This window comes from Hemiscyllium ocellatum (genome assembly GCF_020745735.1).
Source record: "Hemiscyllium ocellatum isolate sHemOce1 chromosome 27 unlocalized genomic scaffold, sHemOce1.pat.X.cur. SUPER_27_unloc_2, whole genome shotgun sequence".
Taxonomy (NCBI): Eukaryota; Metazoa; Chordata; class Chondrichthyes; order Orectolobiformes; family Hemiscylliidae; genus Hemiscyllium; species Hemiscyllium ocellatum.
This window is the reverse complement of record NW_026867487.1, coordinates 216,839-288,927: the sequence shown is the minus strand read 5'-3', so window position 1 is coordinate 288,927 and position 72,089 is coordinate 216,839. Positions and strand designations below refer to the sequence as shown.

At 40.8% G+C, this 72,089-nt stretch overlaps 1 protein-coding gene across 1 annotated transcript; it reads left to right on the top strand.

Moving 5' to 3' along the window:
• Window positions 1-38,559: 38,559 nt before the first annotated feature.
• LOC132807648 (deleted in malignant brain tumors 1 protein-like) lies at window positions 38,560-66,791 on the top strand. The gene is made up of 11 exons (XM_060821700.1): window positions 38,560-38,695; window positions 48,539-48,853; window positions 49,416-49,730; window positions 56,115-56,147; window positions 56,894-57,208; window positions 57,770-58,078; window positions 62,029-62,346; window positions 62,535-62,852; window positions 65,761-66,103; window positions 66,319-66,617; window positions 66,736-66,791. The coding sequence occupies exons 1-11, from the start codon at window positions 38,560-38,562 to the stop codon at window positions 66,789-66,791; spliced, it is 2,757 nt and encodes a 918-aa protein (XP_060677683.1).
• The last annotated feature ends 5,298 nt before the right edge of the window (window positions 66,792-72,089 follow it).

Here is a 72,089-nt window from a genome sequence, read left to right as displayed (position 1 = left end):
CCTACCTTTGCGCCTTACCTAAAACTACGGACAATTTAGCATGGCCAGTTCACCTAACCTGCACTTCTTTGGACTTCTGAGCTATTTTTCTGTACTGCAAATCCTTAACGTTTTATCAATCAGAATGCTTGCTAGTGCCTCGGAGTAACCAAATTAAAATTTTTGCTCGCAATTTCAAACTGCTGTTACATCATTACGAGTTCGAGTGGATGAACACTTCCACTCTTCTGCATATCTGATATTCTCTTTTGGACTCAGACTTTCTGTTTGCCGTCAGTTTTTCTCTACTCTTTTTCTTGCTCAATAACTTCACAATGCTATTCAGATCTTGTTGAAAGTTTGCTTAAACTCCATGCACGATGCAGATTTTCTCTTCCTTCTGCTTGCTATTTCAGTAACTGCTTCCCATTGTGTTATGAGATAAATTGTAAATCGTACTCATCCCTGACACTTGCGTTGCACATCAGAGGACAGTCACAGTTATGTATCGAAGACATAACCAATATCTCATAGACATCTGTTATTCTACGAACAGAGCACAAGGAGATGCGGCTGTTGAATGGAAAACATCGCTGTGAAGGGAGACTGGAAGTGTTCTACAATGGGACTTGGGGAACAGTATGTTCAGAAAATTTGTATGGACAAAGTGCTGAAGTGATATGTACACACTTCGACTGTGGTGAACTTCTGTTCATTGATTATGTCAGTCAATCATTCGGAGCAGGAAAAGGACCTACGTGGCTCGATGGGATGGAATGTCTGTCACACAAAACGGCCGTGCAGCAATGTCAGACGGATCCCTGGGGTCAATGCAGCTCTCAAAACTGGGCAAATACAGGGGTCATTTGTTCAGGTAACATGACAAATCTTTGGGTGTCATTCCAAACACTGATTTCCAATAGAGTCAGCATGTTTCTCTTCTTAACAGAGCGTAATGTGACGAAGGAGCAGCCCCTGCATTCAAATCTTTGCCGTCAACAATCAGGTGCGTCCTCTTAATGAGTGTGTCAAATCTCCGAATGATGTGTCTTTGCACTTTGCACTTTTTCCAATATTTGTCAGTTTTACACTACAGATTCGCAACTCACTCTGCGCCTGGACGGAGGAGGCAGCAACTGTTCCGGGAAAGTGGAGATGATGTGCAATAAACGCTGGGGCACGTTTTGTGGTGATTCTTGGGATATAGCTGATGCCAATGTTGTCTGTAGACAGCTGGGATGTGGCTTCACTCTACTGGCCCGAGGAGGGCCCGCTATCTCCCAGGGTAAAGGTGTCATTTGGCAGAATGATGTGAAGTGTAAGGGAAGTGAATCCTTTCTTTCCGACTGTCTCTCCACAGCACCAGGACAAAGCACATGCAATCACAAGGAAATTGCCAGAGTGTTCTGCTCTGGTAAGTACGATGTTGACTGGTGCCGACCAGTGGTCATTCATGCTGAAAATGAGTATCATCATTTCGACTTACTAAATTAAGTTTCACGTTCATGAATATTTGTAATCTTTCTTTAACAGAATCCGAGTTGTTGGCGACTTTCCCTTCACCTCCACCAGCGGGTATTTATGACTGATACTATTAGTAATATTTGTGTTAATGTCATATTTCTGACTAGTGAAATTAATGCTGTTGTTTTTCTTCACAATTATGAAGCTTATATCAGTGTTGTCTTATTCTCGAGTTCTTTATAATTATACCCGCAGCTCGTATCTATGCTGAATTTTTCTGAAATCTCTTTTTTAAGGACAGGAAAAGGAATCTATTTCCGTATCTGGCGTCGTCTGCCTAACCTTGGGAATCCTGTTAGTCTGTGAATTGATCGCACTGCTGGTGATAATGCAGAAAAAAATACAAATGAAAGGTGAGCCTCTCGCCTACCGACTGAGATAACGCTGATGACGTTTTATAGTTCCATATGATGTGGGGTTGTATGTTATTATTGCACTTGTCCAACTCTTGGCCTCGGTGGCGACTATTGTGAGGCCTTCTCTGGCTATTTGCTTTCTTCAAGAGTCTTTACCCTTTGAAAAGTCTGATTTAAAAAGGTGATAAAAATAAAATACTTCAACAATGTGTATAATAGTTAAACTACGATACAAATCCCATCAAATATTTATTAATGTTCCGAACATCAATACAAAGAAATTGAACGTTAGAGTGGGGTTACCCCAAATCATTATCAATGCGAAATAAATATGAAGATTGAATCACTCATGCCTTTCAGTTTACATGTACATGATACTCCAGAACAAGTTACCAATAGTTGCATTGTGTCTTGAAATTTCATTGAGGCGTTTGCCCAGTGTACTAGTTATTTATTCATCAGTTAGTTTTATGGTTCATCACTTCCTGAGCGTGTATCAGAACCCAAGGTCAGTGTAAACATTAAGTGTATCTTTACAGTTCATTCAGTCATCCAACAACTGGGTGCCCGTGACGATGAGATGAAACTTGTTCATTTTTTTTCAGTAGATTCAAAGCATTTACCTGAGAGTAGTTTTCCAATTGATGGCCAGAACAATTCGCACGACTAACAAAATACATTAGTTCGCATACTTTTGTATGCTTTCTTAATTCTAGCTTACACGAGCAAACAGAATTTGCACTTAGTTTGTGAATACCAAAGTTAATACAGTTAACCTTATTTTACTCTCGCATATTTTTGTGTCTAACTAATTACAATATACTATTATCTAATCATGGTCCTTTTGTTTTTGTTACGTTTATCTGGAACATTGATTTGTCACCTCTTCATGGTCAACCACATTTTTAAAAAAATAGTCTCTAAATTATCAACGTGTTCTCCATGTTCATTAAATTGGGAAATTTTAAGTTCTACAGTCAATGTTTTTGCTTCACATGCAAGATTGCGAGCTGAGAATTGTCTTGAATAAACTTTGTAAAATGCGAACAGAACTGGCCATGCACATTCCAACAACCAGCATTTTCCTCTGTATATTCGAAACAATGAGTATCAGTCGTCAGTCCATGTTGTGCCAAGATTCTCTTCTCCAGGTCTGCATTAACTCCAATTGCTTCTCATACATGTAGCTTCTCTGGTCCAAATAGTGTTGCTGAGCGTGTTCAGGGACAAATACTGACATGTCTATCCTTCCTTCAGCAGACCTTCACACTGGTGCTGGAGGCTCAAATGTTGGATTATACGAAGTAATTTATGAAGAAATTGATAATACTCCACCTGGTAAGAAAATGATGAGAAATATAGAGCAGATGTGTATTTTTTACTGCATAGTCAGTCACGATTGCATAAGGATGGGTTTGTTTTAATCTCCACTTTTCAATGATCAGTGAACTGAATGATCATATCTAGTTGCCCAAGAAGTGCACTCGCGTGAAGGAAATTATCATTGCGAATGAATTTTAGTCGGTGTTGAATGAGACATATTTTTGACAAGTCTCACTGTCCTTCATTCCTGATGGATCATTTCTGACATTTTTGTACACACGAACCGAACCACCCTTTCCAATTCCATTCTGGTTGCACTCTGATTCCTTTTGAAATCTGAACAATAAATCCATTCACTGACTGAGTTTATAATTTTAAAATTTTTATCACGAATATTGGTTATGCAGCACTTAATAGTGCAAGTGAAACTGAGTAATTGATATGCAAACAATTACAGGAATGTAAGTGCAAACAGTTCTTTGTTCCATCGTGTCTCAATTCGTTATAGCAACTTGTGCCAAAGAATAATATTAAAGGGAGCTGTTTTACTTTCATAACTTCTCTTGACCGATAATGTCAGAACAGTGGATACATAGATATGCAGCAAAAGGATTGTCACATTTCATGTTGACCAAGATTGGAAGCAGGCCACTGGGGAGGATTGCCTTCTAAACCTGGTGATGGGGAATCCTCTTACAAGGATGCCTTCCTTGAAGAAGCTCTCTTCCTCCCTCTACAAGGATCCGGCTTGGCTCTCTCTCTCTTATTCCTGATGAAGGGCTTATGCTCGAAACGTCGAATTCTCTATTCCTGAGATGCTGCCTAACCTGCTGTGCTTTGACCAGCAACACATTTGCAGCTGTGATCTCCAGCATCTGCAGACCTCATTTTTTACTCGAAGATTTTAACCTACTGCGAATCCTCTTACAAGGATGCCTTCCTTGAAGAAGCTCTCTTCCTCCCTCTACAAGGATCCGGCTTGGCTCTCTCTCTCTTATTCCTGATGAAGGGCTTATGCTCGAAACGTCGAATTCTCTATTCCTGAGATGCTGCCTAACCTGCTGTGCTTTGACCAGCAACACATTTGCAGCTGTGATCTCCAGCATCTGCAGACCTCATTTTTTACTCGAAGATTTTAACCTACTGCGAATCCTCTTACAAGGATGCCTTCCTTGAAGAAGCTCTCTTCCTCCCTCTACAAGGATCCGGCTTGGCTCTCTCTCTCTTATTCCTGATGAAGGGCTTATGCTCGAAACGTCGAATTCTCTATTCCTGAGATGCTGCCTAACCTGCTGTGCTTTGACCAGCAACACATTTGCAGCTGTGATCTCCAGCATCTGCAGACCTCATTTTTTACTCGAAGATTTTAACCTACTGCGAATCCTCTTACAAGGATGCCTTCCTTGAAGAAGCTCTCTTCCCCCCTCTACAAGGATCCGGCTTGGCTCTCTCTCTCTTATTCCTGATGAAGGGCTTATGCTCGAAACGTCGAATTCTCTATTCCTGAGATGCTGCCTAACCTGCTGTGCTTTGACCAGCAACACATTTGCAGCTGTGATCTCCAGCATCTGCAGACCTCATTTTTTACTCGAAGATTTTAACCTACTGCGAATCCTCTTACAAGGATGCCTTCCTTGAAGAAGCTCTCTTCCTCCCTCTACAAGGATCCGGCTTGGCTCTCTCTCTCTTATTCCTGATGAAGGGCTTATGCTCGAAACGTCGAATTCTCTATTCCTGAGATGCTGCCTAACCTGCTGTGCTTTGACCAGCAACACATTTGCAGCTGTGATCTCCAGCATCTGCAGACCTCATTTTTTACTCGAAGATTTTAACCTACTGCGAATCCTCTTACAAGGATGCCTTCCTTGAAGAAGCTCTCTTCCTCCCTCTACAAGGATCCGGCTTGGCTCTCTCTCTCTTATTCCTGATGAAGGGCTTATGCTCGAAACGTCGAATTCTCTATTCCTGAGATGCTGCCTAACCTGCTGTGCTTTGACCAGCAACACATTTGCAGCTGTGATCTCCAGCATCTGCAGACCTCATTTTTTACTCGAAGATTTTAACCTACTGCGAATCCTCTTACAAGGATGCCTTCCTTGAAGAAGCTCTCTTCCTCCCTCTACAAGGATCCGGCTTGGCTCTCTCTCTCTTATTCCTGATGAAGGGCTTATGCTCGAAACGTCGAATTCTCTATTCCTGAGATGCTGCCTAACCTGCTGTGCTTTGACCAGCAACACATTTGCAGCTGTGATCTCCAGCATCTGCAGACCTCATTTTTTACTGGTGATGGGGAACGCAAAACATCAGATGAAAAATAGAATAAAGGCAACAACGGGGAAATTTGATATTGGCATATGAATGGTTAAGATAAAAATGGGAAGAAATTTACATGATCAGAGTTGAAATGATTAACTAATATTTCTATCTCAGAACACCACTAAAAATAAAATTAAATGAAAGCATTCCCAAAGTATATCGCACAACAATAATCAGAAGTATTTAAAGGACATTTAATATACTCAAGAAATGTGGATTACGTCATAGACATAATAACATTTCATGGCAAATCAGACAACATTGAAAAAAGTTGCTAGGGAAACTGAAGGCATTCAATTTAATTTTTCATATATAGCGAACAAATGACAGAGATTAGAAATTAAATCATCAGACGTACTCTGTGTGTGAAAGTGTCTGTTCGATGTGAAAACTGATGTTTATTTATTATTTCTGATCACATTGATTTGGCATTTCCCTTTACCTTAAAGTAACGATATTTGCGTTTGACTGCTTTCACATAATATGTTCCATTGACAGTCTTCTGTCTATTGCTACAAAGACGATAAAATAATAATGTGTTCTATTTTAACGCTCCTCCCAAGGCTACTACATATAAAATCAGAGTCTATGAGACTGAGAGATATAGGATTAGAATTAAATCGTTTGAACCATTCACTCTGCTCTGCTCTTCGACAATGGCTGATCAGCTTCTCAAATGCAATGTCTTGCCTTCTTCCTGGTGGCTTTTATTCCCTTACTCATTAAGACCTGCCTATCTCTGTCTTAAAGGCACTCAATGACTTGTCCACTACAGACCCCTGCATCAATAGGTTCCACCCTCTGGCCGACAAAACAAATCAGCTCAGTTCAGTTCCAGAGCGGTGTGCCTTCACGAGGAGATTGAATTGGACATTAATTCTTAATTTTTATTTTTAGCAATATCCACTTCCATTGACTCACTCAATCAAATCGAATACTATATTAGCCACAACTTGAGTGACAGTAATTTGGAATCAGAATATCCTGAGATGAACTCCAACAGTAGTCCAGGTGTGTACGTGTTCACAATCTCAGTTCACACTTGTCTTTCAATCTATCCGCCATCCAAAACTAAAGATGTCAATGTTCACAGTGATGTAGAGTGACACCATCACCAATGGTTGTTTCTAAGCATTGCCAGTGAAAAGGATAGTTGCTTGTTTTGAGTTACAGAGAAATGGCGCATTGAGTACATCCGTGTGAAAAAAATCAAACATCTAGCATTCTCATCCCATTTACCTAAACTTTTCCCCTAATCTTGTATGGCGTGGAATCACTTTATCTGAATGGGTGCATGAATAGGAAGGGATTGGAGGTTCGTAGGGTTAATGTTGGCAAATGGGGCCAGTCGTTTATAGGATGTCTGGTCAGCACGGACACGTTGGACTGAAGAATCTGTTTCCATGCTGTTTAATTCTATGACTTTATGTACAAGTAAATATTTCTTAAGTGCTACGAGTGTTTGTGCCTTTACCACCGTTAGAGGCATATAGTTCCAGATTCACACTAGCCTCCGTTCAAATCATTTCCATCACTGACTCTTTAATTTTTCTTGCTCTAACTTTAGTCCACCTTCCTTAATATATATGACCCCCCCTTTAATATTGCCAGCATAGAGTAAAGTTCATTTCTTGCTACCCACATCTGTTTCTCGTAATTTCATAATGCTTCTCATTCATATTCATCCCCGCAAAGTCCTGAAGTCCATTGAAAAAGAAAGCGGAGAAACAGCAGTCGGCCACTCATCCCCGAGGGCATGTTCCTGCATTCAATGAGATTACTCCTGGCGGCTGTGTGTCCTACATCCAAACACACGCGTTTGACCCACACTTCTTAATAGCTTTCATTAATAATAATGTATCGTAGATTTAAAATTAACAACTGATCTGATATCAACTGCAGCTTTTATTCATTGATACATCTCTCCTGAAGGGTCTGGCATTAATTCTCTGAATGTTCCCCTAGATCCTAGAATGGTTTCATGATTGAAGTGGTTAATCTTTAACGATCATGTCTTATTCTGTACATATCTTTATTATTTTAATCAGATCACTCTTTACCGTCTAATTTCTAGAAGAAGACGTCTTAAATTTCATAGTCTTTTCTCATACTGTGTCTCCTGAAGTACACTGAAGTATTAAACTCGTCGAATGTCTCTTTACAGAACAAATTTTACATTCCAACACGAATCTAGTTTTCCACTGTTAAATTCCTTTTTCCAGAACTAACCTCGTTTTCCAACTCTCAGTGTTTTGTGTTACAATTTGTGCCAGTGATAATCACCTTTCCCTCAAAGGTCCACCCCTTGATTATGACCATGTTGAGACAGAAGACGTTGAATCTCAGGATGACCATTTACAACTAGACAGTGATACTGATGAACCTCTCACACTGACAACTACTGGCGATGGTCTTTGTGCACATGGTGAGTTGAATTACAGCTCATTGCTCATTCACTAACAATTTGCATGTTCGCACTGTCTTAGTTCCGTTCCAGTTTTTGATTGATGTTACACCCTGCTGTAAATTTAAGAACAACATTCAATGCTATCATAACGTTATCTCCACAAATTGTCATTGTGAAAGCTTGGATTACTGGAGAGAGGTCTTCATTTCAAGGCAATGAAAAATGATTTTTAAAAATGAAATATGTAGATATTGACTCGACACTGCGTTTTGTCAGCTCTTTGAATACACGATCCGAACTTCACCCAAATCGTAAGGTTATATGTCTCGAAAACTTCTGTTTTAATGAATCACCATCTAGCTGGATAGAAAATATGTAAACTGGTCCTGTGTGTTTAATGTTTTCAATGTTGTCATTCTAGGTGTGCACTGGAATGTCAAACCGTGAGGACCATTTCTTGAAAAACACAAGGAAAGGTGCGTTTGATATTTTTATGGGGAATTTTAGGAGGAACGATTCTCTCTGATTTGAACATCATAAAAGCTATGGGTGCCCTTGCAACTAAAATTCAGACTTCCCAATCTGTTATTTATTCATTGCAAAACGTCCAATTAGCCATTGGTAGAACCTTACTTCAATGTTCCTTCCATTCACCAGTGATCAGATTTCATGTTTAGTTTCTTTCGACATCCACACTGAGGGCAGTTCTGTGAGTCATTAATTACCTGTTGTCTGAACCGTCATCCAAAATGTGCCACTCATCACACTGCCAACCATGAACGGACTCTGAAACTTTTGCGACGACTCTGCTTTCTCTCCTATAGATGCTGGCAGTCCAGCTGGGTTGTGCTGCAATTTCTGCTTTTAATCCTGATTTCCAGATTCCGCAGCTGCTTCTCCCTTAACACTTTGCCATCTTTTTCTTCACTACATGTAAACTCGTCAGCGAAATCTCTGCTAAATATGGAGTATGATAGTGTATTTCAATTGCTACACTTGCAGTTCCCAAACATTACAATCCTAAGATATCACTGATAAATGCACAAATGAAATTGTAGGTGATTTCGAAATTGATCGATAATCATTGCTCATCGTTATTATCCTGACCAAGGAGTTAATAGAATGCGGCACAAAATTTAACAGAGAAACACATGAGTTCAGAGTGGATTTGAGGAATATATTACTTACCCAGAGGGTAATGGTGCTTTTCTGGAATACAGTAGTGGAGGGAACAGTTGAGGTGTGATATCTCCCAAGTTTTAAATATGCTTGCGTGCATACATGAAGTCTCGTAACATTCAAGGCTTTGTGTAGGAATGTGAGACGATTATAGGTAGTAGCGTAGTTTTGATTCGGTAGACCTCTACTGCACTGTACCATTCTTTGGTTCCAAGTCACAGCATTTGACATGGCCATCTAATACTCCTGAACACCACACCAGCATTGTTCAGTTTACTAGACAGTACTAAAAGGAGCATAGTATTACTTGAAACAGTTCAGTCCAGTGCAACACATGGGTCTGATGCCATCTGAGGAAATCCGACCTTTTAATTCTGATAACTTGCATATCCTTTGCGCCTTCAGTGAAATTGTGACAGAAAATGTCACAGGAAACACATCAAACTGATAGGAGATACTTTTTTTTCCTCATGAGTTCCAATTTTTCTGATGCAGACGACAGAATTGGATGCCCTGGCGTTCTGTCGAATTGTGAGATATTTGAAGCATTATCTAATCGTCACAGAAAGCACACTTTTTTTAAAAAAATGGTTAAAGCAAAGGTTGGTGGTGATGAGATTTTTTGAATTAATCATAAATAATCAACATTTAATGACGCCACAGAGATCATTGAGGTTGTTTTGCCAGAGTGAAATAAGCAAAATACTTTTTGCTACGTTGCACTATCTATCACTACTTTAGGAAATGTCCTGTCAGCGTTAATTGAGATTAAGGAACAGTCAGCATGCGCACAGCAAATCACCACAAATCCGAAGTGATAACTTTTGTGTAACATGTTCAGTGACAATGCTGATTGTAGAATAAATATTGCCCATGGGGTCATTTACTGCGCACTTGACGATTGAATGCTGCTGAACACACATATAGTTACGGACCTCAGAGTTCCCCTTTATAATATGGACCTTCATCATTCCGATAATGCAGAGGCAGTCTTAGACTTTTTTTCTCTAGAGTGAGAAGCGTCAGCTGCTGATTGATAGACGCATGAGCTAGGAATACAGAACACACTTGAAATGACCTTGAGTTGACTCACATACTTTCTTTATCATTTCAGGTAAATGTTAGAGTCTGTTTCAACATGGGATCTCCCGGGGCAGATAATGTTACGAGAAGTCATCTACTCTTATTTTGCAAATGCTAAATGGTTTTCTTAATATTGGCTTTAATTGATTGTAATTCACTTGCATTTATTTTGTATTGAATTGACTACATTGCTCTCTCTCTTTTAATCTGATTGCGCATGTTGTAACGAGTTAAAAGTGGAAAGTAAACGGATTGCAGCCAGACCATTTTCGTGTTAGGATTAATCATATGATCCATTTCTCTGCATGGCTTCATAGGCTCTCGACTGGGGGCGATATGCTTATCATTTATCATTGAAGGATTTTAAGGAATTCCATATGCAATGGCTTTACATTTTCATCGCCTATGACGGAATGGTTAAAATGTGCTATGCCAAATAATTGTCCGAACTGCTATTTCCCTATATAACGAATGAATATCTTTGATTCCTAGCTATATTTTCGATGAACTTCGATTTTTTTTCTGTTATTGACAATGTGCAGTGTAATTTGAATCTCATAAATAAAAATGGTCCAATTTAATATTTTCGTTATAAGTCTGTGACTCTTTGTCGGTGTCACTGTCACAGTGAATGTGAATGAGAGGTTGAATGTAGCTGTCTATGTGTTTGTAAATTATGTTCTGTGTCAGTGAATGAGAGTGTGAGTGAAGCCGTCTGTGTTTCTGTGCATGTGGGCGGTGGTCATTGCACAAGAGTGTGAGCGCAGGTGTCTGTTTATGTCAAAATGTGCGAGTGTCAGTGAATTAGGAGGCGTGGGTATAATTATCTGTGATTGTTTAACTTCATCTATGAGTGTGAATGTATTTGTTTATTGAGTATTTTGGAAGGCTTAATGCAAGAGGGGAGCATAAAGTAAGCGGCAGAAATCTCAGAAACCTTAACATACAGAGGTATGCCAGTTCCCTGAAATCGGCAAGAAATGGTGGATGAGGTAGTCAAGAAGGCGTATGGAAATATCGTCGTCATCTGTCCGTGCATAGAGCATATGTTTTTAAATCAAGTTGCAGGCTACCAAAATTTTTTGCTGTCACATTTGGAATACTGTGTCTGGTTCTGTTTTCCACGCTGTTGGAACGATGTGGGGAATTTGGTGAAGGTATAGAAACGGATCACCAGCATGTTGCCTGGTTTGGAAAATATTAACTACGAAGAGAGTTTGGACAAACTTGATTCATTGTCACTTTAGCATCGGAGGCAAAGGGGCGACCTGATATAACTTTACAAGATGAGGAGAGAAATGGATAGAATTGAACGTCAGAGTGTTTTTTTCCCGCATGGTAGAAATGACAATTTTCCCGGGACATGTTTTACAGATAAAGTGCCTCAGTTTAAAGGAGTTGTGAGAGGCACCAAAATAACACAAAAGGTGGTAAGTCCTTGGAATGGCTGCCAGAGTAGTTATTGGTGGCGGAAACAATAGCAATCTTTAAGATAAATATTAATATAGGAATAGGCAGAACATGGATGGATACGGACCAGGTAGAGCCAAATGGCTTCAAGTTTGGAAAGCTGTAATGTGTTAAGTTTGTCTTGGCGAGCTGAAGGGACGTTTTATGTTTTGGAATTTTTTAAATTGATGAGTTGTCTGTAGTATTGCGTAGCACTGTCTGTCACTTGGTGTCCACACGGTTGTCATGCAAGCAGTCTGGTTTGTTCAGAACACCAGGTTGATAGTTTATTTTGAGGTGTGCTAGGGTTTATGCCTGAAACGTCGACTCTCGTGATCCTCGGATGTTGCCTGACTTGCTGTGATATTCCAGAGCCACACTGTGTGAACCACTCTCTAAATATGCGGAAAGGAAATCCAGAATCTGATTTTTCGGTGAATTCATCACTGTCGATGGAACAGGGTACATCTGTGGTATCCAGTTTAGTGTCAAATCACGAGGGTTTTAGGAAGGTGGGGAAGGGAGGGGCGTGTTTGCTGGCGCGAAACTTTTAGCAGGACACAAATCTCGGGCTGGACGCCAAAATTGGGAAGCAGGCAAAAGTTTGTAGGTGAAAATATGAGGGTGTAACCATATTTTGGAGGAGCACAAATTGAGAGGGGCAGAAAATTTTGAAGGGTGTGAATCGGGTTGGTAAGTCTTGGGGAGAAGAGGTTTGGGAAGCGATCTTTTGAGGGACAAGTATTGATGGGGACAAAGTGAGACAGACTTTGTCCTGGAGGCAAGTTATTTTGAAAAAGGCAATGGAACCAAGGCTCTGACTCTCACTGCCTCTCTGTCCATCTTCTCTTCACCTCTACTCCCACTCACGTGTTTTAAGCAATGAAAATATCGCCCTGCAACGCCATGACCTCGTCACTACACAAACAGGAGGTTTGTTTGTGGGAAAGCATCAAAGCCTGTGCATCTCTCACGTTAAACATTTGTTCATTTTATCAAGTTATGCCTTTGGAGACAGACAGCACTTTTATCTGATCGATGTTGCCCTGAACAGGAGATGAACAACACTGGTCTCACCGCCTCCACTTCTGAATTCTTTTCTCACTTAGAGTCTGAAAGAGTATTTCACAAATCTTTACAGATTGCAGAAATTCCAATAAAAGTCTCCACGTTTCCTGACCAAAACTTTTCATTCGGAGGTGCCTGAATACAGTTGCAATGGAAGTACACTATGCCTTTTGTATAATCTCAGGAATACTGTCCAAATACAAATAGTTTCCACATACATTGCAGAGGGAACAAGTACATTTCTGTATCCGAGCATTCTTCACTGTGAGGGAACTCTCAGTACAATTGCAATCCTCTCCACGCCAGAATAGTGTGTGTGTGTGTGTGTGTATGTGTGTGTGTGCGCGCGCGTGTGTGTGTGTGTGTATGTGTGTGTTGTGTGTGTGTGTATGCGTGCATGTGTGTGTGTGCGCGTGTCTGACTGATGCTCTGAGGGATTTCTCTCACTGCCATCCGCAATGCAGTAACTTGGGGAAGACAGCAGACGGTGCCACTGTACTATTTTAAATACAGGAGGGACATATAGATAGAGAGCATGAGAGAGCGTGAGCGAGCGTGAGAGACATGGAGCCTTTCGCTATGTCTCCCTCTCTCCTCCACCCCTCTCATTCCCTCTCTCTCTATCCACTTTCCTCTCTTCGTATCTATCTCCCCTCTTCTGGTGTTTTTGTTCAAAATACATTTATTACTCCTTGCATTCACGAACTGATCACGGTGATAACGAGCAGAGTGTCAATCCAGCGCTCACAATGGGATCTGACTTAATAAAAAAAACTGAAAGAAGTGCAGATGCTGTAAAATCAGCTATAAAGATTTGGATTGTTGGAAAAGCTCAGCACGTCTGACTGCATCTGTGGAGAGAAATCAGAGGTAATATCTTGGGTCGAGTGACAAATCCTCAGAATTTGGATCTAATGTATCCTATTTTCCCATCTTTCGGATCATCTCGCTGGTGCCTTCCACCTCTCTAAACCTCTTCCCTGCCCCCATCACCCCACGTCAAATCTGCTTTGAAACATCCTCTTTATGGTAATGTTTCTGCTCCGTCGCTTTCTTTCTGTCTCGTTGCCCTGCTTTTTTCTCTGACCTTCTCTACCTCTGCTTCATTCTCAATCCCGCTGCTTCAGTCTCTCTTTCTATCTCCCTTTCATTCTTTCTTTGTTGTTCTGCCTTGGTATTTCTCTCTCCACATATTTCTGCCGCGCTCTGTCTCTCTCTTTACATCGTTCTCTCTCCCTCTCCTTGTCCCTCTCAGCCTATCTCTCTCACATCTTGTTTCCTTAAGGTTTCCACTTCACTCTAATATTTCAAATTTTCTGTGACAACATTCTTGCGTTTCTGACTTTTGTTTTTAAAAATGGGTCATTCACTATGTAAGGGAGCCACTAAGCAGGTCAGCATTTTTTGTTTGTGTACAATTACCCAGAGACCAGATAACAGTCAATCATGTTTCTATGTGCCTGGAGTCAAATGTTGAGGATGGCAAGGGTATTAATGAACCATATAACCAACAATGGTTTTAGGATCGTCATTAGACACTGACGTTCAGATTTTTTAAGGAATTTCAACTCCTCCATCGACCGTGGTGAGATTTTAATTCGGTCCCATAACTTTAGCTGACTTTATGGATTTATAGTCTCGCAATAAAATCACTAAGCCATCACCTCTTCTCGTTCGCTCAGTCTGAATCTAACTTTCCTGTATCTCGATTTATGTCTCTCAATTACTGCCCTCATTCCGCTTTGTTTTTCTGTCTCAGCCCCTCTTCCTCGCCATCTCCCCTCTGTATTTATGTCTCAACTTTTGTCTCTGTCTCCGTGTCTGACCCCATGTCTCTCTCCCTATCTCTCTGTGGTTCTCTCTGTGGCTGGCTGTCGAGATCTGTTTCGGTCTGCCTTTATCTGTCTCCCAGATAAACAATTGTAATGTGTCTCAATATCAGGTCAAGGGTTGGTCGGTAGTGAGCTCTGCTGGCCATTGCAATGTGCCTCACAATGAAAACATTGAGCAGCAAAATTTGCACAAACGGGATGCAGGGGTTCAGAATGTTGTAGATGAACTCGAATGCCTCCCAAACTTGAGAATTGGTAACGTGCACCCAGATGAAAATAACCAGGAGTCGTTCTGCATCCAATACCCGCCAATTAACATAAAGTACCAGAAAAAAATCTTTAAAGAGTTCAGCACAGACATTGACCCCAGAACCACAGCCGCCGTTTCTCACAGCAATATTTAATTTTCAGCTCCTGGCAACAAAGAGCCACAATTCGATCAAAAGTGAAGCTGACCGTGAACCAGACAGAAGTCAGTGGCTGCATAAAGCAGGACAGTGAGGCTATTGCACACGTGATCTTTGTGAACGGATGTGAACTGCTCACGTTAAAACGTCGGAATGGATCTCAATATCAGATCAAGGATCGCCACCAGTTAGTCGACCATTACCATAGCCGCCAGGTAAAGAGTGACACTTTTGGAGAGACCACATTTCTTGCAGGATAGTACCATATGGTCAGGGCGCTAACTGTGAGAAATGGAAAACAAAGAAACAAAGATGTAATTACACACGTGACCAGGATAAATTTGTGTAGTTCAATAAGAACATACTCAGTTCGTTTATCGTGATGACCTGTCAGAAGATAAATTAAATTACAATTCGCGATAATAAATTACTAGGAGTTAAAACCGAACCATAATGTTCTTATACATCTCCTTTCATGTCTAAAGATTGTGAAGATGTTGCTCTTTTTCACGGTTTTGTTGTCCTTGTTTTATTTTCCAGGCGTTCTGATACGTCTGGGAAGATCTATTTGAACAGGCTTTTATCTTTATCTTGGAGCACTTGTACAATGAAAAGAGAGTTGTCAGTTTTCCAAGTTAAGATTTTCTTCTATTTTACTTTTAATTTCAGCTGGGGATCGAAATAAATAGCTCCATAATGATTTCACCCCACCCCCCACCCCCACCCCAAAATCCCTCTCACTTCTTTCTCCTGTAAGCACTTATGTTTTAATTTAACTTTTAGCCATGGGATGTCTATCTGGGATGTTGCTTGAAATCTGAACAGTTCTTTGTTGAGTTGTGTTTTGGTGTCAGTTGGCTTTTGAAAGGTTTATATTATTCTAAATTCAGTTTTCTTTTGTTAGTGTGTAAATATATTTTGTTTTATTTAAAACTGCGTGGTTAGGTCAGCTGCATCACTCCTGGAATGTCCACTCTACACCTATTTGACACGGTGGCACAGCGCCAGAGACTGGGGTTCAATTCCCACCTCAGGCGACTGACTTTGCACATTCTCTCCGTGTCTGAGTGGGTTTGCTCCGGTTTCCTCCCACAGTCCAAAAACGTGCAGGTTAGGTGAATTGACCATTCTAAATTGCCCGTAGTGTTAGGGGCAGCGGTAAATGTAAGGGAATAGGTCTGGCTGGATTGTACTTCGGCGGATCGGCGGGGCTGAAGGGCCTGTTCCCACACTGTAAGTAATATAATCTAAACTGGTGAAGTTAGGACCTGTGGTAATGTTTTGAGGGTTTTGGCCTTGTCCATAACAAGATTCTAGGGACGTTCAGGACGTCCAGGTATGACTGATGCTGGAATCCCACTCCCTTTGTAAAATTATCAGCTTTGAACAGATCCTACCAGGAAGCACGGATCTGAGGCCACAAATCTGAACATACAGGCATCCGATCCCACGGTGACACGGCCCAGCCTCTGCAGCGACTTGATTGTGAGGTTGCGAAACCAGCCCTGGACTGAACTCCGACCTTTCACCTCATCGTCTCATGGAATACTCTGCCCAATCTGACCCTGTTCACTTATCTTCTGAAACAGCAGATTCGCACCAGCGACACATTGGGGACTGCCCACATGCATGAACACTCCCAGAAAAGAGTAGGACGAGCTGGTGTGACTGAAAGAACATGGTTTCAAGTGCTCTCCCCTCCTATGGCATGCTCCTGATTGATGTCCAAACAGTAGGAAACAAAGCAGAAGAACTCAGCCGTGACTTACTTTCCAGAGAGAGCTAAAAGACTGTTCTGTTTTATAGAGAAATGCCTGTCTCCTGCAGTACCTGACTGCACCCTGCAGGCTGATAGCTTCTCTATACACCATACGGGAGGCACAAATTCTTGCATAAGGAAAAGGGATCTGCCTCCTAACCAACACATCCTGGTGCTCAGATGTGATTATCCTGCCGAGTTACTGCTCACCAGAGCCAGAATATCTCACCATGAAATGCCATCCTTACAACCAGCTGCGCAGGTTCACCTCCACCATTCTGACAACAGTCTTCATACCATCCCGGGCAGAGGTAGACAATGACATGGATAAAATTTACCCCACTACCAGCACTCCAGAAACAAAACACCACAAGAACTTGTGGGCGGCACGGTGGCACAGTGGTTAGCACTGCTGCCTCACAGCGTCTGAGACCTGGGTTCAGTTCCCGACTCAGGCGACTGACTGTGTGGAGTTTGCACGTTCTCCCCGTGTCTGCGTGGGTTTCCTCCGGGTGCTCCGGTTTCCTCCCACAGTCCAAAGATGTGCGGGTCAGGTGAATTAGCCATGCTAAATTGCCCGTAGTGTTAGGTAAGGGGTAAATCCAGGGGTATGGGCGGGTTGCGCTTCGGCGGGTCGGTGTGGACTTGTTGGGCCGAAGGGCCTGTTTCCACACTGTAAGTAATCTAATCTAATCTAAAGAACTTATTGTGGCAGGCGATTTCAAACAGGCCAAACTCAAGAGGCTGTCACCAACTAATACCAACGTGTCTGCTGCCCCAGCAAAGGACCGAACACACTTGACCACTGCTACTTAACCAGCGACGAAGCCTACCGCTCTACAGCCCATCCACAATTTGTAAAAGCAGATCAAGGCACTGTGTCCTCCTCCCACCTCACCAGCTGAAGCTGGAACGAGAGAACACATTACAGAAAGTAGTATAGTGCTGGTCTGAGGCAGCAGAACGCACCCCAGAACAAGTTCGAATCGGTAGACTAGAGCCATATTTAAGAACTTAATGGATAACTGAGACGACTACATCACCACCATCATGAACAATTTCATCGAGGACTGTTCCCAATAATACTCCTTGGAAGAACCAGAAAATCCACTTCCTACTCAAGGCCAGGCATGTTTCCTTCCTCAGCATCTGCCTCGGCACTGCCCGTTTGAATTGTCCTAACTGTCCATCTTCCTCCCCACCTATCTGCTGCACCCTCTGTTCTGACCGTTCCCTATCAAACCCCACTTGCACCTAACTAATTCCTTCCCAGCTGCCTTCATCCCACCTCTACAACCGTACTCGCATTTATCTTTTACCCCCTTTCCAACACTCTCTACATTCCTGACGAAGGGCTTATGCTCGGGTATGTCTACGTTTTGGTCCTAAGATGCTGTTTGACGAGCTGTACTTTTCCATCGCCACACTTTTGGACTCTGACACTCCAGCGTCTTCAGTCCTCACTTTCTCAACGCGGCATTCACGTCCGAGACATGAACCCTGACAGGAAAACTGAAGATACGACGTCTGCAAGACTAACAAAGATGCCAGAGGGAGCACTGGACAGAGATAGGGGCCCAGATTGTCCACATGACATACGCCATTTGTGACATGTCCCATGCGACATCACGGTACACAAAATTTGGCAGAACACAGTGGCAGACAGAAACACATCTCACTCCGATGCGCCCAAAGCTTTTGATGCTCATTTTGAGTAGAATTCCAGCCCGACAGCACTGGATGCAGCTGTTCCCTCAGTCACGCTTTCAGACGTTAGACCGGCCTCCTTTGGAGTAAACCCAAGGAAATTGGTTGGCCCAGACAGAGTTCCTGGTATCCTCTCCTTGCTAAAATCTGAAGATCCCAACATTTTCAAGAAAAACTGCCAATATCCTTGTACCTTAGAAAACACATGCAATGTGCCTCAGCGACTCCTGCCCGCTGGCTCGGACTTTCATATTCATGATGTATTTTGAGAGGTTAGTCAGGGCCCATGTCACCTCCAGCTTCCAGCCTGCCTCCATCTCCTGCAATTTGCCTGGTGGCGAAACAGGTCCACAGCAGTTGCCATTTCTTTGGCCCTACATTCATCCCTGAAACCGTCTTGGCATTAAGGAAGCCTACATCAAGCTCCTGCTCATCGACTGCAGCTCTGCCCTTAACATTTAATTCCCAAGCAAACTCATCTCAAAACACCGAAAAACTAGGTCACGGTTCCCAACCACGACCAACCCCACTACTCTGCACCCAGGTCTTGGCACTGCCCTCTGCAACTGGATCCTTAGTTTTGTGATCCACAGCCTCCAATCCGTAAAGACAGGCAACATCACCTTCTCCGCCTTTATCCTCAGCACCGGTGCCCCGCAAGGATGCTTACTGAGCGTCCTACTCTCCGCCCTGTGCACTCACGACCGTGTGGCCAAATATCATCTGGACAACATCGACAAGTTCACTGACGACACCGCCATTGGAGGCCCAGATATCACACAACGATGAGACGGAAAGCAGGAAGGAGAGAGATGGCTTCATGCAATGATAACAACCTCTCTCTTAGCGTCAGCAAAGCAAAAGAACTGATCATCGACATCAGGAAGAAAGGAGACAGTCTCTCGTGAAATTAAATGTCGTCGACGTTTTTGAGGAGAAACCTGTTTTTCACAGGTGGGAGTCACTTAAAGGTCAATTGATCAGAATTTGAGATCAACATTGAATCATGGTTTGGTACATAACGGGAACAGGCTCTTTGATCTACTCCCAAACTCAACCAGCCCCACATGTCTACATTGGTGCCGATCCCTCTGAACCTGAGCTACTCATAAAACTGTCCAAATGTCTTTTAAATTTTGCAACAGTACCTGCATCGACATATTCCTGTGAGGCTGACAGTTCAGGATGGCAAGATTTACAAATCGCAAATGATAAGCGATATTGAAAGTTTAATCAGAACTAGAAAAGGAAACACGTGTTTAGATAACTGAAATTGAACAGGACCCTTGAGGGGTCTAAAGGAAGCAATAAACATATTAACAGATGAATCAGGAGGGCCGAAAGAGACCATAACTGTTCTTGGCAGGTCGGATTAAGTCAACTTATTGTTGCATTAAGAACAAGAGTTAGGTGTGAGCAGGCTCAAGGAGAAAGGAGGCAATTTATGATGAAAGCAAGAGGAAGGGAATCAGATCCTTATTGGATATCTCGCATCAGTATTCACAAAGGAGAACAAGATGGATGATGGTAATTTTAGAGTGGAGCGTGCTGTTATTCTGGGCCATGCCAATGTTAGGAGGGAGGAGTTTTCAGGAGTGTTGAAAAATATTTGTTTCTTGGATATTGAAGGAGTTGGTGGCTGGGGTAATTTCTAAGACTTTGACAGAGGTCCTTTTATATCTTTCACCACGGTGAGGACACATGACACTGGAGCATAGCCAATGTGTTATGTTTGGTTAAAAAGAACAACCATGTCAATTCAGGGAATTATATGTAGCTGCGTCTTTCATCCGCGGTAGATAACTGCTTTTAGAAGATTTTTATGGGCAGGATTTACTCACAGTTGGGAAAGAAAATACATATTAGTGACAGTAGCCATGGGTTGATTTGGGGATGTCGTGACTCACAAAATTGATTTTGTTTTTCGAGTAAGTGATGAGCATGTTTGAGGAGGGTAGTGAGTAGATATTGCTGCCTACAAAGACTTTACTAAAGCAACGAATAAGTTCAGTATGCCTTAATGATAAAACCACATGGGATCCATGGTTGTGAGTTTGTAGGATAAATCGGAAATTAGCTTGGCTAGAGGAGAAAGAGTCAAACTTTCGAGGTGTTTTTCTGACTGGAGCTTTATGACAAATCGTTTTGTTGTCAACCTTATTGTTAGTAAAATTTATTTCAATGATCTGATTAGTACGTTTTCAGAAAACACGAAAATCGTGGATAGTGAGTAAGTGCGTCAAAGTATACTGCAAGATATTGAGCAATTGGAAAGTTGGGCAGAGAAATAGCAGATAGAGTTTGATTCAAATAACTGTAAGATGATACAATTGGGATTTCAAACCTGATAGGAAACTGCTTCGTTAAAGGTCATGGATTACCATAAATTACTTGATAACGTTCCCGACGGTAGATTCATCCAAAAAACGAAGTACTATGGAATCCATGGTGGTATGGAACATTTGGTGCAAAATTGAATTGAACTTTGAGGATAGAGGAATGCTGTAGAACCATGCTTTCCTGTCTGCAAGTCAGTGACAGTTGTTTTCCACAAAGATCTGTGCAAATATTTCCGGTATTTGTTTAATCTATCTATCTATCTATCTATCTATCTATCTATCTATCTATCTATCTATCTATCTATCTATCTATCTATCTATCTATCTGTCTGTCTATCTGTCTGTCTATCTGTCTGTCTATCTGTCTGTCTATCTGTCTGTCTATCTGTCTATCTATCTATCTATCTATCTATCTATCTATCTATCTATCTATCTATCTATCTATCTATCTATCATCTATCTACCTGGCTAGCTATCAGCATCTGCAGTCCTCACTTTTGTCTAGCTATTTAGCTACCTGGCAGTCTGATCAGTCTCTCTTTCCTTTAGCCAACCTGAACACAAGGGGAAGAGGTTCAATTGTTGATTTTTACCAAGGAAGTTATGAAGAAATTGAGAATATTCCACTTAACAAGAAGACAGATCAGAATCATGGACGAGGCAAGTATTTCCGAATTTGTCTTGATTTGTTACTGAATAAGTATGGCTTTCCTTCAATTTCAATGATCAATGAACTGGCTGAATGTGATTCCTTGTCAAATCAGTGTGCTCGAGTGAAGGAAGCTGTCAGTGAACGAATCAGTGTTTAGTAAGAGGAAGAGTTGCATTTAATAATTCCCACTGCCCTTCATTTCTGAAAGATTATTTCTGGCATTTGTTTGGAAACACTAAAAATTTCAATATGGTTTCACTCCGATTCCTTCAGATATCTCAACAATAAATCCATTCGCTATTTGACTTTACAATAATATAATCTTTGTCATGACTTTGTCATGGAAGAGAAATAGAAGAATTAATTTGTAAATATGAACAAAGGTGTAAACAGTGCAGACAGAAGACCTATTGTCTAGCATGGCACCAATCGTTCTAATAGCTGTTCGCAAGAATAAAAAGGGATGTTTGGCTTCTATAATATCACTTAGCTTTGATACAGCAGAGACATGGATATGTATCTAAAATAATGATCCCTGTCAGCCAAGAGTGCAAGAATCTCAAAAAGCAATTGCCTACTGAGCATGGTAATGGGAAACAAAAGAAATCAGAACTAAGGTAATGACAGGAGGTGTGGATCAGACAATTCATAGCAATTAAAATGGGAAGGAACATCACAAACTCACAATGGAAATAATTGACTGATTTTTCGCTCTGGAAATAAAATGAAATCATTTTCAAAGAATGTCACATAACAATGATCAGAAGCTTGTAAATGACTTTTGATAAACTCACGAAATGTGTTTTGTGTGATAGGACTAATGCCACTTTAATCAGACACAGTGAAGGAAGTTGCTGGGGAAACTGAACATATTTAAATTTCTTCATCATGTTCTCTCAACTACTGAAAGAGACTACTAATTCAAACATTAAATGTACTGCATGTGCAAGTGTATGTTCGATGTGAGAGCAAAAGGTTGCTCCCATCTTTCATCGAAGTGTTTTGCCATTCCATTTTCCCTTGGACCAACACAATCTGTGCATTTAATGCTTCCCCATAAGAGGGTCTGTTGAGAATATTCTAGTTATTGCCAAAGCTAAGATGAAAGAATAATAGTTTGCATTTTCAAACTCGAATTAAGAACAAAAAAAAATTAAACCATATTCCATAAGTCGACGAGTTAGGGGATCAGAATCTGTTCACTTGGATCATGGACTCTGCTCTGCGATTCGTTCACAACTGATTTTTTTAGCCACTTTCTCCTGCCTTTTTCCTTTAAGCTCTTTTCCCCTTGCCAATTAAGAACCTCTCTCGTTCTACCATGAAGACATCTTGGTCTCCATAGCCTCCTGTTTCAACGGGGGTTGCACAGATTCGTCACCCTCTGGCTGAAGAAATTTCGCCTCAAGATAACTCCAAAGGATTATGGCTTCACTAGAAGACTTAACTTGACATTAACTCTGCATGTTTGATTTCAGGAATTACTTCTTCCGTTGACTCACTCAATCACTTCGAATACTCCACCAGCCACAACTTGAGTGGCAACAATCTGGTATCAGAAAATTCTGACGTGATCTCCAACAGTAACTAGAGTGAGAACGCGTTCACTTTCTGTCAATTCAATTGTGTATTTCACTCTCTCTTCCTTCCAAACTTGAAGATGTTGACGCTCACAAGACTGAGAACGACACTAAAACCACTGGTTGCTGGATGAGCATTGACAGTTGAAAATTGTTGGTTTCATATCAAAGAGACATAACTCATCGAGTCTGTACCTGTCTAAAACAAATACCTATTCTAATTCCATTTGAAACCACTTGGCCCATAGCCTATTGTGGCTTGACACCACACTATCGGAATGCGTACGTCAATAGGAAGGGATTGGAAGACTATGGGTCAAATGCTGGCAAATGGGATTAGATCATTTCAGGATATGTCTTCAACATGGACACTTTGGACCCACGGGCCTATTTATATTCTATTTAATTCGATAACTTGATGTAAACGTAATACTTGTTTAGAGCTATGAGAGTTTGAGCCTCTCCCATCCTTGAAGGTAGTTAGTTCCAGATTCCCACCTGCCTTCGGCTTAACAATCGTCTTCATTTATGCTTTAATTTTCCATCTCCTTTCTTTATCCAATTTTCATTTAAATCTATAACCCTTAATATTTGATTTCTCCACCAAAGTGTAAAATTAGTTCCTTGCTACTCCACCTATGAATGTCGCAATTCATAATGTAATTGTGGTCCTATGGCTTTATGGTCTTAATATATTTCAATCATGCCCAACCATCAAATAATTCAGCTCCAACGATAAAAGAATAACGTAGAAACATTCAACGAAATCATTCCCGACTGAAGTCTGACATAAGATCATAGACCTGCTTTTTAACAACATTGCTTAATATCTTTGCTCAACAAAACAATAATCTAGCTGAGATGTAAAATTAAGATTTCCTCATATTATCTGCCTTTTGTGGAATATAATTCCAGAAGTGTTTCGGATTTTGTTGTTATTAACATCTCTCCTGAACGGTCTGGAAACAATTCTCAGAAGTTGCTACTAGGTCGCGTTTTCTCCAACCAGTTGAAGTCGTTTATCTTTATCTACCCGGTCTTACCCTTATAATGTCTTGAAGAAATCCATCAGATCACTCTTAATCTTCTAATTTCTGGAGGAAACAGCGCTAATTTGTATAAATTCTGCTCATACCATGACGTTTGAATTGCATTGAACCACTTAACTCTTCTAATCCTACTTCCCAGCTCTAATCTTATCTGCCAGCACGAATCTCATTTTCCAGCTCCTGGTGCTGTGTATTACAATGTGTTTCAGTTTTATCCGTCTTTTCTTCTAAGGTCCAATTCATGGAGATGATGATGATGATGTTGAGACTGAAGATGCTGAATCTCAGGATGGACAATTACAACTGCCAGTGATCCTGATGACCTTATCACACTGACAAATTCGGGAAGATGTCTTTGTTCACTTGGCGAGTTGAGTGACAGAAACGCACATCTTAACCAGCTCTCTGTGCATTCCCACTGCCTTAATTCTTTTTCCATTCTGTGACCAATATTGTACACATTTAAATTCGAAGGTCAACATTCAAAGCTATCAGAGCCTTACTTCCACAAACAGTCGATGAGAAGGGGGTGCACTCCTGGAGGTTTATCTTAATTTCATTATCATGAAGTAGTACTTTTGTAACAAAAGAGCAATTCAATGATATTGACCATTAACAACGCTTTGTCAGCTCTTTGAATAACCGAACTTCACGCAATGGCGCAATTACAAACCAACATGACTACTGTCTCAATGGATCATCATCTGGGTCGATGGAAAATATAGACGGTTGGTTTTTAAGTCTCGCTGTTTTATATGTTTTAGTTTTTGGTGCTCACAGGGAAGACAGAGCCTCAGAATGTTTACATGTGCAGTGCAAACAGTGGTTGGCTGGATGTGGTTGTTCTGGTGAAATGCATCCATATCAATCCCCGAGTGGAAATTAGTCTCAATAACTTGAATATCTTAAATGTCAGTAACTCACGGATGCCCTTCTCATGAAAACCAAGATTATCTGTTCAACTGGTTAGTCAGGTAAATAGTTCCAAACAGTCATTGGAAGAAACTTACTCCAAAGTTCCTCGTTTCTCCAGTGATCAACGTGCATCATTTTACCATTTCCCTCCGAAACCCAACGGAGTCATTTCTCTGTGTCATTTAATTACTCATTGTGAGTTCTTTCATCCAATAAGTGGCATTCAACACACGGCCCACCACGTTAATGCATCTCCTCAGAAGAAGCGTCACTGGTCCAGTATCATTAATTTAGAAGACTGTCCACAAATACTGTCACACCTGCTCAGTGATTCTGGCAATTGGTTTTGTTTCCGTTTTCCAGCATTCATGTTCCTCTTGTTTTTACTTTTGCATCCCCTGTGACTTTTTTGTCTTCAACATCGACACACATAAGCTCACCAGTGCAATCCCTGCAAAATATGAGATGTAAAATGTTATTGAAATCCCTCCAGTATCAATTACAAACGTTGCAGCATTTCGACATCACCTATCAAGATCACAAACATTTCACTGTACACAGGCACATTCGATAACAATAAATCAAAACTAATGAAATTTTAAAAATCCAGTTGACTGTGAAAAAAAAATATTCGTTGTTCACCGTCATTGTAATAAATGTTATGATGATACCAAGATGGGTTGCGGGGTATACGGGTAGGCAAAGTTAAAATTGTGAAAACCAGGAATTCAGAGGGGAATTGAAGAAAATAAACATTCCCAAGAGTTTGCTGCCTGTCTCAATGAGCTGCATCGGAGGGTAGTTGAGGTGGGTAACCTGAGGACTTATAAAACATTCTTGTATGAATGATCAACTGTCATAACATTCAAAGCTGTGTGGAGGACTGTGAGACTTTTGGGGGCAGTAGTATATTTTTGGCAGTACTGACTCGATGGGCAAAATGACTTCTTTTGGACTGTATGATTTAATGTTATTATCTTACTTCCTCTGACTTCACCACCTAATCCCCGTGAACCATATTGGCATTGTCCACTTACCTTGGCAGCTCTGAAATGAGCCAATTGTTGCTCGAGTTGTCTCAGTCAAGGGCTTCACATGCAATGGCTGAACTTCTAGCGGTACCTCTGTGGCCTTGTATCATTTTCCTTCTGATTAAGCATACGACCTCTGTCCAGCCAGTCCTGATACGCACTGAAAGTGTGATGAAAAATTTTATGGTAAACGTATTAAACTGAAACGAGTTATCTTTTCTTCTTAGATGTACTGTCACTGATGAACAGTAAAGAATGGGATGTACTTAGCTTCCTGTACAATTGTGAAATGCACTACGTAATGTCGACAATCATCACAATTATTATCAGTTTACTTGTGTATCAGTTAAATGAAAGATGCTTGTGATGGGAATTTTCTAATTAATAAGATAAAATGCATATTATCGTGTCACAGAAATTATGGGATTTTTTCCCCATTGCAAAAGAAACGAACAAAGAAAAACATCCAACGTGCAAAATCATGCAGAGCCAATGTTGTACTTTTAGAAATACCCTCTCTGCTGTAATTGAGGATTAGGCTCAGCCATAATGAAAGCAGTAAACTCCACAAACCAGAAGGTCAATATTTCTGTGCAATGTGTTTATTGAGGTTTTTAGTTGTAGAATAAGCATCAGCCGAGGGATCCCGCGCTGCCTACTCCTCTGCTACTTTTCGAAATCGATTCCAGGCTGTCCTTTACATACATCAAAGCACATACATAGAGACTCACTGCAAACTCCCCATTGAACTATGCCCCTTCATTAGTCTGACATTGTATAGGCAGACGTAGTCTTTCCTGGGAATACCTGGCATGAGAGATTCAGTTGGGGATCGACAGGTTCATGTACTTTAAATAGACTCATAGGTGACTTGAACTCAAAAAGATTGAAACCATTTTTTTCTTCATTTCAGGTAAATGTTAAACTACATTTGAATGTGTGCCATCCTAAGGCGATTGATATTGTGAGAAGAAATCCATTATTGTTTCCAAAATGATGAATACTTTCTTTTCGATATAAACTATATTTGATTGCAATTAATCTGCAAAAGTGGAAATTAACAACGTATATCGAGACCATTTTAGTTTTTGGATTAATTGCATAATTCATTTCTCTGCATGAATTAATAAACTGTTGGGGGCGATGTCTCGATCGTTTTGTTTCAGGGAAGTAATGTGAGGAATTCTATATGCAGTTGCTTTACTGATTCTTGCCCAATTAGAAAGGATTTAAAACTTTTCCAGTCATTTAGTTATCTTAGATGCTTCATCTGTTCATAGAATGAAAATGTTTTCACCAACACCATGCCCTCGATGAACTGGGGTTATTTCTGTAAGTGATGATATAAAATAGAATTTGGAGTTCATCAATAAAACCGTGACAATTCCATGACTGCGTTGGCATTTTGTTTCCCTCTGTTGATGTCAGTGTATTAGCTGGATTCAGTCACATTCGTTCCATCCAAGATCCATCACAATGCTGTTATTTAAACTTTACAATCCATTGGGAATTTTCCCAGTCTGACAAGTGACAGGAAAATGAGAGGGCATGTGAGAAAACACACAGGTCCTCCTGGGTTTGGGGGAATAGCGTGACACAAGGATCATGTGTTATCACCTTCCTTATCCTCGCTGGAGCCAGCCTCAAGAGCTTTCGTCACAAAGCGGCTCATTCCATGAAATTTACATTCCCCTGGATTGGTGGAGGAGAAAGGGGAGGAAGGAGTCACAGCCAGAGGCTGTGGACCACTGTGGTATCAATGATTTCATTTTGAAGGGCCATGTCGCCCTCAAGTCAGAATTTCGGAATCGCTGTTATAAAGTGAGCTGGCATGGACTCAAACTTATCCCCTCCCTAACAAGGCCGAATGGCCTCTTTTGGTTTTTTTTCTAGCAACTCCGACCCGTTGATGCCCTAGGACATGAAATCTCTTCATATCTATCTTTGACATGGTGTTTAATTGTGTTGTGTCATTGTGCTGGCACATGCTTTTTAAATTTTACATTCTTAATATTTAAAATCATATAATACCAAGGTAGGTATAAGTAGGATGGTTAATTCGTTCCTTCGAGTGTGCATCGTCGTTTGATTGATCAATCCCTCTTGAAGCCTGGGTGACCAATATGAGGGCATGAGCCACACTCTGGAGTTATGGGTGACCGATATGCTGGGGCTTCACCCATGTAATGGAGGAATGGATGCTCGATATAGGGGATTGAACCACTCATCCTGGAGGACTGACTGATCAAGTTGATGGCGGATAGGTCCATCCTCATGGAGGACTGCGTTTTCCATTTGATGGTGAATGCATCCATCCTCCTGGTGGACTGGGTGTTCGATTTGTTCAGTGATTGAGGTGTACCGCTGGAGGTCCAAGAAGCAGATGCATGGAACAACAGAAGCCACGTGTTGCCAACAATGTGCCCAGGATTGTTCATATGAAAACGCTGCTGTCCACGTGTTGCTTCCATTCACTTAATCTCTCACTATCTCGAATCTTTAACTTTTCTTTTTCACCACAGGCGATCATAATCTTAAATGGTAATGACAAAGTTGGAGATATGAAACTGAATAAATAAACAGGGAACAACAGAGCCACAGACTTTTGCCGGATAATAGAAGAAGTTGTTTACAGGATTCCCGGCATCATCACAGTAAAACAAGCAAAGCATAACTTCCTTACGTTTGCTTACTTACTTAATACGAAGTGCAGAAACACTGAGAGAGCTGAACGTGGCCTTTGCGGCTAAAGGGATCAATGACTATGGAGAGAAAGTGAGAATGGGATACTGAAATTGCATGATCATATTGAATGACAATGCAGGCTGGAAAGGCCAAATGGCCTACAGTTGCATACATTTTCTATGCTTTTGTGTTTATATGTTTAATTCAAATACAACAGACTTAAGAGAGATAACAGTTTTGTGTTTTGTGATAAAGAACAAAATGCGCCCCCGTTGTCCTTGACCGTAGAAAGAATTGGCTTTCTTTGATGAAGGAAAAAACTGGGCAGGTTTTGATGTTCTCCCGAATGAAACCCAGAGTGTGCAATAGCATGTGAAGGCCAGAAGAGGGCGGCATTACATTGTTTATACACAAGACGGGACGAAGAGAAAGAGAGACAGAAATGCTGAGCCTTTGATTCATCTTGCTTTTATCCTTCTAACTGCCATCTAGGACAAAGTGTGCCCCATTGCCACCACAGCAGGTCATATGGACACATCACAAAGGCAGAAACGCACAAATGCAGGTATGCACAGGTGCACACTTACACACACATACACATGCACACAAACACGCAAACTCACATCGACAGACACATGCAGAAAGAGACAGCAACAAGCATACATTTGCACACACTCGTACATGGATACAGACATACAGATACTCACAGACACATGCAAACAGAGATTTCTCTCGCTTACACACACACGCTTGTACACACGCAATGTTGCTTTGTATATTGTCAGCAAAAGCATTCATTCGTTGAATAGACTCATGTTCGTTTCTACAATTAATCATGTTCATTTGTACAATGGATCTGTGTAAACACTTAAAGTCCATTAAGAAATAAAAAGACATTGAGTGTACAATTATCCGTGTTTGAGAACTTGAGTGTGTGTCAGTGAGAAAGTAAATGAGAGTGCACGTGTAATTTTCTGTGAACATGTGCGTGTATTAGCGTGTGCGTGTGAGTAAGAATGTGAGGACAATCGGGTAATGAGTGTGTCAATCAGTGAATGTGTGTGCATAATTATCCATGTTTCCTTGAGTGCCAGTGGATGTAGTTGTGTGCTTTTCCTGTCCTGGAGCAATGGGAGACAGAGCAGGTGTGACGTTGGGAACAGGAAGTTGCCGAGAAGGTAAGAGAACAGTATAAATAATTACCTTCAAAGCCCATAGCCTTTTTCCTGTTCTGGATCAGTGGGAAACAGAGCGGAAATGACGTTAGACTAGGTGGCTCCCGGGAAGGTAAAGAAACGATATATATTTGGCCATTGTTTTGTTTTAGTTAGTTGAAATAAAAAGGGTACGGTTACATTGTTGGGACTGTACTGCAGGCCTCCCAGTTGTGAGCGTAAGATAGAAGATCAAATAGGTCAACAGGTTATGGAACGATGTAGAGGCAATAGGGAGGTGGTGATGGGAAATTTCATTTTCCCAATATAGGATGAGATACACTTAATGTCAGAGAACTGAATGGGGCAGAATTTCGAAAGAGCACCCAGGAATGTTTTCTGGAGCAACATGTCAATAGTCCAAGTAGGGAAGGTGCCACATTGGACCTGGTGTTGGGGAATGAATCTGGCCCAGTGGTAGAAGAAGCAGTGAGGGATTTAGTTGGGAACAGTGACCACAATTATGTAAGTTTTAGAATCCTCGTAGACAAAGATGAAAGTGGTCCAAAGAAAAGAGTAATACACTGGGCCAAGGCCAATTATATCAAAATTGGACAGGAGCTGGGAAATGTAGATTGGCGGCGGTTACTTGTTAGAAGCCCACATTTGACATGTGGGAGGCTTTCAAAGATAGGTTGATTTTGTGCAAAATAGGCACATTCCTTTGAAAACACGGGAAAGGGAAGACAAAGTTCGTAAACCGTGGATAACAAGAGAAGTTGTGCGACTAGCCAAGAAGAAAACGGAAGTGCACGTAAGGTCAAGGCAGCTAAGAGCACAACAAGCTTTGGAGGAATATTGGGAGAGTAAGACCAATCTTAAAGGAGGATCAAGCGAGCTAAAAGGGGTCATGAAATAATTTTAACACGTAGAATTAAGGAGAGTCTCAAGGCCTTTTATTCATGTATAAGAAGCAAGAGAAATACGTAACTAGCGAAATAGTTTGTCCACTAAAGGATAAGGAAAGGAGGTTGTGTGTCGAACCTGAGAAAATGGATGAGATTTTCAATGATTGCTTTGCATCAATGTTCCCTGAGGAGAGGGACATGATGAATGTTGAGATGAGACATAGCCGTTGGTTTACTGTGGAGCACGTTGACATAAGGAGGGAGGATGTGATGGGTAGGCTAAAGGATATTAAGATAGACAAATCCACAGGACCGGATTGGATCTATCCCAGGTTGCTGAGGGAGGCGAGAGAGGAAATAGCTGGGGTCCTTAAACACAGGTGAAGTGCTGGAGGACTAGAGAGTTGGTAATGCTGGCCACCGTTCAAGAAGTGTAGTAGGGATATTCCAGGTAAGAACAGACAAGTGAGCCTGATGTCAGTGATGGGAAAGTTGCTGCAGAAGGTTTTGAGCGATATGAGCTATTTATATTTGGAAGATAATGGGCTTATCAGTGATAGTCAACATGTTTTTGTGCGGGGACAATCGTGCTTTACCAACTTAATAGTGTTCTTTGAGGAAGTGACCAAATTGACGGATGTAGATATCATATACCTGGACTATAGTAAGGCATTTGATAAGGTTCCCCACGGTAAACTAACAGAGAATGTGAAGTCACACAGTGTGCACGGTGTTCTAGCTAGGTGGATAAAGAACTGGTTGAGCAACAGGAGACAGAAAATAATAGTCAAAGGGAATTTCTCGAAATAGAGAAAAGTGAGCAGGGATCAGTGCTGATGCTACTGTTGTTTGTGATATCAATAAACGATCTGGAAGAGGGCATTGGTGGTCTGATCTGTAAGTTTGCAGATGACACGAAGATTGGTGGAGTAGCGGAAAGCATAGGGGACTATCAAAGAATACAGGAATATTTACGTGTACTGGAGAGTTGGGTGGAGAAATGGCAGATGGAGGTCAATCCAGGCAAAATGTGGTGATGCATTGTGGGAAGGTCTAATTCTAGAGCGAACTATACTGCAAACGGAAGAGCCTTGTGAACAGTTGATGAGCAGAGAGATCTGGGAGTTCAAGTCCATTGTACCCTGAAGGAGACTGCAATTGTAGACAGTGTGGTCAAAAAGGCATATGGTAAGCTTGCCTTTATTGGACGTGGTATTGAGTATAACAATTGGCAGGTTATGTTGAAATTGTACAACACTTTGCTTCGGCCACGTTTAGAATACTCTGTGCAGTTCTGGTCGCCACATTATCAAAAGGACGTGGATGCTTTAGAGAGCGTGCAGTGAAGGTTTACGAGGGTGATGCCTCTTATGGAAGGTGCTAGCTATGAAGAGAGATTGAACAGGTTAGGATTATTTTCATTATAAAAAATGAGGCGTGGGGGGGGTACCTGATTAAGGTTTACAAAATCATGATGGGTATTGCCAGGAAGTATAGAGACAAGCTCTTTCCCATGGTGAAGGATCCAATGATGAGAGATCATGTGTTCAATGTGAGAAGAGAAACGTTTAAAAGGGATACACGCGGTAAGTACTTTACACAGAAGTCGGTAGGTGACTGGAACGTGTTGCCAGTGGGGGTAGGGGTAGTAGAAGTAGGCATGGTAGCTTTATTTAAGGTGCGTCTAGACGGATGTATGAGGAGATGGGGAGAGAGAGGTACAGATCCTTAGGAATCGGGGTATAGGTTTTGAAAGTGTATTTGGATAATCATAGGCTTGGAGGGAAGAAGGACCTGTTTCTGAGCTATAAAATGTCTTTGTTCTATTTTTTTTCTTTGTTTGCCAGTGAGTATGAATGCCTTTGAGTGTTTATATTTGAATGTCAATGAGTGAGTGCCAGTGTTATCAGTGAGTGAATGTGACTCTAATTTTCCGTGATATTAATTGTGTCAATGGGTGTGAGCGAGAGTGTGAGTGCAATTGTCTGTGCTTGTGTGAGTATATGCAGATATAATCCATGTGATGACAAAACCTGGTGTGTGGAGTTTGGGGGTAAGGATACAGAAGAAGTTATTGAAGCACTAAAAGTAGTGAACTCGACTTTGTGTCGAGAAAGGTGAAAGGTGTTAGAGCGGAAATGACGTGCAATTCTTCCAATTTGTACTGACACTCACTCAAGACTGCAGCAACTCGTGACACAGATGTTGGTCAAAGCACATAGTGTTGAACACTTTCCCTGGCCGACATTGACCCATTCATTTGTCTGCCAAGTTTGTGATAATAAATAAAAAATGCCTCGTCCACTCATTCAAATATTCTCAGTCGCACTGTTAAACTTGACACCCTTAATACTTGACATTTCAATGCTGGAAGAAAGAAAAAGACACCGATAGAGACAATCAATGGCTCTCAGATTTTATATACTTTGATCAGATCGCCCATGAATTTCCAACAATCCAGTGAAAAAAAAATCAAAGTTTGTCGAACATTTGCTTCTTGCACATACATATCAATCCAAGCAAGCATCTTTTTCACCCTCACCAAAGCCTTCATATCAGTTCAAGAACCGAACACGGTGCTCCAAATGTCACCTATCACAGAGCTTCACACAGCCAGAACACTGTTTGCCAAATCAGGATTCAGACTGTTTAAAGCTCCTGCAATAAGCTTTCTTGTACATCTTATCTGTTCGTGTTGTCACTTTCAGTCCTGGGACTCCAATGTCTTTCTGCATTTCAATGCCCAGATTGGATTTTGTATTTACTTTATAATTTCATCTTGCAGTTCATAATCTGAAAGTTCCCATCATGGATACTTAAGAATTCATTTGGCCTTCGCTCCGAAAATTGCATTATGAGTCTTGACAAATATTCCAGCTTTTGTTTCTGATTTTTAAAATCTTCAGTTCATTGTTTTTTTTCTTCTATTCCATATAATAGAATTGATTAATAGTTCTGCATCGGGTGCACAAATTGTTCGGTGGTACAACATAAAGAGGATGTCGTCATATTTCAAGAGCATGTAGACAGTCTGGTCAAATGGGCCAGGCACTTCAGAGGATGCATGTGAGACTTGCTGCCCATATGCAGTATTTTAATAGTGAAGAGAGATTGGACAGACTGGGATTGTTTTGCTTGGTTCTCGGGAGACAGAAGGAGGACAGGACGAAGAGAATTCGAGTGTTGAAAGGCAGAGATATTCCAGACAGGAAGAACAATTTCTCCTTAGTGAGGGATCAATGACTGGGGGCATGGATGTAAAGAATTGTCAGTTGGACCTTACAGCTATAATGCGGTGCGAATCTGGAACACACTGCCTCACAGTGAAACTGTATTTCGACGCACACTTGCAATGTTAATGCAAATGATGCTATGAGGAAGTACTGATATTAGAAAATCTGATTGGAATAGTTAGTTGTTTGTTTTTTGACAGTTAGAGACTCGACGGACCGAATGGACACTTTGTTCTGTGCATCCCGATGACTCTATGCCTCGCTGTTGGTACGCTTCTTGGGATAACGTGGCTCACAAGAGATTGCACACGACACCAGGCTACAATCCAACAGGTTTACTTAAAATCACAATTTTTGCAGCATTCTTATACGTTAAGTCATACTTCAGTCCCCGAAAGTTTGTGATTTCAAATAATCCTGTGGAACTATAACTTAGTATAGTGTGACTTCTGACTTTGTCCACCCCAGTCCAACCCTTACACCTCCATATCATAATAGGATTGCACACAGCAGAGGAAGAGAAGCAGTTCTTGCTCAAAAATAATCAAGAACAAGGGGACATTGATTTAAATGATCAGTAAGGAAGGAAAGGTGAAATGTGGATTTTTTTTCATACAGAGGGGTGTTAGCATATGGGAGCACAGCTATGAAATCTGGATGTGCAAATTACTGATTACAGAGGGCACGAGATGAGTATTAAGAAGGAATGCGGACAAAGGCATGGACTTGAAGAGAATACTGGCACTAGGTAGTGACGATTGCTGACGAGCCAGCGCACACACAGTGCAAAATAGCCTTCTGCAGCTCTGCAAAATCATTGTGATTCATTTGTGTTCTTAACAGATTATCCTCAAATGTGCAGGGCCAGTCTTTCATCCCAGCACAAGCTTGTTCTAAATGAATAGACTTCAAACTTACTTATTTTGATATTCTGAATGTTTCTCTAATGCGTTTGTGTTCTTCTGACAAGATTGATGTAATTGTGCATGGCCATTCAGGATTTGAAGTCTTAATATATTTATTTATTCCCAGTTGCACTGAACCTGGTGCACAGATGCGCTGTGCCCTAATGAAATAATCAATGGGATTATACAGGTTCCGAATGCTAATTCCGAATTCTGTTTCCAGCTAAAACTTTTAATGTTGTAGGGGGACAAGTCGACAAAGCCTGCACACAGAATTTACCACGCTGCCAGGTGTTTCCTGTTGATTCAACAGCACGGCAATACGATGCTGTGGTTCTGCAGACTGAGAACTGTTTTTCATGCATCGAACCTTCCATAAATCTGGCCTAATTCCAAATGACCATCTCCTGTAAACATGCTTCCACATGTTTTCAGGAAATATGCTATGGTTCCCCGCTTCAGTGCAATAAGGGGGAATGTCCAGAATGTTTGATAACAGAACGTGTGTTCATGTATTTTGCTACTCTCTGAAAGATCAGATAGCCTCAAGTAGTTGGCAAATTTCCCAGCATGTTAGCACAACCCGTATATGTTGTGAAATTCTGCAGAATATCTGTGAGACGTTGCTCAGGCGACATCATACGGACAAACAGAGTAAAACATCCCATGTTAAAATGGATGCTGTTGGTAATGTGAATAAATATAACCAACACACTAAGGTTAATGCAGTTCCATAACTGTGATAACACCAGGAAAGTGCTAAGCGTTTTGGAATTTTGAATCAAGATCAGAAAAAAATTGGAGACACTCGGGAGAATCATAGGGTTTATATGTAGAGTCTTTTGAGAACTGGAGAGGGAGAGATGTTGTTGATGTATGAGCTGTTTACCTAAGATGCTGAAGTGAAAGAGATAGAGAGATTAACCAGAGAAAAAGGCAAAAAGCAGGTCTGCCAGTCGCAATGGAACGATATGGGTTTTGAATGGATCTTAAGGATAACTGTGGCTTTGATGAAGCTACTAATCAGACCAAGAACATTTTGATCCAAATCATTGACGTAATTTACAAGCATCCGAACTCCCAGCACTGAATTTTGTGGAACAACACTAGTTCGAGTCCTTCAGCGGAAAAATGCCTTTTCTCAGTTTCCTATTGCCTCTGTGAACAAGTCGATTTCGTATCACATACCATGTTCTTCGACAAAATCTGGTCACCTGGGAATGGGTAGTTGGACACATTGACTGATGTTTTACTCTCTTTTTACTGATACTATCTACAAGTGTGGAAAATATACCACTTATGTTTCTACATAAACTGCAGGACAAAGCCCACGTGGGAAATTATTGACTAAATAGGATGCTCACAATCTGCTTTAAGGTGATTGAAAAGGTCATCAACAGTATTATGCAACAGCATTCACATGACGATAAACTTCACACTGATACCATCTGATTCCCAGAAGGGAAACTTTGCTCCAAATCAAAGAACGAGAATACAGGAAAAACTCAGCATGTCTCACTGTATTTGTGAAGAGAGAAGCCAAATGAGGGAACACTCTCCCAAAGGTGGGATGCGTACATCTCCAACCAAATATAAGTGGCTCGACCACATCCAGTGCAAAATATCTCGTTTAATTGCCACCACATCCACAAATATCCGGTGACTCCACTACTGACACTCAATAGCAGCAGTGTGTACTAATTTCAACATGTTCTGCTCAATTAACAAATGTTCCTCAGACAAAATCTTCTGGATAGAAGTTGTCATAGCAGATATTGTGGGTGGCACGGTGGCACAGTGGTTAGCACTGCTTCCTCACAGCGCCAGAGACCCGGGTTCAATTCCCGCCTCAGGCGACTGACTGTGTGGAGTTTGCACGTTCTCCCTGTGTCTGCGTGGGTTTCCTCCGGGTGCTCCGGTTTCCTCCCACAGTCCAAAGATGTGCAGGTCAGGTGAATTGGCCATGCTAAATTGCCCATAGCCTTAGGTAAGTGGTAAATGTAGCGGTATGGGTGGGTTGCGCTTCGGCGGGTCAGTGTGGACTTGTTGGGCCGAAGGGCCTGTTTCCACACTGTAAGTAATCTAATATATGGGAGCGCTACAACTTCCGATCTACACCACTCTTCATTCTGATTTGGAAATACGCAGACATTCCTTCGCTGTTGCTGGGTTAAAACTCTGGAATCCCTGCCAAACGGCATTGGTGTACACTCACCTACAGGATATGGATGGCAGATATCCAAGAAGGCAGTTTAGGGGAGACAATAGCCGAACGAATTTATTAGTAGACTATTAATTCAGTGTCTCAGGTTTTGTTCTGGGAACCCGGCTGTCGCAGTTGGTTGAATTTGAATTTGACAAAAAAGAACTGGAAAAATGTTCCAATGATGACCATGTCAATTGAAGGAAAGCTGAACTGGTTCACTAATGTTCCTTAAAGAAGGAAATCTTGAATTCTTAGTGGGTCCAGCCTACATGCAATTCCAGACCTACAGCAATGTGATTTACTCTTAAGGACCCTCTCGGAAATTAGGTATGGGCAATAAATGCTGGACTAGCCAGGTATGCCTCCAGCTCATGAGTGAGAATGAAAAAGAACAAGCTTCTCAAGGAACAGAAATAATGCAGGGCATTAAATGCCGGCCTAGCACACAATGCCAATATCCCATTGCTAAATTTGAAAAAGTCATGTTACTTTGGCCGCAGGGACACCATTTAGTGTGAACAACAGGTTCTGCACTTACTTTCAAAACTGTATACATTAGAACTCCGATCGGTCCCTCTTTCTGTTCTAAAGTGCAAACAAGCAGTTGTCTAAACTCCAAATTGGCCTGAATATGTCACTAAATTGCCCATCCATTACGCCACCCATTTCTCTGAATCTGTTGTCAAAATGACATGACCATTGGTAACCATTCATGCGCATGTGGGTCATTGTTTGTTGAGTGTCAACTTCGAGATTTTACATCCATGAGGTCGTATATCGAGTGGAACCTGGATTTTGAGGTGAGACAGTAAGAAGAATGAATTGACACTGGACTGGTTATCCGGATGTCCAAGGGACTTTATTATCAAACATGTATTCATAGATGATGGAGTTTTATTTGAATTGAAACAGGAAATTAGATCTGACCATGAATCCATTATGTTAAAAATTCACGTACTTAAATTATGGTCAAGAGGTAAGGAAATCTGCATACTTATTGTGTCTTGCCAATTTGCATAACTGGAGCCACAAGAGAGGACAGCAGCTGTATCTGATCAGATCTCTGAATTCGTTTGGCAAGCGATTCAGTTCCAAATCAGTTGGGTATGGGTAAAAGTGCTGACCAATCTGGAGAACTCTTAGTTGCATCAAAAAGCGTATAAATATTTGAAATAAAAACATTGTGATTGTCTGTCCTAGTGTTTTGCAGTAGATAGTTAAAAGGAAATTGCGTTCTATAGGAAAGTTGAATAAGCATGTGGAATTGCATCTAGAATTCACGTAAATAAACACAAATTGAGAGCAGGGTTAACCTATTCAGTCAAACAAATCTGGCCCATCATTCATTATGTGAGAGGGTTTTCACAAGATGTTTCATCTTTGCTTATATTAACTGGCATTACATCAGCGTCGAAGGATTAGACAGGATGGAATTTTTAAAGAGTACACAGGTGATCATTTTGTATCAGTTTGAAGATGGCCACAATAGAGATGAAACGGTATTGGAGCTAATATGAGGAATGAAGTTGGTTCAGTGATCGAAGTGTCTGTGGCTGAGCATTCTGGAAATACTCACGATAAGTCTGTAATTTTCAAATTCATTGTGAAAAGAAATAAAGATATTGCAGAAGTTAAGTGTCTAGAACGAAGTATAAATTCAATATCATTAGACAAGATGTGGCAAACATTGACTTGGGCTCACTACTGTAGGTAAGCCTACAATTGGAAAGTGGGAGTCTTTAAACGTGTTACAATGAGAATTCCTGGCTAACGTGCTTCTCTAAGAGTAAAGGACAATGGCATAAACTTTGAGGGAACTCTGGATTTCAAAGGGATGTTGAGCGTTTGATAAAGGAAAAGATAAAACAATATATCAATGAAAATGCCCTGAAAAAAAGGAGAGGCTGTTCAAAAGGATACAGAGTGCATAACGTGTTTTTGTTAAATAGAAGTTAACAGGTAAAAGAGGAGTACCGACGTATCTTTGGTAGATAGGAACATGGAAACCATGTTCATCTACCACCCTAGGCATTTTATAAGTACATTACGAGGGAGAGGAATAATGTTATTAGTATATTACGAAGAAGAGGAGTGCGGCCTAACAGAACACAAAGTGGCACTGTGTGCATGGAGCCAGAAGACGTAGTTGGGGTTTTAAATGAATATTTCTAATCTGTATTCAGAAGGAGGAAAGAAATTGTAGCTGGAGATTTCAGGTCGAATGGTGACGTTCTATAACATGATAAAACTAAAAAGGAAGACGTGTCTCACACTGTGGTGGGCATCAAGTTTCATTGATCTCAGGCCCTGATTACATGTATCCCAAACTGCTATGGGAAGAAAGAGACGAGATTATTGGAGCCCTGGAGGATATATTAAACACTACGCTGACCCAACGGAAGTGCCAGGTGACTGGGGTATATCTAATGATTTTTTTTAAAAGGCGGGGGGACTGGCTAGCTAACATCAGAACAGTTATTCTGATGTCAGGGGAGTGAAGTTATTGGAACAGAAGCCCTCACTATCTCGCAGGATAAATAAAAAAATGCAAGTCATGGGATTGACAAGGAATCAACAGCATTGATGTATTACAGAGAAATCCTGCCTGACTAATTTAGCTGAGTCTTTTGGAAAGATTATTAAGTATCTGTCGGAGAATGTTGCAGTAAATGTAGTTAACACAGGCATCAGCAAGTCCTTTGACAAGGTCATACATGGATGCTAATTGCTGGTGTGATGAGGTGAAAATGGGTCTGTTCTACTCAAACCAATGCTGACAGGAGATAAATATAAAAAGGAGGAAGATGGCGAATAGTATTCCAAAGGATGGGCAGAGATTCTGCTCTGAAGTTGTTGGACTCCATTTTGAGTCCTGAAGTGTGTGAAGTGCGGAAGTGGAAATTTGACATCTGCCCGAGGAGATGTCGAATTGCAAATGTGTTCAAACAACCCGAGACCAACGCCCTCTTGTGGTTATGTGATACTATGAGATGGTTTCCGATCGCTTCCAAGTCTAAACCTTAAATGTCATTGATCTCTCAAGATGTGTGCATGCTTGGAACCCGGTTTCATTCTACTCATTAGTGGTCACATCACCTCTAATTGGTGTAGAAGACCAGAGATAATGACACAGTGTGCACACATCAAAAGCTATTGGTTGATGGAAAGAAACACGTGCCTCTTCCCAAACCTTGGCTGCCGAACTAACCCTTACAGAAATCGAGGAGTCAATAGATGCGTTAAATGATGCTAAGTATGTGTAAAACAGCATTCAGTTAATGTTCAGACTTCAACTGATACCTCGCGCTGGGACGATGTTTGGAACTCTCCTGAATGTGCTTGTTCTGCAGCTGTTGAACTGTGAGTTTTGTGGTATATAATGCATCCCCTTAACCATTAGTTAACCGATCATTACTTAGATACAATGGGAATAATATAATGATCAGTCTGTGTGAGAGCAAGTATTAATACCACGTGCAATGACAATTTTGTTCTCTTCATTTTTTTCTGACAGTTTAGGCAACTGTTCCTGAGGCATCACAATCCCCAACCTCACTCCCAAATTCTTGCTCGTTATTCATGCTTTCAGTACAAGTATTGGAGTTAAAAATCTACTCATTAATGTGGTTCTGTTAGAAATCATGTTTCTCGCTTATTTAACATTGCGTGAAAGTTGCTGAAAAACATTTATTTCATTTATTCGTCAATATTTGGGAGAATACAAAATATAAACTGACTTTATTGTAGTTTTAGAAGTCTATGCTGGCATTACTTTTGCCTAGTATTTCGGCTGTTTGGATTCCACGACCATCTTCGAGGAAGTATTGCATTTACCTTGCACCCTTTTGTCCTCGGCAAATTAAAGGAGCTGTGCGCCAATTTGATACATTTTTGTTGTTGAGACAAATCTGCAACTTTGGAAACGTGACCGGCAATTTGTTCGAGAAAAGTAATACAGACATTATTGTGATAAGGCACACAGTTAGCTGTTTGTCATGGGAGGACAGAATGGACATTGAATCCGAAATGTTAACTCTTCTTTTCTTTCATAAATGGTGACAGGCCTGCTGAATTTTTCCAGCAAATTTCTGGTTTTGTTTCTTATTTCCAGCATCTGCGGTTCTATTTTTTTTTGAGCTGTTGTCCTTTTTTTGGATTTGGTCGAAAGATTTTGACTGCATGGGGCATTCTGGATAATGTCCTCTGCCTGTTTCAGAATAATTGTTTTTGAGAGTTCAGGTAGATCATCAGTTTAGCGTCTTTTACAAGACTCATTTTTCTTTTTTCTTTATCTTTTGCAAAAAAATGTTGTTTTCTTGATAAAATATCTTCATATGTCCTCTCTGAAGCACGTCTTTTCTGTACAGTCACATGTTGAAGAAAACAATCTACTGGAGTTTGATTTTATCCAGTAGAGAAATCAAAGGCATTTATGAATTCTATAACGTCATACTTACATAAATTTGAGGCATCAGGTGTGTCTGATACCTGAATGGATCCCAAGTTGACTTCAGCAAGAAGACCTCAGTGAGTGGTCGTTCCAGGCTGCGGCCCAAGCTTCAGTGCATTACGCAGCGTTTACTCCAGGAATTGGAATATACCAGTCTGCAACACTCGGTTGAAGTCATCTCCTTATTCTGGAAGATGAACAAGCTTTGGGCAACCAAAAAGTATCTTTCAAAGAGTTAATAGTCCTCCAGTTGGTATCTGTCGGTGTGTGTCCTGGGCTACAGACCAATGAGCACAGCACCCTGCGTCAGGGAGCTGCTTAGAAGCACCACGTCAAAAGCCCTGAATTTTTCTCCAGACTTCTTTTGCAAAGGCACATTGCAGAAGGAGATGTGTGACAGTCTCATGTCCCCAATCAACCCAGGCAGGTGCTTCGAGTACGCCGTGCGGTGTCACAGAACAACCGAGTGTGCATGAGGTATCTCACACAAAGCGTCCTTCTCACCACCAGCCAAGTGATCTTTTGTCACATATTGGAAAGTTCTGGTGATATGGCGTACGGTCAAATGACCGGACAGTCGGCTGAGGGAACAATCCGACCGGACCAATCTTTTTTTTTCCCACTGAATCTTGATGACACTAAAACATTAGTGCAATCTGCCTTCAGTGCCGCGCTGTTCAATCACCGCTCAGTTCATGCTCACGCTCTAGACATTTATTTGAACAATTACATTTCTGAGGCAGCCGCTAGACTGCTGCAACTTGAGGCAGGGCTGATCATAACATCAGTTTTTTTTTGCCGGTGTTCATGCTTCACAAATTTTAATCAATTTTAATCATATTTCCTGTTCTGTGCTTGGAGTTGTACCAAACGTAGTATTAGAGACGATCTGAACAGAAATATCAAGGCAGTGTGTGCGTGTTGTCTTGTTTTGCATTTATTTTTTGCCCGAAGTATTATCGCTTAAGTCAAGCAAACAATAAAGCAACTATCAGTCTTGTTAATAAAATCTAAGCATCTGGACGGATTTTCTGTAACATGTCAGTGCAGTGGATTCTGGACTAAACTTGAACTCGATTCTTGTAAAACACGAGTCAATGCTGTGTTTCAAAAATATTAGAACTCACACAAACACAGATATTTATCTCACGTCATCCTTATAGCAAGGGCTGCTTGACCACGGTATGATATAAATAACGGAACTGATATATTAAGTCACATATTCCGAATTCATGATTTCATATTGATAGTTTTCCATAGATATTAGTTAATACCATGAAAGTTCCAAAAAGTCATATCACTGAAATATCCTGAGTGAAAAGTTTGCTTTATTTATTCTTGATGATGAATGGATGAAGTGAAAATAAATATTAGGATAGTAATCCTGCGAATTTTTTTCTGTTTGTTTTCCCCAAAAATATGACAATATCTGGTTCAGCCAGCACTCGCGAAATTCCAAATGAGTGTTGGTGATCTGCATTCAAGAACCAGTGCAGTCCATTGAATCTAGGCAGATCTGCAACACCTGAGGAAGAGAATTACAGAAACTTGTTCAAGCATCAGAGAATTAAAGCCAATTTCTTTCCAGTCAGGATGGGAAATTCCATTTGGTGGAATTTCTATTTGCTGTGCACACTTGCAGGTGGTCTGCTTGCCGTTTTGTTAGGTTCGAAAAGAGTTGTGCTGATTGTTGTAGTTAAATTTCATGGTTCTACTTTCATGGTTTAGCGTTGGTCGTGGATGCATTAAAAGTTTGAGACAACGGAACAATTTTCATTAAGTATGTTTCAATGGTACAGCTACCTTTGGGGAAAATACTGTCCGGGACCGAGATGTAATGCTTCTGAATTTGGTTAATTAATTTAGACCTCATTTTCTGGAAAACGTTCAACAGATAGTAACTGGATTTATATCGATAATGCTGAATTTATGCCGTCTCATTTCAATTTTATTTGCTTTCTTTTGCAGCTCAGATATGTGGCAATAGATAGAATTCAAGCCTTTTTTCTCAGCACTTATTTTGTGATACTTCGTGACCAGGAGTGTTTCGTTAGAATTGCGAGTATGGTTAAAAATACTGAGATTGTCTGACTTTTCAGGTGTACAAGTGTTGTGGAAATTAAATCGACTTGTCCCAGTTATTAGCAAGAACAAAGAAAGGAGCTTTGTTCTTAATCCTGCAGGATTGGCTCCATTATACTAAGCCAGATGCCTCAATGTAAGGAGTACTGAGCATTGTTTAGATGCTGAACTTAACTTTATCACGTTGTCAAGGGCAGAGACTGGGAGAACTCAAGTTAGTATTCTCTTATTCCCGGTCTTAGACATAACAGTTCTTCAGCTTTCACTGAATTTGACTATCGCAAGGTCCAGTTGAATGTTTACAGAATTCAAACCGAGATAAGCTAACTGCAGACTTCCATCAAAGTATTGTTTACAAAGCTCAGTACAGCATTGAATTCAAGAAAGGCATTCTCTTTTAAATTTCACAGTAAATGGATAATTAATTTCACAGTAAATGGATAATTTTCCAGTACAACAAGAATCCCAGAAGTAGACCTCTCAGGTCCCACCAAAAAATAACTTAGAAGAAGGTAGTAAGACAACTCAACAGATTTGTTAGAGAAGTAAAATTACTCTGGATCTAAGTCTCTTGTAAATTTTGTTATTTCATTCGACTTCAATCTTTGAAATTTCGTGAAACTGTTAGACATATTGGTCTGCTTCATATGAGATATATTTATCCAGAAATAACAACAATCTCAGATCAGATGATAAATAACCTTCTGGAGAACATATTAAATCGTTGTATAAGTGCATGAAATACGAACTTGGAAGTTGCATAATCAATTCACGTCATACCGAAGTTATGTACAGCTGAATCTAATACAGGATTTTCTGTTATACATGTGTACATTAAGAAGAAACAAATGAGAATAACACTTTCAGGAAGCAACGTTCCTTTCAAAAAAATTTCTCTTTTATTTGACTTGAATTATTTATTCCTAAAATTAATCACTAGCCAGGTATAATTCAAACTCCATTCAGGATGTTGTTTTAGTTTTAATCAATGACGAAAACCATGCAAAATGAAACATGAATATATTAAAGTCTACATTTTTAAATGAAATTTATGTTGAATTTTAATTCACATTCAAAAGTGTCAATGGTCCTGCGTTTGTCACCATCAGTAATTTGGTTCGTTATATTGGCGACCACAATTGTCAAATTACTGAATTATATAGATTTCAGATAGATCATGATAACATTTGAAGTCTAAATAAACAGTGCATGCTTCCGAAAAGTCTTCTTCCGTGTATGTAGCTAAAGTAGATTGGAAACAAAAAGTGTAATCATGCTAGTACACTAATTCAGCTAGATGTAGGCAGCAATAGTCTAAAGGATAGAGTCTACCAGAGTGAAATATGTAGAACTCAGTGTTTAGACCCACTCTAAGCTCATTTCGCATTGAAATGTTTGTCCTCCGCATTGTTGCAATAGAATTATCGTGTGAAGTAATAAATTTTATGAAATGTTCAAACGCACATGCATGTTCTGAAATAATCACAATTGTCTGCCATAGCGTCCAGTCTACCGTGGCAAACAAAATTGTTTCGGTGGTCCAAGTTCTGTAACTGTGCTCCAATTAATTACTTTGTTCGAAGTGATGCCACTGACCTGACGTGGATTTACTGTTTTCAAAACTGCCTGGATAGTGAGGAAGAGCAAACGTCTGCTATGCAACATTGAGTTCAGCAGCCTATCTTGTGCACTATTGTGCAGACAGTTTCAAAATATATTTAATATCGCTCCAACGTATTTTTTTCTTCGAAATTATCTGAGCTCCTGCAAATTGAAGCAATATGGGATATATGAAACAGTATATGAAACAATTGCTGCAAATTCTTGCAACCATACCAATTATTCAGTAGTATGTGGGGCAACAGCCGATCCGGTGTGTTGTTGAATGAAGTGAAAAAAGTACGGGCTGAGAAAGAGGAAGGACTGACATTTCATTGGATGAAAAAGGATAATAACCCAGTGCTGGTCTCAGCTGCTAAGGTATTAGTTTAGATATTTCTACTTCATTTACCATGACGAAGTACATTAAAAAGACAAAACAATATATACTTACCATTGAATTGTCGGGATATTGCCAATGCACCATTAACGGGTAAAAAATGGCTCAAGTAGGAGAATGATTGTTGTAAGAGAATTTCACATGCGGGTCTGAATAAATCACAGCCAGCGTTGTGTGACCATTTGTGAACACATCTAATGAACATCCCATTTTGGCTTAATGCGTAAAAGCAGAAATAAAATGATTCTGAGATGGAAATCAATGAATTCAAGTTTTGCAGATTATTTAGAAGTTGCATGGGAAAGAATTCGCAGGAAACTAAATATCATCAAAGTCTGTGACACAAACAGGGAAATTGGAATAGTAGTACAATATATTATCAATGAACCTAACTAAAAGGGCAAGCTCAATAAATATTTGAACTTTTATAAAATGCAAAGTCCTGTCCTCAGTTCAAATGAATGTGAATAATACATATTCAGAGTAACAATTTGAGGGCGATGAGGAAAGGCTATAGAACTAAGTAAGCTGTCTGTTTAAAGAGTAGCACAAACTTCTTTGAGAGAACGACCACTTTGCTTCGATCATTTGAATTATTTTTTGGACAATTACTTCTCACACTGTCTCCATTGACCCATGGTCGAACTGCATGTCCTGGAGTTTGAATGATTGAATCATAGAATCCCTACAGTGTGGAAACAGACCCTTCGGCCACATAAGTCCACACCGACCTTCTGAAGTGTAGCCCAGCCAGACCCAATTCCACAACCGGTTACTCCACATTTCCCCCGAATAATGCACCTAACTTACACATCCCTGCACACTACAGCTAATTTAGCAAATCCAATCCACCTAATCTGTACATCGTTGGATTGTGGGTTAAAAAAGCAGAGCACCCAGAGAATTTCCATGCAGACACGGGGAAAATATGCAAACTCCACACAGACAGTCACCCGAGGATAGACTCGGACACATGTCGCTGCTGGGTAGCAGCATTAACCACTGAGCCACCTTTTAGACTACATTCATGACTGACCCTTACTGCTGCCAGGTAGGTAGGGCAAGAGGATAAAACCTAATGTTCAAGGTGACAAATGCAACCCTGAGAAAGAATGACACTTTTTCAATTTATTTGCTGACTAGTTATTGTGAATCGTTGTCCATTCCAGTATTGATGTGCGAGTAAAAATCATACATTACCACAAACTTTTGATGCGAGTGCATTGCTTTCTCTATTCGGAAGTAATTATGCTCTGTATGAGGATCATAATGATGTTGAGTACGTCGTCAGCGCAGCGTCTATCAGAACAATCAGAAATTTTGTGAGAACTTCACACTGCCGATTCATGGATCACAAACAGGCTCATCAGGGTCCCAGTCCATTGGGTTGTCTGCCTGTGTGAAAATAAATCGTTTAAACTCTTGCAAAGAAATGACCATAGTTGTTTCCCGCAGAAATCACATCTCCTGATTTATATATTTTTCTTGACATCATGATTTCACACTTCCATATCGCATTTATTTCGCAAATTAATGACAATGCTTATCTACAGGTCAGTTTATTTCTAAGTGTGGCAAAGATTCCTGACACTGTATTGTCATTCCTCTATTTCAGGCAGAATTGTCGACACTCAGGCCGTTAGCACAGGTAAATGCATGTCGTTATCATATGGAGTAAAATCGCTATATTCTGTTGATTCCATCGAAATATCAGGTGGTGATGTTAATCTCCATGCATTAATTTTCATGTGTTATGCAGCTGTCGTTGCATAACTGAAGGGGGATGCATTACTCCCAAAGTTGTCTATTTTGTAGAATTCTGGAGATGAGAGTGTCAGCAGTGATCTCCCATTCACACTGCTGTTCTCAGGTGGCAAGTGAGTGACTGAGAATTCCTGCAGAGAAGAGTGTGAACGATCAGCTCCCACTTTTAATGCTGTTCTCAGTTAGAGAGACAATGAAAGGGGTGAATGTGAAAATATCACTCACAAACACAGTGCTGCCGTTGAAATCCCATTTTAATTAACTCAGTCACTGTTGAACAGTGGTATGGGTCTCACATGACCACACAGCCCACAACATTTCTGGCTATGATAGGCGGGAGTACCGTTGCATTTTCTGATGCTGCCAGGGCAGGTCCATGGAGTTTTCTCACCAGTAAATGCTGAGAACGATGGAAAGCAGATCATTCCTGACCCGCCCCTCTCGGCTTTGCTGAAGTTGAAATATCTTCTTGACACTAGCCTGGATGGGTGCAGCTTCAACAATACATAAGAAGCTTTACACCAGCCCTCGCTGGATTGGCACCACATCCACAGACATCCACTCCATCCACGACTGACGCTCAGTAGGAGCAGAGTGAACCATCGACAAGATGCACTGCAGAAATGCACTAAAGTTCCTTGGTCAGCATCTGCCAAACATTGGACTAATTCCATCTACAAGGACAAGAAGCAACAGATACGTAGAATAACCAACACCTGTTCTCTCCCATTCTGAACCACTCAGCGCCGTGTCTTGGAGATATATGGCTGATTCAGAATCCTAGAATTGCCCCTCTAAGGACATTGTAACTCCACTGATAGCACATGGACTGCAGTGGTTCAAGTAGGCAGCTCAGCACCACCAACTGAAAGAGGCAAAGAGGGATGGGCGATAAATGGAGACTCAAGAAATGACGTCCATGTATCTTGAATGAATAAGAAAAAAACATTCTCGCGTTGTCCTGTTGAGAATAATTGTTTCTTTGGAGACATTGCTTTGAACCTCCCTCCCTGTGAGTGATTACCATTCAATTAAACGTCCCTTCCACATTCAGCATATGCCCTTCGTTTTCCGAGTTGCAGAGTGGGGGTGCGCCATCCCCTCAAGCCATTGCATTGTGAATGGGGATATGGGTAGTGATTAGAGTTTTCATGTTCCTAAGTTGTTAACTTCATTTACTATTCCTGTATTTTACAGAGACAGTGAGGCTCAGACTTGAGAATGGGGGCAGTCCTTGTGCTGGTCGAGTGGGGATTTACTACTTTTGGCTGTGGGGGACTGTGTATGATAAAGAATGGGACCTGCTGGATGCTTCTGTCGTTTGTCGGGAGCTGGACTGTGGGACTGCCGTCTCTGCCCCAAGCGGTTCTTACTTTGGAGAAGGATCCGGACCCATTGTGACCTGGAATGTTAAGTGCAATGGAACTGAGCGCGCTCTGCGGGACTGTCAGTCTGAGAGATGGTCTCAGTACATGTGGTCACACTCCACTGATGCTGGTGTCATCTGTTCAGGTAAAAAGTGACTGTTTTTTTCGGTGTATTTGTATCACAACGCGGCACTGTGTGAATCCAGAAAGGAATAAAAATCAGAACGGCAGTTGTTCAACAACTATCAACATCAGTACCACTGATTTATTCGGTATCATTATATAACGTGTTGAATAATTGAAAGTAATGTGAGAAATGAGTACCTGCTGCTGTTTGCACTCCGGTGAAGCAGCAGGAACAGGTGTCTATTGTGATGTCATTTGAAGCCTCATTGAGAGAGCTGTACTGCTAGAACTATCACATAAACATCCCAATGTCAAATGCAATTTGATAATGTGCCTGCCGGCAGAATAACATTGTGTCATTTATCTGCAGTCTGACAGACTTCTTTTCTCTCAGACCAGCTGAGAGTCCACAATCTGGTGGTGACTATAAACGTAGTCGACAGGGCACTAGACACACACTGAATGATTGAATGTTTCATAAGCGAATGTGCCAATCTATCATGAAACAATTGAATGTTCATCGGTCAGTACTGTCAATTATTGTTGTTGCAATTTGTTGTGATTTAGTGATTTTTTTCCAGACCACACCCTTCCGAGATTGGTACCTGGAAATTCCCAATGCTTTGGCAGACTGGAGATCCAATTCGTTGACACCTGGAAAACAGTGTGTGGCCTTGACTGGGATTTGAAAACCGCTAATGTGGTCTGTGCACAGCTTCATTGTGGCGTCGCCGTATCTGTGTCAAGCTCTGTTCATTCGGGAGGCGATGATGTGCTCATGGCTACTGAGGTCATTCAATGTATGGGCAACGAGGCTCATCTGGGGAAGTGCCCTCGGTCTACAGCAATTCACCAGGATTGCAGTGAACACAACAATATCACCGTGATGTGTTCTGGTGAGTCCAGCATCAATGAATGAAAAAGGGTTTTAATGTTTGTGGAAGCGATGGCATTTCTGAATTGGTCTAACAGTGTCAAATCTAAACCAATCCTTGCTATTTCCAATGTGATGATCGCTAAGTACAATGTGGTAAAATATAGCCGCAGTTGTTGGAAATTGAGATGTTTCAAAATGTTTGCACTTGTATTGGAAAAACATTTCTTCAAGCTGGTTAACTGTCTGCAGTAAACATACGTTATTGTCTAGATTGTCCAAAGGTAGATCAATTTGATCATAATAAGCACGAGTGAATATCTACACATTGAAGTGAATATCGGACAATTAAATTTATGTCAAGACAGCGTTTTGTTTAGTTTTATCTTCTATTTTGAATAACGTTTCTAAACTGTTTTGAAATTATTGAACATCACTCTTTCCCACAAATTCTTCAGCAAAAAAAAGTCACCTCACAATATGTCATGGCTATCATCATGGTCATCATGATCATTTGTTCCACCATTGTATTCTGAACCTAATATGCATCTTCAGGTGATCTTTCTTAGTCTCTCACTTTTCACGTTGTTTTCAAGTTACCTTGCCTGAATATCACTGTGTATTTTATAATAGTGTCCGTGTGATGAAGCGAACCACTCAGTGCCATTCCAATGCACAACACACTTCTTCCCCCAACCTTTACATTTATGCTCATACTCTTCAAATGATCAGTTTATGGGGTGAATTATTTTTCTTCACCCGCCATGATGGAGCAAGTCACATTCTCGTGTTACTGTGTCTGCGCCTGTGCTACTGCTTAAAAGCCAAATACAGCTAGTCCAATGCAACCTTGCCGAAAATAGAAGCCTTTTCATATTTCTGTTCGAGTATCACTCATCTGCACCTCTCCAAAGACCATGACACACTTTGTGAATTACGAGTTGCATATAATTGTGCAAAATGCTTTTCTATCAGCCTAGGACAACTGGATAAAAATCGTAATAATGTCTCCGTTTCTGCGAGGATTTATTCCATTGACAATTCTAAGTTCAAGTTGCATTGCTGATTTCTCTAATAGGCATTCTATCAACTTCAACCATTTCTGCTTTTGAAGCCCTTGGCGCTTCTGTCTGAGTGCACTTATTCAAAAAGTAGATATTGAAGAAATGAAAAACTTGAAGTATATCTTACAGGTGACTTTCAAGGCTGCCAAAATGTAACCAGCCACCTTTCTTTGCCTTAAATCCTACCCGCCATTTGCCTATCCTTCTTCTGTCCTTTGCATATCCAACTAAAATTGGTAGCTGCCGTGGTTTCAACACACCAATGTCTGGTATCTAAAGATAACATTGAAATGTTACGATGCTTGTTATCGATATCCTTAGAAAGTCATGTGAGTTTTATAAATCTTTCCTTTTCCGATTGTCTGACGGTTTTGCATTTACTTACCTCGCTCCAATAAATGCAATTGGCTGAAGTGTCAAAAAAGAAACGCCTGAAGTGGAAGGGAGCACAAATGTAGGTTCTGTGGAAAGGTGACAGAGCTCACTTGGAGGTTAATGATTACTATGGGGACAATTGCATTTTTCAAACAGTATCTGATTCACTGTTCGGGTCTCCTGGGTTTCTTCAGCGTTCTCTTTACTTCAGACTTCCAGCCTTCAGAGCAAGTTTCCTTTCTTCTGGTGAATTAGCTGTTTTGGTGTTCTTGTGAAGGGGTTTATATTGTCGTAGTAGGCAATAATTACAAAGCAGAGAGAGAAATCATGAAATCCTTAGAGGTTATTTAATTTGAAACCCTGAATTTGGAGGCCTGACTGGGGACTGATGCAAGACTAATTTGTCATGGAAAGAGAAATTGTTCAAAACAGTTAAAAAAAAGTTTCTGAGTTTCATCTTGAACCTTCATGACCAGGAGTGTTTCGTTGGAATTATGAAAATGATTAAAGGTGCTGACCATGTCCCCTCTTTCACAGGACACGAGCATTCCAGAAATAGGCCTCTCAGTTCACAGAAAAGGAACTGAGAAGAAGCCCACAAAGGGAAGCTAGCAGATCTGTTGGAGAAGTAAAATTTCTCTGGGTCTGTGTATCCTGTACGTTATTTTATTTCGTGGAGTATTTTGCCATCTTTCTAAGTAGTGAAATGAATAGACAAATTGACTTGTTTCATATAGTATTTATTTATCCAGTAATGCGAAAATTCTCGAATCAGGTGACAAATAACATGATGGTGAATACCTTCATTCATTATGTTGTTTAATTTGTTTTGTTAAACAGTTGTAGAAGTGCATGAAATACAAGTTTTGAAGTCACATAAACAATTCCATTATTCTCCTCATACCGAAGTTATGAACAGCTGATTCCCTTATACACGATTAATCTTTTATAAATGTAGTTACTCAATAAGAAACGCTTAAAAGAAATGGGAGAAACGCTTTTAGGAAGCAATATTCAAATCAAATTGTTCTCATTTATTGTGACTTGAAGTCTTCATTACTGAAATCATTCCAGTACTTGGGTATAATTCAGAAACCATTCGGCATGCTGATTTATCATTAATCAATGACGAAAATCATACAAATCAAGACGTGAATAAAATAGTTAATATACACATTATTATTTATTTCATGTTCAAATTCAAAAGTGACAACTGCCTGCATTCCTGTCACTGTCAGTAAGTTGTTTGTTTAGAGCCTCTGTCACGATTTCATTTGATTGAATGACACAGAATTCATTCAAACTGAGATCACATTTTGAAATCTTAATAAATCGTACATTTAAAAAAAATCCTGGTCCACATGTGTGGCTGGAGCTGAATGGAAATGAACTTGCCACCTTGCTAGGTACACTCGTTCAGCTGGATGTCGGCAGCAATTTGGATAAAGTATTTCAGACTGAAATGTTTAGAACCCAGTGATTACATCCACTCTAAGCTCATTTCACATTGAAATGTATGTCCTCCGGACAAAACGTTACACTAGCTTTAATGTGAGGTCGCAATTTTTCAAAAAGTGTTCAAATGCTCATGTCTGTCAATCATGTAGAATTATTCCGTAATTATATACAGTCTAGAAACGCAAACAAAATTGTTTCATTCAGTTTAGTTTGTAACAGGACAATAATCGGATATTGAGTTCAAAATAATGGCGTTGATCTGACATATATTCATTCTATTACAAAACTCCGCACTAACTGAGGATCCTCAAATGTCTGATATATCATATTGAAGTCAATAGCTTATCTTATGCAATATTGTGCAGGGAGTTACAAAACACATATTAACACGCACCTATGTTTGTTTCCACTAAATCAAAAAGGGTTTTGCATTTTTAAGTATTATGTTCTGTGTGCAACAGTGTATAACACAATTGTTTGAAATTCTTACAACCATAGAAATTATTCAGCAGTATGTGGGATAACAGGTGATCCGGCGTGTCCTTTAATGAAGTGGACAGGTACAAGCTGAGAAATGTCAAAGGTTGAAAGTGCATTGGATGAAGAATGACAGTATCCCAGTGCATGGGTCAGCCAGCAACAAAATGCTTCTTAGAGTCATAGTCATAGCGATGTACAGCATGGAAACAGACCCTTTCGTCCAACCCGTCCATGCCGACCAGATATCCCAACCCAACCTAGTCCCACCTGCCATCACCCGACCCATATCCCTCCAAACCCTTCCTGTTCATACATCCAAACAAATGCCTCTTAAATATTGCAACTGTACCAGCCTCCACAACTTCCTCTGGCAGCTCATTCCATACACATACCACTCTCTGAGTGAAAGGTTACCACTAACGTCCTTTTTATATCTTTCCCCTCTCACCCTAAACCTATGAACACAAGTTCTGGACTCCCCCACATCAGGGAAAAGACTTTGTCTATTTATCCTATCCATGGCCCCCATAATATTGTAAACCTCTATAAGGTCACCCCTCAGCCTCCAACACTCCAGGGAAAACAGCCCCAGCCTGTGCAGCCTCTCCCTGTAGCTCAAATCCTCCAATCCCAGCAACATCCTTGCAATTTATTTTCGGAACCCTTTCAAGTTTCACAATATCTTTCCGATAGGAAGGAGACCAGAATTGCACGCAATATTCCAACAGTGGCCTAACCAATGTCCTGTCCCACCGCAACATGACCTCCCAACTCCTGTAGTCAATACTCTGACCAATAAAAGAATACATACCAAAAACTTTCTTCACTATCCTATCTACCTGCAACTCCACTTTCAAAGAGCTATGAATCTTCACTCCAAGGTCTCTTTGTTCAGCAACACTCTCTAGGACCCTACCATTAAGTGTATAAGTCCTGCTAAGATTTGCTTTCCCAAAATGCAGCACTTCCCATTTATCTGAATGAAACACCATCTGCCACTTCTCGGCCCATTGACCCATCAGATCAAGATCCTGTTATAATCTGAGGTAACTTTCTTCACCGTCCACTACAACTTCAATTTTGGTATCATCTGAAAACTTACTAACTGTAACTCTTATACTCGCATCCAAATCATTTATGTAAATGACAAAAAGTTCAACCGATCCTTGTTGAACTCCACTGGTCACAGGCCTCCAGTCTGAAAAACAACCCTCCCAACCACCCTTTGTCTTCTACCTTTGAGCCACTTCTATATCCAAATGGCTAGTTCTCCCTTTATCCCATGAGATCGAATCTTGCTAACCAGTCTCCCATGGGGAACCTTGTCGACACTTTACTGAAGTCCACATAGATCACATCTAACGCTCTGCCCTCATCAATCCACTTTGTTACGTCTTCAAATCACTCAGTCAAGTTTGTGAGACATGATTTCCCACGCACAAAGCCATGTGGATGATCCTTAATCAGTCCTTTCCTTTCCAAATACATTGATCTTTGATCTTCATTGTCCACGAGGAAGTACATTCAGATTAAAAATAAATATTTACCATTGAATTTAAGCGAAATTGCCCAAGCAACTTAAAAGGATAAAAAGATGGGTCAGTTCGGTGAATGCAGTTTATTAGACAAGCCAAAGAGCGGGGATTGGATGAATCAAATCCAGCACTGAGTGATCATATGTGAACACATCTGACAGAGGGCTCATGATGGCAAAATGCGTAAAAGCAGAAATAAAAGTATTTAGAGATGGATAACTTGGCATTGGAGGTTTATAGAATATAAAAAAAGTTGCATGAGAAAGAATTTGCAGGAAGCTAAAATTCATCAAAGTTTGTCACACGATCAGAGAAATTTTAACTTAATTTAAATTTTAAAGATGTTTCCATGCCTGTGTTTACTTGTGATAGGAGTCAAAGTTATTATCAATGAAAATCATTAACAGTGCAAGCTCAGTAAACACTTGAATTTTTAAAAAGTCCATTGCAGTTACGTCACAATCCTGTCCCCAGTGCAATTCAACGGGAGTAATACTTACTCAAAGTGACAATTTGAGGGGAAAGAGGAAAGAGTAATTAATTAATTACTATGTTCAAAGAAGTAGAATCGGATCCTTGCACAGAATAACCTTGTTGCTTTCGGTCGATCACCAAAATTGGTTGTAGATAGTTACATATTGCTCTGCATTGATCCATTGTAAAACTGCATGCCTTGGAGTTGGGGAAATTGCGAATTATCATTATGCATTATTCATGACTGAGACGTATTGCTGCCATGTAGACAGGGGAACAGAATAAAACTTAATCTTCAGGGTGCCACATAAAACGCTTGGAAAAAAGCGCATTTACTGTATTAATTTGCTGACTATTTACTGTGAATCATTGTGTATTTCAGTCTTGTTGCTCTAATAAAAATCGTAACCTCCCACAAACTTTTGATGAGAGCGCCTTGCTTGGGCCACTGAGAAATATTAATGCTCTGTACGGGGATCACAACGATGTTGAGTAAGTCAGCAGCACACACTGCCATCACATGATTCACAAAGAGGCTCACCAATGACCAAGTGGATCGGGTTGGCAGAAAGTTTGGATTGGACAGTGCTGGAAAACCACAGCAGGTCAAGCAGCATCAGAGGAGCAGGAAAATCGACGTTTCCCTTCAGGAATGAAGGGCTTTCCTGATGAAGGGCTCCTGCCCGAAATATCGATTTTCCTGCTTCTCGGATGCTGCCTGACCTGCTGTGCTTTTCCAGCACCACTCTAATCTTGATTTTAATCTCCATCATCTGCAGTCCTCACTTTCGCCTTGGCTGTGTGTGTGACAGCGTGGAAACAAATTAGTTACATTTAGGAAGATAAATTACCCCAAATGTTTGGGCAGAAATTACATTTCCTGTTTTATATGTATTGCTTGAAATTAGAACTTCACAGTTCCAGATGGCAATTCTTCCGCTGATTTGATTGGAATGTATAGAAATTATTTCTAAGAGTTGCACTATTTCCTTACACTTCATTCTTTTTCCTTTGTTTCAGGCAGACCTGTCGGCACTCAGGCTAATAGCGCAGGTAATTGGATGTTATTATCATATGGAAGAACATTACTTTTTTCTGGTACATCAGTTCAATACGGAAGGGGCATGCATTACTCCCAAAGGTCTCCATATCCAGGATTTCTGTAGACAAGCGCGTGAGCAGTAATCTCTCACTCACATTGCTGTTCTCAGACACAGAGACAATGAATGGGGAAGAGTTACAAATGCATTGCTGCTATTGGAGACACAGTTAAAACATTTCACCCATTATTGAACAGAGATATCAGTGTCATGTGACCATAGATTCCACAATATTTCTGGCTGTGATTGGTGAAATTCACGTTTCATTTTCTGACATTTCCATGACGAGTTCTTGTTGTTTTCTCGCCAGTCATTGCTGAGCATCATGGAAAGCAGACCATTTCTCGCTCGCCCTTTTCACGTTTACTGAAATTGATACATTTTTCTGAACACCCACCCCGTGGGTGCATCTTCAACAATACACAAGAATCTCTACACCATCCAGGAAAAAGTAGCCCACTTCACTAGCATCACGCCCACTCCCTCCACCATCATTGGTCACTCGGAGCAATGTGCACCATCTACAAGATTGACCAAAGCTCCTCAGTCAGCACCTGCCAAACGCCTGACCACTTCCATCTCGAAGGACAAGGGATAACAGATACTTGTTATCTGGTCCTCAGAGCCATTGCATGGTTAAAGGTCAATCCGAACTGTGCAAACACTGTAAACCTTAATTTATATTTCTGTATGTTGCAGAACCGGTGAGTCTGAGACTTGAGAATGGGGGCAGTCCTTGCGCTGGCCGAGTGGAGATTCACTACAAGGGAAAGTGGGGGACTGTGTTTGGTTCTAACTGGGACCTGTGGGATGCTACTGTTGTTTGTCGCGAGCTGGACTGTGGGACCGCGATCTCTGCCCCACTTGGGTCTCACTTTGGACCAGGATCTGGACCCGTTGTGACCGGGAATGTTTGGTGCAGTGGCACTGAGCACGCTCTGGAGGACTGCAAATCATGGGAATTGAATCACTACACCAATCCACATACCAATGATGCTGGTGTCATCTGTTCAGGTAGAAATCAGATATTTTTTCAGTGTTGTTGCATCAGAATCCGACACTGTCTGAAACAAGAAAGGGATATGATAACAGGACAGCAATTGTCCGATAATTGTTCACGCTGTAATAGTCGAATCGCTGATTTATTCAGTATCATTGTACAATGTGTGAATATTTGAAGGAAATGGGAGAGGTGAGTACCTGTTACTGTTTACACTCCGGTGAAGGGGCAGGTCAGGTGTCCAAAGTGGTGTCACTTGAGGCCACATTGAGAGAGATGCATTGCTGGAACTATCACATTTACAACCCAATGTATAATCAGATTCGACATTGTGTTGGCTGGCAGAATCACATTGTATAGTTTATCTGAGGGCTGAAAATCGCTTCTGTTGGACCAGCTGAGGGTCAGGAATATGAGAGTGAACGTTAATGATGTCGACAGGGCACCAAACCAATACAGTGAGGTGGAATGTTTCACATGCGAATCTCTCATTAATCAAATGAATATTCGTCGGTCAATAATATCAGTTGTTGTTCTTGTGATCTGTTATGATTCAGTGATTTTTTTTGCTTCAGAGCAAGTCATGCTAGTACCTCAAAATTCCCAATGCTTCGGCAGACTGGAGGTCCAGTTCGATCACACCTGGAAAACAGTGTGTGGTCTTGACTGGGATTTGAAGAACGCCAATGTGGTCTGTGAGCAGCTTCATTGTGGAGTGGCCGTGTCTGTTTCAAGCTCTGCTCATTCTGGAGGCAGTACTGTACTCATGGGTTCAAAAGTCTTTGGATGTACGGGCAACGAGACTCAACTAGGGAATTGCCCTCGGTCTTCAACAACTCACCACGATTGCAGTGGGCACAACAATGTAACTCTGACGTGTTCTGGTGAGTTCAGACTTAACGGGGGAAAAAAAACCAAACATTTCACTTTAATGTTGATGAAAGTGAGGGCACTAGGATTTCTGGCATTGCTCTTAGAGTGTCAAATTTAAACTAATCCTTGAGGTTTCCAAAGTAGCCAAGCATTAATTGCAATGTTGTGACATGTGCGGACAATAATCAGAAATGAAGATGTTTTTAAATATATACATTTGCATGGGAAAAGAGATTTCTTCAGATTTTCAAACTGTCTGCACTCAGCATATTTAATTGTCTGGATTGTCTAAAAGTAGGTCATTAGGGTAATGGTAAGCACAAGTTAACTTAAGTATGTTACCTGAACTATCGAAAAACTAAATTCATGTCAAGCCAGTATGCCTTCCTGACCCCAATAATGTTACTGAAGAACGTTTCCAAATTCTCTAAAACAATTAAACACCACTCTTTCCAACAAATTATTCAGCAAGAATTTCCAGTTCACAATACATCGTTGTCTGACATGTACTATCACGATCATTTTTTCCACCATCGTATTCTGAACCGAACATTGGGTCTGAAGCCGATACTTTTCATTGCATCGCCTTTCACGTTGGTTTGAATTTACTTTGCTTAATATCAATATGTTTTTGACAACAGTGTTCAGTTGCTATTCCTGATGAAGGGCTTTTGCCCGAAACGTCGATTTTCCTGCTCCTCGGATGCTGCCTGACCTGCTGTGCTTTTCCAGTACCACTCTAATCTATACCCTGGTTTCCAGCATCTGCAGTCATTGATTTTACCTGGTTGTCCGAAACAGTATGATTCCAATGCACACTGCACCTCTTGCCGTAGATCTTATCATTGATGCCCACCATCCTTCTGGCCATCAGCTAACGTGATTAATTTCTTTTTCTTCACTTGCCTTGTTCAAGCAAGTCATACTCCCCATGAGTCCATTTGCGCCACCTTCATTACTTCAACGAAACCTACAAGTGGTTCGACAAGCCTTTGTTGACAATAGCTACCTATTCGAGAATCGTGCAACTACACCTCCTCAAGGACAATGACGAACTTTGTGAATTATGTGTTGCACATAATAATACAGGATACTTTTTCTTTCAGCTGAAAGACAACTGAGCAACAATCACCATAATGACTCTGCTTCTGCACTATTGAACTCTATTTACAAGTTTAGTTTTAAGGTGCATTGCTCACTACTCTTATTGTATAAGCAGCAAGTATCCCAGCTTTTGAAGCCCGAGACACTTCTTCCTATGCAAAATCTCATAGTGCAAAATTGACAGCCACTGAATATATTTTTCACATCATTTCCCTGCTGCCAAAATATACCATCTCATAATTCTTTGCATGAAGTCCCACCTGCCATTTGCCTATCCGTTCTGCTATCCTTTGCATTCCCTACTAAAATCGGTACCTCCAATAAGAAATGGTTTGAACACAACAATGGCTTGTATCATGACTGGCTGAATCACTTTGTACAGTATATCTGTAGGCTGAAAGTCACATTCTGTTGGACCACCTGAGGGGCAGGAATCTGGGGTAAACGTCAATGATGTTGGCAGGATACCAAACCAACATAAAGTTTTGGAATGTTTCAAACGCGAATCAGTCATTAAATAATTGATATTTGTGGGACATTTAAAATGTTAATTTGCATCTTAATGCAGAGTTGGCAACGTCCATGCCCCATTTTGCAAAAACCACAAATCCATCGCTTGTTATTGACATATAATTTTCAAGGAGCCCTTTTCCTGATTTTCTGATGCTTTCACACAATTGAGTTACTTACGTTTCACCAATGAGTTTTATTGTTTGAAGTGAAAGTAAGTAACACAAGAAGCATAAGGGAACACACGTTTAGGATGATATACCTAGACTCTGAGAAAAGGTGACAGTGGGCTCGATTGGAGAATAAATATCGACACTGTGGCTGTTGCCTATAAGAGCCAGCATCTGATGCACTGGTCAGGTTTTGTCAACTAGATGTTCTGCATCTGATTCCATAAAACGCCTTTCAACATTATAAATATCTCAATTACCTCAATATAACAAATTCTCTTGTTATGCTTTTAACAACTTTTCATTGAATTGTCTGCATAAAGTAATAACATTGATACCTTTGCCATTCTATTCACACTGTACTGCAGCATTCCTCACGGACATTGCTCAGCTCAGTTGGCTGAATGACTGGGTTGAGATGCCACGTGATACCAACAGCACTGTTGCATTACCCCACAGTCTGAGGTTGCCATGAATGTCTTATTCTGCTCGCCCCTCACTTGTCGAATGTTAACCATCAGGTTAAATCACTCTCCGTCTGCTCTCTCTAAAGAGAGTGAAGCCACATGATAATTGGAGCTGTGGTGACTTAACCTTCACTGAATCATACCGAATGGCAATCTCCGGTCGTGAGCACACGTGACCAAATGCAGCACAGACGTGACATAACCATAGACTGCCTACACTATTCAGGAACCTCCGTAATACATCATAATCCCTGTTTTAGGAAGATCCTTTTGCTGTGTCCGTTCCATGCAGGTTCATGAAGCAAACGCAAATTTGAAAAATTGTATCTGTGATGTCCAACTACTGAACTGTGATGGATATGGTACTGTTTATTTTCTCGATTGTATCTTGCACCAGTGCTTGGCATAACAGTAATTTGGAAACATCTGTATTTTTATTCACTACAAAACAGGAAACCATGGACCCCGGTTGGTTGGTGGAGAGAACAGGTGCTCTGGGAGAGTGGAGGTCCTGCATGGAGAGCAGTGGGGAACGCTATGTGGTGATTACTTTGACTCACGAACCGCCCGAGTAGTCTGTGAACACCTTCAATGTGGGACTGTCTGGTCGATCCCCAGAGATGATCGATTTGGGAGGGGAGCCGGAACACTGTGGATGGAAAAGTACAATTGCCGTGGATATGCAAGACGATTGTGGGACTGTCTAATCTCACAGGGGGAGAGGTTCAACTGTTCCCAGGGAAATGTCGCCAGCGTCATCTGCTCGGGTGTGTCTGGTAAGTCTGGCCGATGTCCTCCCTGAAGGAAAATGATTGTCCAGTTGGGTTTTTTTGGTCAATTGATGTTGGTTTCCGTATCACCGTTACTTAGAATATATTTCATGCCGAGATTATTCACTTACTTTGAACACCATCAGCTGCCATTCCGAAACGTTAAAAAAATGACAATTTTCTAAACCTCACATTGCATCGTTTTATTAATCAAAGTGTCATGCTTTATTTGGCACAATGATGTTCTGAGGTATCACAGTGGTTCTTTTTCGACCTTAATGTGTTTCAATCCACACTTTTTCCAAAATTCTTAAGCTTTCACAAGTAGCATCTGAGACGACAATCAATTATCTTCATCTTTGCATGTATCTAGACCATCCTTCAATCGTCAAATCTCTCTCTCTCTCCAAAGATATTTCCAGACTCACTGGATTCCTCGAGAACATTCTATGACTGCTTCTGAGGTGGTGAGGGAATCCGAGCGACAAATGCTCTGACACATTGCAGCATTTTGGGGGAAGTTTGCAACATCAGAACAGACATAACAAAAACAAAGGAATTGAGAGCATTACGTGGAATTCTCACTAATGTTTCTGGCGGCAAAAATATAGCCAGTCTGCGGTGATTTATTGGGAATAATCAGGGGGCATTTCAATTTCCTGCTTCTCAATTTCGTTGCATGACTTCCCAACAACCACACTGGAACTTTCACTGGCCATTTAATTTCCCCATCACTTCAGACTTACAGGACCTGCTTCTACAGACCTTTCCCAGTTGTTTGGGAAGGAAAGGTGATGACAATAACTGCAACTTTCTGCAAAACTGTTGGAGACGCCATCAGCAATGATTTTTTTAACATCATAAATTTTCCTATGATTGGTATTTCTCGAATGTACCTTATGCAGTTTAATGACTGCTCTAAATTAATCTCACGTTTCAGATGAAATTTGGTCACCAAGACTGGTGAATGGGAGAAACCGCTGTGATGGCCAAGTTGAGGTTTACTACAAGGGAAGCTGGGGCAGAGTGCAGGACACCGTGTGGGATCTGAATGCTGCTCATGTTGTGTGCAGACAGCTGGGATGTGGTTATGCCTTAGAAACGCAGAACTCTTCAAACTACGGGTTGAGTGATGAACGTCCGTGGGTGCAAAGCATCCAGTGTCATGGACAGGAATCACAGCTCCGGGACTGCAACATCTCCAACACTTTGAACTCGTCTGTCACTGACAGCGGTGGCTTTGGCATCCTCTGTTCAGGTGAGAAGATACTTCAGAGATAAAGGCTTGATTAAATATTAATGATGTCAGACATTCTGTTTCGGGGTTTGATTCCATCTCACAAGAAAACATACAGCTCGCTTTACCTGATTCAGGATACCATGCTGGATTGAACGAAGAAGGGACTGGGTATTGAAATTATAATCATCTGTGTTATTGTCCAACAGAACATATCCAGTTAAGGCTGACAGATGGAGGAACCCGTTGTGCTGGTCGATTGGAAATTTACTACAAAGGGACATGGGGATCAGTTTGTGATGACTCCTGGGATGTGAGAGACGCTGAAGTGGTTTGTAAACAACTGGATTGTGGAGGTGCACTGGAAAGGGCCCTTCCTTCCTCCTGCGGGCCGGGCACAGGGCCAGTTTGGTTGAAAGACGTGAACTGTTCTGGAAACGAATCATTTCTCTGGGAATGTCCTTCAGCACCATTCGGTCAGCAAGACGACTGTTCTCATAAAGAGGACGTAAGAATAATGTGCTCAGGTGAGGACACTCTCAATGTTGTTAGTGGCATGCAATGACATCAACAAAGCTTCATATGAAGGATTGTATAGTGAATTAGGGAGTATTTACAGCAGAGACAACAATGGAATACCTATGCTGCACCGATTTCAGTGTTTACTGTGGAGAAGGACATGGAAGAGAGAGAATGTGGAGAAATGGATGGTGACATTTTGAAAAATGTTCATTTTACAGTGGAGGAGAAACTGAATGTTTTGAAACATAAAAGTGGAGAAATCACCAAGACCTGATCAGGTGCACCTGAGAACTCTGTGAGAAGCTAGGGATGTGACTGCTGGACCCCTTGCTGAGATATTTTATGTCATTGACAGTCACAGGTGAGATGCTGGAAGACTGGAGGTTGGTTAACGTGGTGCCACCATTTAAGAAAGGTGGTAAGGAAAAGTCAGGTAACTAGAGACCGGTGAGCCTGATGTTGGTAGTCGGCAAGATGTTGGAGGGAATCCAGAGGAACGGGATTTACACGTATTTGGGAAGGCAAGAATTCATTAGGGATAGTCAGCATGGCTTTGTACATGGTAATTGATGTCCCACGAAATTGATTGAGTTTGTTGAAGAAGTAATAAAGGGGATTGAAGAGGGCAAAGCGATAGACGTGATCTTTATCGATTTCTGTAAGGTTTTCGATAAGGTTTCCCATGGGTGGTTGGTTAGCCAGGTTAGATCTCATAAAATACAAGGAAAACGAGTCATTTGGATGCGGAACTGGCTCGAAGGTAGAAGACAGAGGGTTGTGGTAGAATGTTGCTTTTCAAATTGGAGGCCTGTGAACAGCGATGTGCCATAAGGATCAGTGTTGTGTGCACTACCTTGTGTCAATGACAAAAATGTTTTGGATATGTTCACAAGAGGTAAAGTTAGCAAGTTTGCAGATGACACCAAAATTGAGTGGACAGCAGAGTAAGTTACCTCAGATTACAATGGGATCTTAATCAGATTTGTCAATGGGCAGCAGATTTTAATTCAGATAAATGTGAGGTTCTGTATTTTGGAAAAACAAATCAGACATGAATTACACGGTTTGTGGTAAGATCCTGGCGAGTGTTGCGAAACAAAGAAACCTTAGAGTGTAGGTTCACAGTTCCTTGAAAGAAAGGTCACACGTAGATAGGATAGAGAGGAAGACGTTTGGTATGAATTCCTTCATTTGGTCAGTGCATTGACTATAACAGTTGGGAAGCCATATTGTGACTGCACATGACATTGTTTCGGCCACGTTTGGAATATTGCATTTAATTAATATCTCCTACTTATGGCAGGATGTGTAAAAGTTGAAAGAGTTCAGTAAAGATTAATAAGGATGTTGCGAAAGTTGAAAGAATGAACGATAGAGTGGGGAATAATAACTTCCGACTGCTTTCTCTGAAGCGTTGGAGGATGAAGAGTGACCTTATAAAGGATTTTTAAAACCATGAGGGGCATGGATGGGATTTTCCCTGTGGTTAGGGAGTCCAGTTTAGAGTGATGGGGAAAGATATATAAGGAACACAGAGGACAACGATTTCACGGAGATACATGAATGAAATGTGCTGCCAAAGGAAGTGTTGGAGGCACTTAAAAAAAGAACGTCAGGATGGGTATATGAATAGGAAAGTTTTCGATGGATATGGTGGAGTTTTGGCAAATGGGACTTGATTAGGTGAGAATAACAGGTTGCCCTTGACGAGTTGGACCAGAGGTCTGTTTCTATTGCTGCACATCTCTGTGACTCTCTGACTCTACTAGTAATATACAGTATTTCCATGCGTATAGTTCTCCATTTAGTACGTCATCATAAGGTTCAAATGTGTTATTGATGCGCCATGGTCACAAATGTGGATGGAGTGAATATTTTCCAGAATGTCTGAAAGTATTTAGATGTAAAAGATTATTACTTATGATCTCAAGTGTTGTACCCAACCGCTGGTAATGTGATTCCCTTCTGTGTCTCTCTTGGTCTCTCTGAGGCTAAAACTCAGAAGGATTCCTTATTGCAACGAGTGTCTGGTCTCGTCCTAAATTCTGTCAGATTTCACCACATTACACTTAACAGATTTCAAGTGGGCTGCACAGTGGCTAGCATTGCTGTGTCACAGCACCAGAGACCCGGATTCAGTTCCCGCCTCAGGCGACTCTCTGTGTGGAGTTTGCACATTCTCCCCGTGTCTGCGTGTGTTTGCTCCGTGAGCTCCAGATTCTTCCCACAGTCCAAAGATGTGCAGGTGAATTGGCGATGGTAAATTGCCCGTAGTGTTAGGTGAATGTGGTAAATGTAGGGGAATAGGTCTGAGTGCATTGCGCTTCGGCGGATCGGTGTGGATTTGTTGGGCAGAAGGGCCTGTTTCCACACTGTAAGTAATCTAAATCTGAAAATCCGTAACACATTGAACACCCATCCTGCCCATTTATTACGATGTATTTGTCTTTTTCGTGATCTTCCTGAAACGTAACCATAGTCCATAATTTGTTGCCAATCAGAATGTTTGGAATTGGCATGGGTTAGCAAATCCAAATTCTTTTCTGCAATATGACATAGCCACGAGACCTGTCCGAGTTTCAGCAGATCACTTCCCCTCTTCTGTAATCTGATAATCTACTTCAGCCAAAGACCTTCGGTTTACTGTCAATTAGTTATCTCCACAATTTTGCATAATGAATCGTATCAAGATTCTACTAGCACATTGTTAAGCCTCTTTTCAAATTCCACGAACAATGCAACTTCTGCCTTGCTTCTAGCTTACATGTCTTGAACTTCATCCAAACGTATAATAAGTTTCCTCGTGTACTATGTTAATTTATGACACCTGAGTTGTATATTAGAGGACAGTCATTGTTATGTACGGATGTCATAAACTATCTGTCGATATGGCTGTCTGTTATTATAAAACAGATCACAAGGAGATGCGGCTGGTGAATGGAAAGCATCGGTGTGAGGGGAGAGTGGAAGTGTTCTACGATGAGGCCTGGGGAACGGTGTGTTCCGAAAGTCTGGATTTCCACGATGGGGAAGTGATTTGTAAACAGTTGCAGTGCGGTGCTCTCCAGTCCATTGATTATTACACTCAGTTATTCGGAGCAGGAACTGGACCTATTTGGCTCGATGACGTGGAGTGCCTGTCACACGAGCCAACCCTGTGGCAATGTAAGAGAAATCGGTGGGGTCAACACAACTGCGAACACAGGGAAGATGCAGGTGTTGTTTGTTCAGGTAAAACAACAAGTCTCAAATTTCGGTTGTCATTTCAAAAACTGATTTCCAATTGAGTCAACATGTTCCTCCTCTTCACAGAGACCAATGCAAGAAAGGAGCAGTCCCTCAATTCAAATTCTTGCCATCAGCATGCAGGTGCGTACTCATGAACGTGTCAACTCTCGGAATGGCGTTTCTGCTTTGTCGTGCTTTCAGTAATAACCAGTTCTTTATCACAGATTCGCAACACAACGTAAGCCTGGTTGGAGGAAGCAGCAACTGTTCTGGGAGAGTGGAAATCCTGTGCGATAAAGGCTGGGGCACGTTGTGTGGTGATTCCTGGGATACAACTGATGCCAATGTTGTCTGCAGACAGCTGGGATGTGGCTTTGCCGTATCGGCCCGAGGAGGGCCCACTGTTTCTCAGGGTAAAGGCGTTACCTGGCAGAATGATGTGAAGTGTAAGGGAAGCGAATCCTCCCTATACGACTGTCTCTCCCAGGAACCAATGCAAAGCGAGTGCAGTCACAAGGAAATTGCCAATGTGATCTGTTCTGGTAAGCATGATGCGAACTTTTCCCCAATCGCTCATCATTAATTTTTCAATTGAGTGCTGGCATTTGTCCTCCTCAATAAAATATCAAATTCACGAATATTTGTACATGTCTTCCACAGGACCCGATTTATTGATGACATCTCCTTCGCCTCCACCTGCTGGTATTTATGATTGATTATTTCATTAATATTTTTGTTGCAAAGTTCCTGCCTAATGGCATTGATAGTCATAGCATTTTCGCGATTTTAACTGTTAGGTCAGTATTTTCTGATGTGTGGACTTAATACAGTCATACAAAGCAGATGGTAACTCCGCTAAATCTTCCTGTAATCTTTTCTTGAAGGACAGGCAAGTGCATCTATTTACATACCAGTCGTCATCTGCTTAACTTTGGGATTCCTATTAATCTCTGAGTTAATCGTTGTAATGCTCGTTGTAACGTGGAGAAAATTTCAAATGAAAGGTGAGCCTCACATTTCCCGACTGAGCTAACTCTGCACCTTTACTCTTTTTCCACGATGTGTCGGAGTTGTAGATTACTGTTACACTTTTACATCACTTCGCTTTGATGGTGATGACTGTGAGGCGGTTTCTGGCTTTTTCTTTCCTCTTGAAACGCCTCATTTAAATTGATGCAAAGAAAGAACACTAAACTACTGCAAATAGGACTTAAAAGAATATCAGAAATGCGTTAAGTACACATTGGTCCCTCAATACCTGTAGAGACCAACAGAGTTAGCCTACAACACAATGTTTGCCCCAAATCATTACTAACGAGCAAGAAACGTGAAGACTCAATATCTCTTATCTTTATTTAATCTGCACATGGCACTCCAGAAGACGTTATTAAATATAACAATGTGCCTTTAATTTTATTGAAACGTTGGCCCTCTGCCGCTAATTAGTTATTCCTCAGTTAGTTTTTCTTTACAGTTCCTCACTTTCGTGGTGTTGATGCCAGAATTCAAGATCAGCAAAAGGATTAAATGCACTTCTCAGTCATCATTTGACTGGGTGCCCTTGAGACACCTGTTCACATTTGAGACTGATTTCAAGAAATTGTCTTCCACAGGGATGGGGATGGCGATCAACACAAATTTTGTAATGTATTGAAAATGACAAATGCTGGAGTTCACAACGGGTCAAAAAATGTCCATGCAGCTCTGCTGAAGAGTCATCTAGCTTGCTGTCTCTCCATGGATGATGTCTGACCAGTGTGATCTACAGCATTTGCTGTTCTCACTCCAATTGCAGCATCTGCAGGAATTTTCTTCGACAAATTATATAACACTTTAGTTTCTGCATGTTTTACATTATCTTGAATTCAGGTTACATCCAGCCATCAAAGGTGTAAACGGCTTTTCTGGCTATAAATGGCAATAATCTTCTCCATATTTCATGTGCCTCACGTTTTTGCATTTAACTAATATTAACAACGAGATAATTGACTCGTTTACAATATTCAAATTCGAAAAACATCGTATCATTCGATGCTTTTTTTCAGGTCTGTCATCTTGAACATTGATGTGTAACTGCCTCACAGTCATCAAGGCTTTTTTCTTTTGTCGATGACATATAAAAAAGGAACATTTTTTCCTTATCATTGTGTGAAGTAGTTTAGGTTCGGACTGTCACCATTTTGCTGTGAGCTGATAATTTTTTGAATAAGTCTTTTCATCGAGAGGGCGTCGTTTGTGTTTCGAACAGAACGGACTATGTACATCCCAAAAAGCAACATTTCACACTCACCAATCAAGATAAAAAGGTTTTGTATATCAATGAGAAATGACTATGAATCATGGCCTGTTCACTTGCTTGGCCAAATTTGTGCTACCCTCAATAATCTAACACTCCCGTGCTAAGACTTTGTCGTACTGCATTTCACGAACTACTAGGGTTTTGTTCTAACATTGCTCCAGAAATAAAGTCCCGCTTGTTGCGTGAGTCCAGCTCCTAATGCTGACCTGCCTATCCCTCCTTCAACAGACCGTTACACGCGTGGCAAAGTCTCCAGTCTTGGTTTGTATCAAGGAATTTATGCAGAAATTGAGGACATTTCCCGTGACAAGAAGCCTTCTGAGAAACATGAAGCCGGTACTGTATGCATTTCCGATCCCGCAGTGACTCATAACTGGATAAGTTTGGCTTCCCTTTAATTTCCAGTCTTCATTGACCTGTGAACAAATTGAACATGACTAGTTTTAAAATCACTATTGTCGTGCGAAAGCAGCTATCATCGGGAATGTGTCTTTGTCTGTGTTTATTGACAGACATATTTGTTGTTTTATAATTGACATTGTCCTTAATTGTGGCAAGAAGAATATTCCAGATATTTATAATTAAATACGGACAGAATGTCAATTTTCATTTAGACCCTGATTCCAAACTGAATCTATCACGTATCTGAACATGTGACTAATCAGTCTTTTCGCTGATTCACTTAATAACAATATAATCATAGTCATGACTGTCAGTTAAACATATCTCATCTTGGAAGGATTCTTAACGAATAAATATGGACAGTCACCAAAGTAGCATCAGTGCAACCTGCAGTCGCTTGGCCCAGTTTGTCAGCACAAATTCGAATATCTGATGCTGATTCGCCTGCGTTTGCCAGTGTCTCTGAATACAACTTATATTCAAATAATCATCAATTGCCCACTTGAACCGGTGTAAAAGAATAATCAAAAGAGAATTTTAACTGTGAGAAAGGTAGTGCTGATGAGGATCGAGTCAAATCAGATAGTTCATAGAAGTTCGGTTACAACAGGAGACTTCGATCTTCATCTTTGGATCATGGTGATACAAGTAATAAGGAATATTACATGATCAGATTTGAAATGATTGACTGTGCTTCCAAACGAGAATAATACTGGAAAGTAATGAATCGAAGCATTCTCAAAGAATGGCATATAACGATAATCAAAAATGGACAAGTGACATTTGATAGTTTCAACAAATGCACATTGTGTTACTGGATTAAGAACACTTAAAAGCGAATCACACGCAAATAGGTTTTGTATTATTTAAAAATTATGTTAGATTACTTACAGTATGGAAACAGGCCCTTAGGCCCAACAAGTCCACACTGACCCGCCGAAGTGCAACCCATCCAGACCAACTCCCCCACATTTACCCATTCACCTAACACTATTGGCAATTTAGCATGGCCAATTCACCTAACCAACACATTTCCTTTTTTTTGGAATTTTTTTTGGTTGTTTGGAGACTGAAAGCAATCTATTCACCATCTCACATATTTTGACGTAATGGTGGATATTGAGAATTAAGTAATTGAACATAATGTTTCCAAAAATGTTTGTCTGATGTGAGGATAAATGTTTGTTTCTAGCATGTCAGTGCAGTTATATTGAAGTTGAGTAAAGTTCCATTGAACCACTGCAATCTGTGCTTTGCATGCTTTTGTATAATAGGTTGCACTGAAAATATTCCAGTTATTATTACAGAGAAGATGAAGGGATTATGCTTTCCAATTCATTGGTCCAGTTAAGACTAGAAGGGACGAATCCAAAAACTAATAGACTAAGCCATTTTGGAGCCAAGTCAGGACAATCGGCCACTCCAGTTCAGTTTTTATCGAACATAGCTAACAGGTTCTTCAACCCCTTTCTCCTGAATTCTCCCAGACTCCCCTTTACTCACGCAGAACCCATTTATTGCTTCTTTCTTACAGTCAAAAAATGGCAACCACAGCTCTTTGAGTTAATGAATTCGAAAGAACCACCACCACGTGGCTAAAGAAAATTTGTCTGATTACAGTTCTAATGAGTCGTGCCTTCACTTTGACTTGAAACCCGACAATAACTCTCCCTTTTCGTTTTTAGTAAACTTTGCTTCCTCTGATTCGCTCAATCGCTTCGAATTCTGCACCAACCATAGCTTGAGTGACAATAATCCGGCATCAGAAAATCTTGAGGTGAACGCCAACAGTATTTCGGGTGTGTATGCGTTCAGTTTCTGTCTGTTCACTTTTGTCCTTCTCTCTCTCTCTCTGCGTCCAAACATAAAGTTGTCAATGTTCACAAGACTGAGAATGACGCTGCACCCATAGCTGTTACATCAGCAATGTTAATTAAAAAGAATGTTGTTGGTTTGGAGTCATAGAGACATGGCCCGTTGAGTCGTGCCTGTAAAAGAAACGACCGAACTATTCCAATCCCACATACGATCACGTGGTTCATTGCCATATATGGCCTGACTTCGCAACAATACCACTGAGTACTTGTGAATTATTACCAGCATCTCTTGCCTCTAACACCCTGATGGTAAGTGAATCGCAGATTCTCAACAACTTCCAGGCGAAAGCAATTTTCCTCAAACCCTCTAATTCTTCCTTCCCTTCCTTGAAATCGATGCCCCTGAACTTTGAACTCACCTTCTGAAGAGAAAAAAAACTTTCCTGTCACATATGTGCTTTGTAATTCCTCATCAACCCCTCAGTGTCCTCAGCTCGATGGAAACAAATAGGAACATGAGGGACAAGAGCAGGCCATTCAACCACCAAAACCTGTTCTGACGTTAAGTGAGATCAAGGTTGGCTGTTGTGTTTTCCACATACAGATACCTGCCTTTGGCACATAGCCCTTATTAATTTTGTTGGACAATGAATATAATATGTCTCATATTTCGGATTGACCTTGGATCTGAATCAGCTGCTTTGAGAGGAAGACAATGCTAATTCCCACCCCAAGCCTTTCTTCTTCGTGATGCCTCCTGACCTACCACTCTTAAAATCATACATTATGACCGTGAGATCTAGAATCTACAACAATTGCAGATAGTTCATCCTTACCTATTAGTTTTTTTGATAGTTTTAATACCTTCAATATTCTGCTTAGCTTTCTAATTTAGAGACAAAGCAGACCTAATTTGCTGTTGATCTCGGCACATGCCTCGAGCGCTGAGCTCCTCTGAACTATGTAACTCCTCGAATTCCACATTCCAGCACTAATGTCATATTCTAGCACGAATGTCATTTTCGTGCTCTTGGTGTTATGTGTTGCAACGAGTGATAATCATACGTTTTCCTCAAGATCGAATTCATGGCAGTTGCAAAGACATTGACATTGTCTCTCAGGATGGTCAGCCACAATTGGACAGTGATCCCGATGAATCTTTCGTACTAACAAATGCTGAGAATGGTCTTAGTTCACTCGGTGAGTTGAATTACAGTTACTCACATATTAACCACCGCTCTGTGTGTCCACACTGTCTTCATTCATTTCCATCTAGATCGATATTGAATTTACTGTAAATCTACTAGCAATATTGAAAATTATCAAAGTATTATCTCAAAAAAATGTCTCTGAGAAAGTGTTGTGTTCCTGGAGAGGATCTGAGTTACAAAACCATGGAGAATTAACTTATTTTAACTTATGAAATACTTTGATATTCAGCAGATACTGCGTCTTGTCAGCTCATTGAATGGCAGACTCTAACCTCACCCACAGAT

Excerpts from the sequence above, each read along its gene's own strand:
- LOC132807648 (XM_060821700.1), top strand. The coding sequence starts at position 38,560 with ATGAGGAATGAAGTTGGTTCAGTGATCGAAGTGTCTGTGGCTGAGCAT. Across the intron at positions 38,696-48,538 it reads AGTTAAGTGTCTAGAACGAA|AGACAGTGAGGCTCAGACTT; the intron begins GTATAAATTCAA and ends TGTATTTTACAG. Across the intron at positions 49,731-56,114 it reads TATCACCGTGATGTGTTCTG|GCAGACCTGTCGGCACTCAG; the intron begins GTGAGTCCAGCA and ends CCTTTGTTTCAG.